Here is a 72,089-nt window from a genome sequence, read left to right on the forward strand (position 1 = left end):
ATCAGAAATTCTTATACTACATAATTATAAATTATTTATAGAAATTAGCAAAAAAATGTACAAATTAATAACTTAAAGTTAATGATGTAATGTTTACTGTATAATAATGTTTCATTTACATTTTATCTTTATAATTAACAATGCCATTAAAATCTTCGTTATTTATAATCTCGACAAGGTCTGAAAAATAAAAGAAGTAGTATTAATATAATTAACATACATAAATATAATAAAAATTACAAAAGTAAAATACTTAACTTACTATAATACTTAAGTAACATATGGATGTTCAATATTACTAGTATGTAAATGAATAAGATGGAAAATTCAAACATATTTATAATGATAAATAACAATAACATCAAAAGTAAATAACAATTTATTTTAATTTATTTTAAAATAAAGCATACATCACAATATATAAATACAGGTTTTTTAAACCAAAATACAAATATTTACATATAAATATTTTAGTTTTTAACGAAAACATTTAAAGCTCTGATAAAGCACTTAAAGATAAAAATGGACCATTAAAAATTTTAATTATAGCTCTCTTTAAGAAAGTAACAAAATATTGATTAATGAATAATAAACATAAATAAAATAAATCTTTTAGGCCAACTCAGATAAGCTTTAAGATGTAAGAAACTGACTAACTACATTTAAATATAAGAAAAATAATTTACTATACAATTGATCAATTTCTTACTTTAAGGCTCAATACACTTATTGTAGACTAAAGCTTATATTTTTTCAATATATCAACATCATATAATTAAAAAAAAGTAAATTAACACGTAAGTTTAACATACTTAAACATTGTTGAAAAGTATAACTTTAGATAATTTTTGACGAATAGTAGCTTTTTTGGTCCTAAATATTTTAATGTTTTGTTTTTTGCATAAGCATGTAATCAAATTTTGGTGTACATTGCTGTTATAAATTTTATAATTTTTACTTTATGTAATACATTATATTCATCAAGCGTTTCAGTTACAGGATGTGCTGAATGAAACAAGATTGAAATACTTGACGAAAATTGTTTCATTGCAGAAGCATAAATTCTATCCTTAAAATTTGTTAAGATTGGAAATTGGTCAATACATATTTGAACCTTAAAAGTTTTTTCACAATGTTTAACAATTTCAAAAACACCTTTGGATGGAATACATAATTTGCTTCTATTGACAAAAGTTACAAACCCAGAATAATGATTAAAATTTGGAGTTGAATAATTATGTTCGCAATTTGAAAGAGAAATTACAATATCACGACAATAAGAGCAAATGCATTTATCAAAGAATTTTTTTATTATATTCCCAGCAATGTAATATAAAATATGTTCTTGATATAATGATAATTCCATATTTTGTAAAGCATTCATCAATTTGTCAATATCTTCATCACTTTCTTCTTCATTTACTTTATTTTCAAATATGCTTCGATTGTTTGATCGAAAATTGAAAATGAGACATGTATCATAACTGTCAGATAAACAATTGGCATTTATACTTGCTGTTACTGAGTTACGATAGAGCAATTGTCTAATAGACCATAATGCTTGCATGATGTTAGGGTTATTATTCCAACCTCCGCGAGACCGAATGCAAGAAAAATACAATTCAATGTGATCCTGCGATACTTTGTACGTAAGAAAATATTTAAGAGGATTAGATATGTCGGTTAATAAATCCATTGCCAGTCTTTTAAAGCTACAAATATTTATTAAAAATCCAAGAGCAAAAGTCTTTCTGTCGGTATTTGTTATTGGTTGATCATTAAGTCGTAATTCTTGTATGTATTTCTCAATGTCTTTGAATGCTTGAAACCAATATTCTTTATTGTTCAACGAAAGTGAAGACTTGTAACCTGATCTAAAGATACTTATACTCTGGGAAAAATTTAGACTTTTTTTTTAATAGTTAAGCAACTTTACATTTTGGTTAGTGCCCGTTAAGTGAAAATTATCTTTGCGTAACTGAATGTCGATGGAACTAATTGAGAGAATGGACTAGTATAACTTAAAAATCTGTCAAATAGATAGATAAGCTAATTGCGATTTTTTGTTACGCGGGGTTAATCAGAAATTTCGCTTAAGAGAGGACTATAACGTCACAGATGAGGACGGTTGTCACTCTAAATCTTAATTACGTTTTTGTAAATGTCAGTTGTCGGTGGAAAGTCGAGTTAATCATCTTATAAATGCGATTACCTTAACTCATATTCATAATTTATATAACTTGGTTAACCAAATTAAAATTAACATTATTCTTATAACCTAAATTTGTGGATGTAAAATTAAAAAATTAGGAGATTGAAATTGGAATTGTGGTTGTTAACTCGAAATGTGCCTTATGGAAAAGTTTGAGTTACTACTCTGATTTCAACTTGACTATTCATAATCAGTGATCCGTAACTGTGATTTCAGATTAAATATACCTATTTCGGAATTATCAATTTCTCATTTCAGATTACCGACAAATTAAAATAAAAATATTTTATAGAAATTTAATAATTGCACGGAGAGAACGACTTTGCTGAAACAGTAAAATTTTTTGCTTGATACGGATCACCCTAAAAATTTTGCTAGACTATCAAAAAAATTATATAGGACTATCAAAATGGTTGCTACAATGTCAAAATTTTTTAAACATTTGTCATAATTATTAGATAGTCTAGCAAAATTTTTAGTGTGACCGTATCCAGCAAAAAATTTTACTATTTCAGCAAAATCGTTCTTTCCGCGTGATACAGTATCGGGTAGAATATTATAGATGCTTGTTAGCATCAATTTAATATTAATATTCTGGTTTATTTTAGGAGCTGTGTTTCAAGACCGAAAGTAACGGCGCGCAATTCGAAGAGTAATAAAAAATGTAATATTTGCAAGCACCAAGATCCGCGTTTGACCGTCAAAGCCTTTTCTCGCTTTAAGTTGTGTTGTACACATATGCGGTCGTACCACACACACACACGCACACGCACACGCACACACACACACACACACACACACACACACACACACACACACACACACACACACACTACTCACTCACACTCTCTCTCTCTCTCTCTCTCTCACACACACACACACACTCACTCACACACACACACACACACACACACACACACACACACACACACACACACACACACACACAATTTTAATATCAATTATTAAACAATTAGTATATAAATAATAAGCATATATATATTAATTGTTTAATAATTGATATTAAAATTATTATCAGCATCAATATCTGCTTCAACCGATAAAAGGCGAATTAATCTTATTCTTGTTATTTATATTTCGGTCAAATATTCAACGAACGATTGTGTTTAACATTATTTCTATAACCTAAATTTGTGAATGTAAAATTTAAAAATTAGGAGATTGAAACTGGAATTGTGGTTGTTAACTCGAAATGTGCCTTATGGAAAAGTCTCAGTTACAACTCTGATTTCAACTTGACTATTCAAAATCAGTGATCCATAACCGTGATTTCAGATTTAATATACCTATTTCGGAATTATCAATTCCTGATTTCAGATTATCGACATATCTATTTTAGAATTATAAGTTTCTTATTCTGCCGATTCTGCGTTTAGGCAGTTAATGCGCCGCTGCGGGCCGTTGCTCGTTATTTCTCGAATATTCATTGGTCACCGCACATTGCGCGTTTTCGAAATTCGCGGGAATCCTTGCGAAAAGGATCCGACCGAGCCACCGAGCAGAGCTTATCTAGGGGTCGTGCACGTCAGTCGTGAGTGTGAGTACCGCGTGGTTATCCTGTGCCCGCAAAAGTGCCGTTTCCTGTCTAGCTTTGTTTTACGTGCGGTTGCAACCACGGGGGTGACACTGCCAAGATTTACGCGTCTCAATTTTGTCTCACGGGAACATTAAACCGCTAGGTGGTGCATAAATCGACCTGCATCCCGGACCCCGGGCTGCATTCTTACGATCCTTACATTTTTAATTTTTGAGAAGGGAAAAAATTTAATCAATTAAAACTTTAACAAAATATATTTCATACAATTAGTACATATGTATATACATATATATGTAACATACGTTATACACACATACATTATACATACAACATACATGATACAGTTTATATATTATGATATAAAAATATTTATGTCACATGAAACTTTGCCGTTTTTTTTTGTATGGCGATTTAATTTTTTTTGTTCTTTATTAATTTTCTTGCAATGTTGCTGTATGCGTAATTGCATATAGTATTGTACAATATAAGAAATTATATCGTTCATATGGATTGAACAAGGAAAAGAGAAAATATTAGCCCTAATAGCTGTATTGAGAACATCATCAAAAACAGTTGATGATTCAGCATGCTGCAAAAATATATTTTCCAATGATTGAATTAAATAAAAAAAATTTATATTAGGATGAATAAAAGGTGATTTATTATGTTTATTTAATCTATTTAAAAGAGCAGCTGCCGACTGATCACTGTAATTTTTGGGATGCATGATAGCATTTTTACAAACCTCACATCTGATAAATTTATAAATTCTATTTAAAATATCTGCCGTAAAACAATATATTACGCAGTCGCTTACTTCAGGGCGACTATAATCGTGATCAGCAAGGTTCTTAAAATTCCAATCGTCGTATTTGACAGCGTTATTAATTCTATCTTTAATTTCTTTTATTAATGCTTTGGATGTTAAAGGGTTTTTATAGATAGATTTGAGATCAGATAGAGAGATGAGAATTTGACTTTCTTCTGATTGGATAATTGTGCAATTGCCACTGGCAGGAGGTTTGACAACCACACCAAGGATACATAGGATACAGTAGATCTGTAAGAACGTAGGTGTGCCAGGATGGTCATTGGATCCATCAATTTGCCTTACACTACCAAAAAATCTCTATAAAATAAAAATAAACAGTCACACATATACAAATTTAATAAAAAGTAGTGTACTATGACAAATCTCCTATAAGACAAATCTCGGTTATAATCTGAACGTTAATCATTAGGTGCGGCCAAAGTTTCTTTACAAATGATTTGAAGCTTAATTTGATTTACTAATCAGAATAAAGAATTTCACAAATTGACTAATCAAAAAATGCATTTGCAGCATCATCTTTACCATACCCGTTTTCTACTAAATAAATAAATTCATTCATTTATTTTATACCATAAAAGTAAATATATCAAACCTCGAGAGCATCTTGGTTTACTTTTCCTGTATATAATTCGTTGAATCCATACTTCTCTACAAGTTCACAAGTTAAATCCATGCTGGACTTCAACGTCACTCTCAAACCATCAACAGTTTTCGTAGTTAGGAATAAGTTTTTGCTTATTTCCTTCCGTCTACGCGTTCTTCCCATTCGTCCAGTTTTTTTAGTGACTCTTGCAAAATCTATACAATGTTTTGTAAGGCGAGGTGAAAATAAATATGTTAATTATATAAATTGTATAATTTACCTTAAAATTTGAACAGTCTGGTTTCATTCCTTCTGAATCACTGCCGAGATTTAATGCATCAAACATCTCGTTCATCCACTCGCAAAATACGGCGGTAGATTCACAATCCTCTAATCCCGGCAGCCCAGCATCTCTATAAAAACGCAATCCTTTGGCCATGGAATTGCTGAAAACCTAAAAATATTGAGAATGTATTATGGCTACATGTATATTATATATATGTATATATATAAATATATATGTTTTCTTTTTATGTTAAAGAAACATTAAATTTCCTGTATAAAATAAGTAATAAAATTATATTGTTAACATACCTGTACGGCTAAAGAAACTTTCATCTTATCTGAGCATTTTAAGGTAATGTGATTATCGGTGAGTTTATTGCATACTCTAAGAGTCGAAACCAATTTACTATCTTCTTTTTGAAGAATGTGAAAATGTTCCCATTTTATAAATAATCCGTTGGGATCCATCTAGTAACACAAAAATTTTATAATTATTTATGATTCACAATTATTATACAATAATCATCACAATGCAAATGCAAAATCCAGTTACAATAAAAACATTCAATACATTATAAATTACCTTCAGCTGCGAATTATTGACAAGCCGGTTGCGAATGGTCTTAATAAGATGTGGAGTGTCAGAGAAAACAAAAACTTTTCTGTCCTTCACCATGGGGTGTAAAAAATAATTTTTTAGTCCCTTCCTTTTTCCGCTCACTCCTATATTTTCCCAAAAATTTCGATTTGTTGAAGCACCATCGGTAATAACGGCGTGAACTTTAGCTCCAGCATTTTCTACCAATGAAATTGCTTTTACTACAAGTTGTGTTAAGACGTAGCCAGTGACTGGTCCGCGTGAAGCAAAGCCAGCGATTGGTTGAATATACACATCAGCGAATGGTTTAAACATTATAACTAATCCGTCGTCTGCTTTTTCATTCAGATTTGTGGCGTGATTATCTTCACCAAAATCCACAAGACCTTTGTACGTTAGATTAGTACTCTTTACGCTGATACTTTTGCGAGAGGACATTTCATCGATGAGAAGCGCTCCGAGCCTCTGCAGATCTAATTTGTCGGCCATAAATTTGGTGAACAATTTGAAAAAGTTCTCATCAAATCCACACTTCGTATCGATAATAGAGAGATACATGTAAAAAATTAAATCTGTATTTATTGGATTTAATATTGCACATTAATGTAAGGAGTTTCTGAGAAATCTTTACCTTCGAACTGTTCGTATAGCAGGTAAAGGCAATATGCTTTGGTTACGTAGGAATCTGTAGCCTCGAGGAGAACGCATATGTATTAACATGCATAGCAGGATCCATTCTTGGGAGTATCGTCTTCCTTTCAAGCTTTTGCATCGACTTGTTTGAAAAATTTCCTTTATTGCAGTACGCTGAAGTCCGGAATATTTTGATCCATTAACAGTTCTTCCGTTTTTGTTTTATACATTTTTTTAAATTTAGCTTCTTTTTTTGCAAGCTGGGTTTTCGATTTTTTAAAAGAGTGTAAAGCTCGGGATTTCATTTTTTTGGCTGCTGCATTTAGTTTTCGTATACGCTGTAACAGCTTTTGTTCTGTCAATGAATGCGTTAGGCGTATACTTTGGCTCTTCTTCTCACATTGTTTTGTTCGCAATATACGTTTGGCCAATGTTCTTTTTAAACGAATACAATATTTGCATGCTTTTTTGCTATCGCTCAATAACAACAGACACTTATTATGCCGCCACTTATCCAATTTATCTTCGTAAGCGTAACGGTGGTCTATTTGTTGCAGTTCATGCCTCGAAGTAGTAGAGCCGATACAGATTTTCATAGAATCCACTTGACTTAGCAAGATTTCGAGATGCTCAATCTCAGTAATTGGTTCCTCGAATAATCCAATTGCAGCGACAGAATGGCCTATAACATTTATCTTTGCACTTATGCCCTTGTTATCCTCGGATAAAATTATTTCTTTTTCAATCTGGAGGGAGACAGTATTTCGAAAGTCTTTATAATAATTGCTGATGTAAAATCCAATGACGTAGACTCCATCAAAAATTTCATTTGCCATCTGCCAAGCCTTCGGCATGCGAATAGTATTATGTAAAATGTCCTGCAGTGTCAAACGGCGGGCCTTATCCAACACACTCGGTACCTATAGAAACAGAGGAAAGAAACTTAAGTTAACATAATATTTCTAAATACACTTTAAATATGTAAGTAATAAATAACAATAATAAATAATAACGTCAATACATTAGTAACGGGTTCGCTCTCAGAAGTATCCATTGTTTCTAAAAATTTGATTGCCTCCATTGACTGCAATGTTAAACGGGTCTTATCCAATACATTCGGTACCTGTAGAAACATAGGAAAAAAAACTTAAGTAACAGTTCTACCATAATAATATTTTTAAATAGACTTTAAATATGTAAATAATAAGTAATAATAAATAATAATGTAAATACATCAATAACGGCTTCGCTCCGTTCGCTCTTAGAAGTATCCATTATTTCCAATGATTGATCGATTGCCTTCATTGACTCCATTGTAGCTCCAAAAGCTTCATTGGAGATTGACATATCGATAGAAGTGTTTTTATCCGGTGCTATCTCCGCAGTTGCTGTAGAAGCAAAGACTTGGACCAATATTGCGCTCTCCGACGGATGTGTGTCGGCGATGTTGACAAATTCTGTCCATGGAAAAATCGATGGAACAGTGCCAGGCTTCAGTCGCGGAATTTGAGTTTTAGCACCCTAAAAAATAACAAAATACTTGCAATATATTTGATGATACTATACGTACTATATAAATGTATCATTTTATGAATTTACTTACCACGCCAACTATATTTCTATCCGCATCTTTTAGAATGTTTTGCCACACAATATTGCTTGGGTGAAAGTGGTTTTCGCACACGCAATGTTTTTGCGTTAATTGCACGTTTTTTCGACGTACAGCAGCCTGCCACTGTTGTTGCATATCTTTGTTTTTTGGAACACAGAAAAAGTGTTTTTTGTCAGGGTTACTTTTGTAGCCCAAGGTGCAGCCTATTACTATGCAGCGAGGCATTGTACCAAATAGACCAAATACAGACTTGGGTAGTAACGGTAGTAGCTAGTTAAAAAGTTAATAGTTAAACAAAAGTTAAAAAGTTAGTAACTTAATTTAGTTAATTTTAAATGCGTTAATTTTTAACTTTAATTTTTTATTTATATAACTTTTAGCGTAACTAATCTAGTTAATTTAGTTAATCTAGTTAAAAAAATGTATTAACTTACCCAACTTTAAGCAAATATAAAACACAAAATTCACGAAACAAACGAAACTCACAAAATTCACGAAACGCACAAAACTCACACAAAATGCAAGCAATCAACGAAATGTGCAACCTGCATAACCTAGATCAATCGAGGATGCGATCGATACGATGCAGGATGCAGGGATGCAGGTAGGAACTAGCGCCTCTTGCGGATTTTCTGGGCGTAAGGAGACATTCGAGGGACGCGTAAAAGCATAGCGAAGTATAAGCAGTGTCACCCCCGTGGTTGCAACGCACTCGCGTTTGAACGGTCACCGTCGTTGCGATCGTCGAATTCGGCGGATACTTCGCGTGAACGCACGTGTGTAGTGTGTACGCCTTTGGTCGTGCCGTCGCCTTCCGTGCGATCGGCGGACATTACTGCTACACGCGTGTGTACGCTTTTGTTTATGCCGTCGCCTTCCATGCGACCGCCGGACCGTTTCGATAATCCGCCAACACCTGTGTATCTGTGATTTGAGATGGATCAATATACAAAAGATCTTTTGATTTCATGGGGATTCGCCAAACTTATCCCACAATTCGAAGGTAAGTAGTTAACAATCAAAAATCTGTCGCCGTTGAGACGCGGTCGAGTGATGCGGACGTGTTTATTACACTTTACACCGCGCTAATTTTTTTTTGCCGATCGCACGCATCGCATGCGTACCGGGATGTGTTTGTCTCGTGTTTCTACCATCCTTGAATTTCCTGATTGTTTTTGACCGGGTGCCTTTATAATCTAAAGCCAAATCTACAATGTGCTCTTTGCTTCCTGTTTTTTTGCCTCTTAACACGTGTGTGAAGCTAGCATCTCAAATGTTAGCATCTCATAAATAAACTGCAAATTTACTTGCATCCGGGATAGTTCCACAGTTTCTGATAGCTATCTTTTAACAATAGTTCCGATGAATTTACTATCAAAATCGCGATTTAAAAAATGAGATGCTAACTTCCGATAACACCTCATAGCATCTCATCGTATTTCGAATACATGATCACGGGGGAGTAAGATTCCGAAGAGTTTTATATTCTACACACATTCTGTCAATAGTTCTGACGATTAAACTTCGTAGAAAATAATTTATAGTTACAAAATTACAAGCTGGTTAATATTCGAGAGTTCTAGTCATTGTGAAATATTTTTTGTGCAGTTCTGAACGTATTAAACAATTTTCTAAAGAGTTCTGGTACTGCCAACGTTGTATTACTTTAAAAATAATTTATAATATCGGAAAATGCATTTTGAGACAAATAAAAGTGAGATGCTGGTCGATTTTCGAGAGTTCTTTTGAGGTGCTATCCAGAACTGCATTTTTAGATGGTAAAAATTTTTGGAAAAATGAAACAACTTCGGTAGTGCCTAGAACTACACGAAAAATATTTTATAATGTCGAGAAATACGAAATAGTCGCAAAGAGGTTAAGAGGCAAAAACAGGAAGCAAAGAGCACATTGACTTAAGAAAAGAAGAAGAAGAAGGTTAACCAAAAACACTGCTGTAACATTTTTATTTTATTAATTAATTTAGCTCTAAAGTAATTTTTTTAAGATATATGATGAAATCTGCAACTTAAGGATGTAGGTATTGCACGTACAGTCCCTGTAAATTAAATTGAAATTGGAAATGTGTTAATATCTATACTTTAAATAAATTATATACATATAAAAGTTGTGTGAATAACATTATATTTTTTATTTAGTTATATATTTTTATAGTTTATTTACTTTATTTTTTATTTAAAATTATATTATTTTTAAAAATAGAGAGAACAATTTCTATTTTTTGGTATAATGACTTTAAGTATTTAAGATAATTTATGCAAAATTTTATTTCAATTCTCTGCTTAGTTGTTCTGTAAATAAATAAATAAATTTTGTTAATTTACAGAACAACTAATCTCTACATCGCAATAAAACTTTACATGACTAATCTTGAATACTTAAAATACCTACATTAAAAAATTCAGATTTTTACCATTATTTCTTAATTATATTTCCACTTAAGGCGATGCTGGAGTGACGGCCGAACTCCGACGGTCCTGCGCCATCTACTAAGTGGAACTAAAAATGTCGATAATATCGATATTTTTAGATCCATTATCATTTGAGTTCTGCACTCATCCTTGTCTTTTCAACAAACGAAACTGCCCAACTCAGTACCGTATATTTCGACAGGCACGCTCGGGCCGTTTTGTAGGCGGATGAGTTTACGCGAAACAATTTTTTGTCCGACCTGTTGGGTTTCTGCTGTTGAATAAGGACGTAATGTGTTGGCAATATACATTGCACTTTGACACTACGCTATCTCTTTTCGCTGCATGTAACAAAAAGAGATTGACGTTAGTCAGACTAAATGTTTAGCACATTTATTGCCATTTCATTAGAAAATGATGTATATAATACATAATACTAAAATTATATTTTCATGTCAAACATGAATATGGCAATATTTTGTAGGCAATATGGAATGAATCCTTCATTCCAATCGCCCGTTTTTATGAAACGCAAAAATTTTTCATAGTTTCTCTATTCTCGTTTGCTTATGTTTGCCTATAAGATAGGCAAATACAAACTTAAAATAGTCAGCCCACGATAAACGCCTCTGATATCTAATTAATAATAGTCAGCACACGGCAAACGCCTCTGATATTTCATTAATAATAGTCAGCCCACGGTAAACGCCTCTGATAATTAATTAAAAATAATCAGCCCACGGTAAACGCCTCTGATATTTAATTAATAATAGTCAGCACACGAAAAACGCCTCTGATAATTAATTAAAAATAATCAGCCCACGGTAAACGCCTCTGATATTTAATTAATAATAGTCAGCACACGATAAACGCCTCTGATAATTAATTAAAAATAATCAGCCCACGGTAAACGCCTCTGATATTTAATTAATAATAGTCAGCACACGATAAACGCCTCTGATAATTAATTAAAAATAATCAGCCCACGGTAAACGCCTCTGATATTTAATTAATAATAGTCAGCACACGATAAACGCCTCTGATAATTAATTAAAAATAATCAGCCCACGGTAAACGCCTCTGATATTTAATTAATAATAGTCAGCACACGATAAACGCCTCTGATAATTAATTAAAAATAATCAGCCCACGGTAAACGCCTCTGATATTTAATTAATAATAGTCAGCACACGATAAACGCCTCTGATAATTAATTAACCTTTCAAGATGGTATATATGTGTACCTGGTACACATGTGTACCTGGAAAGAGTTGATAGTCAGCTCACGATAAACGCCTCTGACAGTAAATGATTAATAAAAGTACAGCTTACCACTGTAAACAGTCTGTGATGACAGAAACCTTTCGACATTATATTGTCATTATAGGTATCCTACACCTCTGCATTATATCCTCTTTTGGACAGGGACAGGTTAGGTTAGGTTGACGACATTTAAACACACACTAAAATATTTATGTCAACTATAACTTCACCGTAATTTTGCGCCGCATCACTTTCCTTCCCCTCTCTCCGATCTCCGCAGTGATACCGAGACATGTGCGTGCGCGCGTTTCTCCCGCGACCGCGCGCTCGCCTGGCCACGAAACATGTCGCGCTGACCGAATCGTCGCGCGCGCCGTGTCACGCCTCGGCTCGTTTCGAAGATCATGCACTAGAGCTAGTCTTTCCCTCGCACTCCCTCCGCTCGCTCGCGCGCGATAATATCGATGGACCGAGCGCTCCAGAATTCTTTTCGATGTCGGATACATGTTATATATGTGTATATATAAGTTTGCAGAAAAATATACAAATTTACATGTTATATTATAAATTAAACATTATAGCAAATCATTTAATCTTTCAATAGCATATAAACAATTTCTATATTATAAAAAAATTTTTTAAATAGTTAAAAAAAATCATGAATTTTATTTATTAATTAAAATTATGTGACAAATTATAATAAAAATACGAAATTACTTTTATGTCAAAGACACAATTTTAAATCGATAGTTAATAATTTTAGTTTTTCAATATTATAACAGCCTCGGAATATATTATTGTTAATGCTATAGGAAAAGAAAATGGTGTGCTATGAAACATTTATATTTTTAATATATTTTATAATTTCATTACATTTTTAATATTAAAATAAAAAAAATTTTAAACTATAATAATAATTTAATATTTATAGTATCCGGCTCGAAGGACCACAAATGTTTGATATTGTGTTATACGCGAGTTGAATTATCGGAATTCACTCCGAAGAGAGCGCGAGTGAGAGCTGCGTGAGTGATTAGTCTTCTCAGCGCTCGGACTCGATACGGCCCTGAGCGCGCGATTGCGAGAGCGATTTGATGCGAGATCGCGAGCGACGAAGGTAGCGTAAACCTTTGTATACTGAGAGGAGTGGGAAGCGGGAGAAACGAATTAAGGTGAACAGAATGATCACTCCGTTGAATTAACTTTTGCAATTCACTCGTCTTTAATTGTAAAATTGTTTCTCAGATTTCTATATTTAATTTAGCGGGCGCATAAGTTCAAGAAGCGCGTGTCGATAACGAGCGCATACACGCGCACCTTCTCACTCCCGATACTTCCCGAATTTGTCGTCGCTCGGTTCCGGATGTTGTGTATTACTCGCGTCGCTACTCGAATCTGAGGCTGCGGATCTCTCGCAGAGAGCGCGAACCTTTCAGATCTCGTTTAAGCGAAGGAAAGTCGGGAGAAGCAAATTCGGCGGGAAAATGCCTCATTGGCTCGAATGGACTAATTACTGTCTCGTCATCGACGATTTGAAACAGCGACCGGACCGGACCGGTAAACTTAATATTTGCTGGATTCGACCTTCCTTTGCGGACGACCACGACAAAAACTTATTTGCTTCGCCTGCAAATATTATTCCCGTGACCGTCGAAGTACAATAATACAAGACTTTGCGAATATCATAAATCTTCAATTTAACAACCTTTTGAAATGAATAGCGAACGAACAAAAAAAAAAAGAAATTAAGTAACTTATAATTAGTTGAACGCGAAACATACCAAATAATAATTTCGAAATGGAATGAAGTAATGATGAAATTTATAACGCGAAGCAGAGGCGTTCGGCATGTTTGTAGTTAAGACGACGCTTTGTCCTCGTCATTAGACGCATTCTCGATGTCGATTGGCAAAATACATATTTTGCTGATAGGCCGCTTATACTTCGAAGACGCTGTTTTAACGGTCACGACACGAATCAGACCGTCCGATCCCGGATGACACAGACTAATCCGCCCAAGCTCCCATTTGCACGGAGGCAGGAGCGAGTTTCGCAATAGGACGAGTTGTCCGACCCGAAGTGCGTGTGGATTTATGCGCTTCCATTTAACTCGCTGTTGCAGCGTATTAATATAGTCTTGTTGCCAAACTTTCCACAGACGTTCGGTCAGTTGGCGAACGAGCTGTCACCTCGTCAACCGATTTTCTTTGACTTGCAACAGCGAGGGCTCCGGGATCGAATTAAGCGCGGAGCCTATGAGGAAATGCCCTGGAGTTAAGAAAGTATAGTCATCCAGCGAGTCAGAAAGAGATGCCAATGGACGCGAATTTAAACACGCCTCGATATTACATAGTAGCGTGGAGAACTCCTCGAAGGTCAGAGTATGAGCCCCCACAACACGCCGAATATGATGCTTTGTGCTACGGACACCGGCCTCCCATAACCCCCCGAAATGAGGAGCGGAAGGAGGTATAAAATGCCACGAGACACTATCTGCGGCCGTGCGATTCTGCAAATCGGGATCTCGAAGAGTTGCGCGAAACGCTGCAGCGAGTTCGCGATCCGCCCCAACGAAGGTAGTCCCATTATCAGAATAAATCGATTCGGGAAGACCTCGCCGCGCTACAAAACGGGAATAGGCTCCGAGAAATGCGGGAGTAGAATAACCTTCGACGAGTTCGAGATGCACGGCGCGTGTTGCCATGCACACGAATAGTGCGATATACGCCTTTGCCGAAGCGACTCCGCGACCCGATCGCGATCGAATTAGTACTGGACCCGCATAGTCCAGCCCGCTGTGAAGGAACGCGCGCGCGGGAGGAGTCACTCTGACCTTGGGAAGGTCTCCCATTAGTTGAGATGGAGTGAGAGCTCTCTCGCGAGCACAGGTTACGCACCCGTGCAGAATCGATCTGACCGTGCTTCGAGCTCTGAGTAGCCAGAATTCTTGCCGTAACGTAGCAAGGGTCAATTGCGTTCCTGCATGAAGAGTGCGCAAGTGAGTATGAAAAATGAGTAAGCGGACCAGCGGGTGAGAGCCGAGTACTATCGGATGTCGAGCTTGAGCGGGTATCGGGGCCTGAGATAGCCGCCCGCCAACCCGAATTATTTGTTTTTCATCCAGGAACGGATTGAGAGAGACGAGTGGACTCTTCGAAGGAACCGACTTACTTTGAGTGAGAGCGCGTATTTCGAGCGGGAAAAGTTGGCGTTGAATGTATCTCACCCAAAATTTTTTTGAAGCTCGTACTTCGCTCGCGGTCAATGAAGACGGACTTTCCGACCGAAGAGCGATCTCGTCACGCCTTCGAATCCGCGATATAAATCTAAGAATGTACGTGCTCACTCGAATGAGCTTTGGCCACGAGGAATATCGGTCTGCGAGCTCCCATGATTCCGTTACGCTAGCGATTTGAACTGTCGCGCGCGAGTTCTCCTTTAACGCGATGTCTGAGAGTGATGCGCTCATCGTCGGCCACTCAGAATCAGGCATCCTTAGTCACGCGGGACCGTGCCACCAAAGAGGATGCGAGACGAGCTGACTTCCCGAGACTCCTCGCGACGCACAATCCGCGGGGTTTTCATCCGTGGGAACATATCGCCACGAAGCGGACGGAAGTCGGGTTTGAATTTCGGCAACCCGATTCGAAATGAAAGTCTTCCACTTCGAGGGATGTTGTGTGACCCACGCGAGCACGACGGTTGAGTCCGTCCAGCAAAAGCAGGGAACGGAGGTAATGTGCAATGCGTCCATGACGAACCTCGTTAATCGCGACATTAACACGGCTGCCGATAATTCGAGACGCGGAACAGTCAATGTCTTGATCGGCGCGACCTTTGACTTTCCGACTAGCAAGGCAGTCGTGATGTTGCCTGAGCGAGAGGTGAGCCGAATATAAATCGCTGCGGCGTAGGCATAGTTAGACGCGTCCAAAAACCCGTGGATTTCGCAGTCGACCGTGTCCGATCCCTTTTGAATCCACCGCGGGAGGTGGAAGTTATCGAGTTCTAGCAAGGACGATTGCACAGATTCCCATTGCCTTGCGATATCGGTGGAAACCTCATCGTCCCAGTCGACGCGGAGCTGCCATAGCTTTTGCAAGAGAATTTTCGCGGAGATTGTAACGGGCGTGCCTAAGCCCAACGGATCAAACATACGAGCGATGTACGAGAGCATGGCGCGCTTCGTTCGCGCGGGCGAGGGACAGCGCACGACTCTAAATTGAAATGCGTCAGCCGACGGACTCCAACTAATACCGAGCACCTTTAATGTCTCGTCCGGATGTAGATCCTTGTTGCAAGCGAGTCCATGATCTTGCGCGTCAATGTCACTTAGCAAATGAGCCGCGTTGCTCGACCATTTTCTTAATTCGAAATGACCGCGTTGCAGCAAGGAGCACACTTGATTGCGAACCGTACGGATGAGTGAAATCTCGTCCGCACCGAAAAGCACGTCATCCACGTAAATGTTCTCCTTAAGCACGGGAACAGCTAGAGGAAAATCGCGACCGTCATCATGGATGAGCTGCTGCAGGACTCGCAAAGCTAAGAACGGCGCCGAAGTTGTACCGTAGGTTACGGTCAAGAGCTGATACTCTTGTACTCTTCCGGTTTTCTCGTCGATCCAGAGGATCCTTTGATAGTCTGTGTCCCGGGGATCGACGCGAATCTGCCGGTACATTTTTGCGACGTCGGCAGAATAAACGTAGCGATACTGTCGCCAGCGTAAAAGCACCGCAGCCAAGTCCGTTTGTAATTTCTGCCCTGCGAGAAGGTGGTCATTAAGTGACCGAGAATTCGAGGTGGGGCTCGACGCATTGAATACGACTCTTACTCGAGTCGTCGCACTGCTTTCGCGTATTACGGGATGGTGCGGAATATAGACGAATTGAGAAGATTCTGAAGATTCTGGAGCCTTGCGCATGTGCCCGAGATTTTCATACTCTTGTAGGAAGTCTGAGTACTCCCTTTTTAAATCGAAATTGGCTTGAAGACGGCGTAGCAAAGTCTTGAGGCATCGCTCCGCTACATCGCGCGAGGTACCAATATCGATGGGAGGACCACTCTTGAACGGCAGACGAACGATGTACTGACCGGCGGGAGTGCGCGAATGAGAAGTTAAAAAATGATTCTCGCATCTCTGCTCTTCCGGGCTGAGTATCGTGTGCCTCGGAATTTCCTCGATTTCCCAAAATCTTCTCAATTCGCTATCGAGTGAAACGGATTCCGCGATCGTACAATGTTGCACTGTAATGGTCCGACGAGACGAATTCGACAGAGGCGTGCGGCCTTGAACAATCCAGCCGAAGATCGTTTCTTGAGCAATAGGCTGACCGCGAGATCCTCTGCGAACGCCATCTCGCATTATGTCTGGGTAGATGTCAGCGCCGATTATGAGATCAATGGGATCTGTACTTGAAGAATTTGGATCTGCGAGAGTGAGATCCGCGAGATGATCCCATTGAAGAGGAGATTGAATAGACGCTGACGAGTAACTAGCAAGCGAACTTAAAATCGTCGCTGTTGTAACGACCGGCGGCTCGATCCCGTCGATCGGTGAGATTTGAATGTGCGCGGCGTAACGATGAATGCCCGCGTCAAGGCCGTCGACGGCGGACAAGGCGGTAGGCAGTATGAACTGACGCAATTTTAATTTTTTTGCTAAATGAGCCGCAACGAGTGTGAGTTCCGCTCCGGTGTCAATCAATGCTCGTGCAGCGACTTGACGACCGGCGAGAGGTCCGACGAACACGCGTGCAGTGGCGAGGACTACCGGCGGTCGGGCGAGATTTGCCGAGATCGCGCATAATGCCACTGTTTTCGGAGACTTATCGGAATTGTTCGACGCCGGGGTCTCGGAATCGGATGCACTAACTGTCGCAGTAGCGGAAGAGGCCGAGTCAAGATGGAGCATGGAATGATGTCGTTTTTGACAGTGACGACATGAAAAACGGCTTGGACACGCTGAGACGGCGTGCTTAGCACTGAAGCAATTAACGCATCGTTGATGCTGTTTCGCGATCTCCAATCTCTGGCTCGGACTCTTCTGCACGAATTGAGGGCATTTATTCAAGAAGTGGGCCGATTTGCAGAGCGGACACGGCGAGATCGAAGCCGTCGCTACCATGGCGCTTGACGATTTTACCGATCGCGAGGACTTGGCTGAGCCGAGAGGAGTGAGCTCCTCCAAGGCGCGAACGCGATGCGCGAGAAAACGATCGAGATCCTCGTATGTAGGAATTATCGCATCATCACCTTTCAATCTCCACGCCTTCCGGGTTGCTGGATCGAGCTTCTGCGTGACGTGGTGACTTAGAATGTCACTTAAAATTTCATCCGAGGAGCGATTTAATCTCTTTAGCGATGCTATGGCACGATTAGCTTTATCCCGCAACTCGGATAACTCGCATGCCGATTCGCGATTGACGCTCGGCAAATTACATAAAGCGGACGCGTGAATTTCGATTAGACGGCGCTTATTATCGTAACGCGAAGTTAAAGTTTTCCACGCAATATCGAAATTATCTGCAGTGACTGGGATAGTTTTGATAGTATCGAGAGCACGACCTGACAAGCTGGATGCTAGAAAATGCATCCGAGAGAATGCGGTTAGGTCCTTATTGAGAATAATAAAGGATGTGAATCTATCTCGAAAACTTTTCCAGTCCTCTGCTTTCCCGGAAAATGGAGGAATATTAATAGGCGGTAAATGTTGCAACGATACCGGTGCGGGCGCGCAGAAATGATGCGACGAGCTTGCCAATGGTGAGGTGGACACGGGAGGCTCCAGCTCCTCCAGACACTCGTTCATGTAGTCCAGCGCCATGAGGTAGAGCTCCTCGTGCTTCCCGTAATCGTCCTGCGTGAAATACGTGGACTTCGATCGTTCGTGAGCAGGAACTGCTTGCAGTAGAGCGGCATGTCTATTCGTGCACTGCGGCCAGGCTTCCTTCAAGGCGGTGATGCGAGATCGTATTTTCGCCGGCGTGTAATTCGGCTTCCCGATCTTCTTGAAATTAGACAGGGCTTTCGCCACTGTCTGCAACGCAATCTGCTGCATTGCGACGAGTTCCTCCATCTTGTGGACGAGAGCACTTCACACCAGAAGGAGATTTTTTTGAATTTATGAAGTTCAGCACAGCTTCACTCGATCCGGCTCGAACAACCAAATGTTTGATATTGTGTTATACGCGAGTTGAATTACCGGAATTTACTCCGAAGAGAGCGCGAGTGAGAGCTGCGTGAGTGATTAGTCTTCTCAGCGCTCGGACTCGATACGGCCCTGAGCGCGCGATTGCGAGAGCGATTTGATGCGAGATCGCGAGCGACGAAGGTAGCGTAAACCTTTGTATACTGAGAGGAGTGGGAAGCGGGAGAAACGAATTAAGGTGAACAGAATGATCACTCCGTTGAATTAACTTTTGCAATTCACTCGTCTTTAATTGTAAAATTGTTTCTCAGATTTCTATATTTAATTTAGCGGGCGCATAAGTTCAAGAAGCGCGTGTCGATAACGAGCGCATACACGTGCACCTTCTCACTCCCGATACTTCCCGAATTTGTCGTCGCTCGGTTCCGGATGTTGTGTATTACTCGCGTCGCTACTCGAATCTGAGGCTGCGGATCTCTCGCAGAGAGCGCGAACCTTTCAGATCTCGTTTAAGCGAAGGAAAGTCGGGAGAAGCAAATTCGGCGGGAAAATGCCTCATTGGCTCGAATGGACTAATTACTGTCTCGTCATCGACGATTTGAAACAGCGACCGGACCGGACCGGTAAACTTAATATTTGCTGGATTCGACCTTCCTTTGCGGACGACCACGACAAAAACTTATTTGCTTCGCCTGCAAATATTATTCCCGTGACCGTCGAAGTACAATAATACAAGACTTTGCAAATATCATAAATCTTCAATTTAACAACCTTTTGAAATGAATAACGAACGAACAAAAAAAAGAAATTAAGTAACTTATAATTAGTTGAACGCGAAACAGTATTCATAACGCAATGTAATAATATTTATTAGTATTGTTCATTAATAACTCTTGTCCTGTAGACCATCTTTCGTCTTTTCATATGTAAAATGTGAAAATAATAATAAATATTATTACGTTTTATTATAACCACAATATATGTGTATCAATATACATATATATTCGTGTGTACTTTACATTATTATGTTCTGAACCCTCTCAAAACTAAAATAAAATTTACATTTTAATGTATTCACGTTTAAATTTTTTAAACATATTTTTTAAAAATAAATATTATTTTTAAAGATAAAAATTTTTTTTAAATATAAATATTATGTACGCTAAAATTGCCTCCATTCATTAAACATAACATTTCACGGAGTTTTCACTCTCATTTACACTTCACATTTTACAGAACTTGTTATTTTTGGGACATTATATGAGTTAAAATTTTAAATAAGAACTTTAGTAATAAAAGAAAGGTAGTCAATTCAACATTTTATGATTAGAAACTTAGTAATGTACAAAAATTTCCTCACAGGTAAGCATTGGTTTTTTTATAATCTGAACATGATTAGATATGTTTTCACATGTAATGAGTTTTCACTTCCCACGAAGCTTATCGTAACACACTTTAGAGCTGAATAACTCATTAAACAAAGCTCCATTGGCAGATAGATGAATTAAAAGTTATTTCTAGTGGCGGGTTCTCGCCGATAAATCTGTTGTTTCTTCCCTGACCTTTCTGGTTTAAAATTTCACTTTTTCGACTGAGAACGATAACTTTCATATATGAGTAATTCTGAACATTGTCGTGATTCTAACGCTCTGTGTGCTTGCCTGTGAGGAAATTTTTGTACATTACTACGTTTTTAATCATAAAATGTTGAATTGGCTACCTTTCTTTTATTACTAAAGCTCTTAATTAAAATTTTAACCGAAAAAATGTCACAAAAATAAAAAGTTCTGTAAAATGTGAAGTATAAATGAGAGTGAAGACTCCGTGAAATGTAATGTTTAATGAATGGAGGCAATTGTAGCGTACATAATATTTATGTTTAAAAAAATTATTTATCTTTAAAAAATATGTTTTAAACATTTAAACATAAATACATAAAAAATGTAAATTTTATTTTAGTTTTCAGAGAGTCCAGAACATAATAATGTAAAGTATATACGAGTATATATATATAAATATATATATATATATATATATATATATATATATATATATATATATATTGATCTACATATATAGTGGTTATAATAAAATGTAATAATATTTATTATTATTTTCACATTTTACATATGAAAGGACGAAAGATGGTCTACACGACAAGAGTTATAAATGAATGATACTAATAAATATTATTACATTACGTTATGAATACTATAAGTATTAAATTATTATTATAGTTAAAAACTTCTTTTATTTTAGTATTAAAAATGTGAGGAATTTATAAATTATATTATAAAGATAAATGGTTCATGGCACACCATTTTCTTTTCCAACAGCATAAAAAAATAATTTATTTCGCGGCTATTATTATATAATATTAAAAAACTAAAATAATTAACTACCAAATTAAAATTATGTCTTCGACATAAGAGTATTTCCGTATTTTTATTATGATTTGTTACATAATTTTAATTAATTAATGAAACTCATGATTCTTTTCAAAAATTATTTAAAAAATTTTTCTATAATATAGGAATTTTTTAAATGCTATTGAAAAATTAACTAATTTGCTGGAATGTTAAATTTACAATATTACATGTACATTTTTATACCTTTCTGCACACGTATATTTACGTATATATAGCGTATCTACGTATATATTCAACTTTAATTGATTAAAAGATTGCTACCCTATGACAAACGCCTATGATTTTATATTGAACATTACATGTTATGTAATGTTTTTGTACGCAATATGGAATGGGCCCCTCCATCGCCCATTCCTGTGAAACGCAACCAAAAATATTTTAACGTTTCTCCATTCTCATTTCATTACATTTCCTTACGACATGGGCAAACAACTGTTTTTTATATTAAACAGTATTAACATAATAAATACTAAATGCATGTATAAGTTACGCAATTTATACTTTTTTCGACGGATTTATTTTTGCTTTCTGGAATGTGCGATAACATTTCCTTGTGAAAGAATTCTACTATTCTTCGAAATAATCTCATTCGAAGAATATTTATCGTCTTGGAAAAAGGAAAAGTTCCTTGCCTTCTACGATAGTAACAAAATGACGTCTCATTTTGTCAATGTCATTAGAATATGTTTCTTCGCAAGGATTTCTACCTAAGACTATATCCGTCGCAAAGGCTGCAGCATATATACCACAAGACGTACCATCCGGTTGCGCTTGAACTTTTTCAAAGCTTATATCGGTAGATACTACTTGTGGAAAACGAGCGCTTATATATACTTTTTCTTTGGACGCCATTCTTTCATACGTACATTCGGGTATGCTGTCATACACGTAAAGTTTGGTTCCGTCAAAATATATACATCGCCAGTGATTAGTACAATTGCCTCCTAGTATTTGTACACTTTGGCTGCAACTGATTCTAATTAATTGTGGAAATTCGATGTAATGTACGCTTTGTGTTTCGAAACGAGACGTTTCTGCCACTATACGTAAGAAGAGATCCAATGAATTGTCATTTAATTGACTGTGTTCAGGCAAGACATTCTCTTTCACTGAAGAAAGAGATATCTCACGACCATCTAGAACTCTTCTGCGACTAGCCATTTCATCTGTTGTCGGAATATAGTTAGTTTCATGACTAACTATAATACAGTCATCTGGCTCCGTCTCAGTAATAGAAACAGTATCATTTGTCTCTATTGAAATATTATTTTTTAATCGTTTTTCATCGATGACTTGATTTTGTTTTTCATTGACTGATGCAATCATTACATGTTGTCGCTTAGTGTTACCACTTTTGGACAACTTATCTTTTGCCTCTATTATATAGTTAGGCTCTCTGAGAGGCATATGTCTATTATGCCGACTGTCTATAATTTCTGGAAGCACGCAGTTAAAATAAAAACGTTCCAGGACAGGCAACATTTTATTTTGCCAAAAATCCTTGTCTCTATTAAGACGCACTGTTTTTACGCTTTTCGGTGTCCATACGGCGAAAATGCAATATTCACGCCGCGCTATATTTAACTGCCCTTGTATTTGATAAAAGAACCGATGACTTCGGTTTATTACGTTTGGATCTCTTTTATCAAAAATACCTTTCAACTGAGGCAATGTACTAACAGCTTCCTCCGCTGTTAAATTTTCAGCTGAAAGAGGGCATTTTATCTCCACTAGACCATCTTCATCGATAAGTCCATCAGGAGAAGCACCCAAGTATGGATTGTTAATATCAACAAACAATCCGCAAGGTTTTATATCTATTTTCAATTTCGAACATGTATCTTGTTTCGCTATTTCTTCCATGTCGCGACCATATTTCATGGCTGCTGTATCAATGACATGAGGAAACAATATATTTTTCACGTTTGTTGCACAAGACGTTGTTGGTCTCATGCGACATACCGGTCCAAAATTTGATGCTGTCAACATTATTTTTCTCAATGACAACCATAATTCGCAATCACTTTGCTTTCTGGTGTTGCGTTCAATTTCCTCCCAGTTTTGTGCGTTTTCGAACAATTGTTCTACATGCTTTTTTTTCAATTGTTCGAATATGACAGGGGAAAGGTCTGGTTGTTGCGATTGAGGTCCGTAGTAAGCATCTGCACCTTTTACGTTTCTTTTACGTTTTTGTGGTTTTTCTTTTATTTTACGAGATTCTCTGGTTCGATCTATTTTTATTTGGCGTCGCTTTTCCAGATTCTCGATAATAGAAAGAACACAGTCATTTACATTTTTATGTAATTCTGTGAGAACTTGTTGCGTGTTATGTTGAATAACAGCTGCCGCAATTCTCGCATTATATGAACCTCGCGCACCATAAAAAACGCGCTTTCCACCAATTTCTGCACAGACTATCGAGTGAAATAGTTCTGCATAATTGTTTGTCACATTGAGCAATAGACTATCGGAATGCGAGCTTAAATATGTGATTGCAGTCATAATTTTTAAATAAAGATTGTACGTTTTCAAGTACCGAATATAATTTATTTCCTTATTTGCATCAGCAAAGTTTTCGCATTCGTACCACGTTCCTTACATTGCTTGTGTTCACCAAAGATATGGCTAGGAATGTTCAATATATCCTCTCGTAATTCCTTAGACAAACAATGCTGAGGTTGCTTCTGTTGTCTTCTATATTCAATTAATCTTTTAATTTCTTTTCTAATTTTTGAAATATTACTTTTTACAATATTTCGTATTTTAACAAAGTCTCGATTTCTACGCAGCTTTGGTTCCGTTGTCTCTGAGATTTTTTTCAATTTTCTATCCAGATTACGAAACAAATGATTACTGCATTCGGTTTTTCCCACTATTATTCCTAGTTCTTTATATGGATTATTATCTAGGATAGCTTGATAAACACTGCTATCACCATCGGCAATGAGTGTTTTAAATATTAATCCATACAGTGGAATACTAAATTTAAATCCTTCTACAAGCGCTTCGCATTCCATGCGTGTAGAGCTTGCGTTACGATCAAAATTTTTGTAGCATTTGTGACATTTTGCTTTTACACCATTTTTTTCCGCCATATGGCAAACCGTGCAAAATTTGTTATGAATACCAACGAAGAGAACTTTCCTTGTGCGATAACCGATAATAGCACCAACTCCGGAAAGTGAATCGTAGGCACTGCCAGTACCATACGATCTCTTCGTCCAACTACCGTCCGCTACAACGGCTAAGTACGGTTTACCATTTACTGTTTCGTTTTTCTCTAGAGCGATTTGCTTTTCGAGATCGGCTGCTTCTTTCATCTTTTCAGCAGCTGTTTTTTCAAATTCATCGAGTACTATTTCTCGATGTTCGATATATGTTTTTTCGGACATATAGGGCACATTTGCAGCTGCAAACAATTCTTCTGTTTGAGCAAAACCAACACCAGTAGTGATGGTTCCAGCTGTGATAGCCGTATTGACGTCCAGAGTTTTACTATTTCTTGGGTGTGACCAAAAATTTGCCTCATAATGGCACATATTGCATTTATAAAAGAACTGCGTCTTAAACCCATAGCGACGAGAATTTACGAGTTTCCAGTCTTTAAAGTGGCACTCAATTCCTTGCGCATGATTGTCAAATGTTCGATGCAGTTCTTTCATGAAGAAAGCAATATTTACTATGCGATCTCCTTCAGGCTCATGTTCGAGAGGATCAATCTCTATAACGCCTGTGTTGTCGATAACAAGTGTATTGTCATCTTCACATTTTTGTACATTTTTGTACTCTTCTTCACTTGGCATTGGCTCTGAGCACTGTGTATCTTCAATACTGATCTTTGAATCAGTCAAGTCAATCAGTAATTCTACTGAGTCATGACAACCGATAGATTCATCGTCAGTATTTGAAGATATTTTTGTACTTTCTTGAAGGGCCAATGTCTTGAACATCTTCCTCCTGCAACAAAAAATATGTATTAACAAAACCATTCGTTTAAAAATAATTTTACTGTTAATTAAAAGTTAATCATGTTTATTGCTAATACTCTGAAATAATTTTTAAAACATTCAAGTTTTTATAATCCTCTTCTTTATTTAAGACTGTGTTAAAAATTGCTTTGGGTATTATTAAAAATGAACTGAATATATATTTTATTATAATTAAAGAATAATTAAAGATGGTCAGCACACGGTAAACGCCTCTGACTATTAATTACAGATGGTCAGTACACGGTAAACGCCTCTGACTATTAATTAAAGATGGTCAGCACACGGTAAACGCCTCTGACTATTAATTAAAGATGGTCAGCACACGGTAAACGCCTCTGACTATTAATTAAAGATGGTCAGCACACGGTAAACGCCTCTGACTATTAATTAAAGATGGTCAGCACACGGTAAACGCCTCTGACTATTAATTAAAGATGGTTAGCACACGGTAAACGCCTCTGACTATTAATTAAAGATGGTCAGCACACGGTAAACGCCTCTGGTATATCAAAAATAGTCATTTCACGATAAACGCTTCTGACATTGCATTCTAACTACTAATCTACTAAACTTCTGGTACTAAGTACGTTAAAGAAAATATTTATCTATTGTCCATTTTTAAATTAACATGAAAATAAACAAATATTAACAGTATAATATTTCAGAGTATTATGCTTAACCAAAAATATTAAACTACACTAGGCAACAAAATTATCGCAATAATCATTTATACCAAAATTTTGCAACTTCAAATAATCCTTCGTTAAAAATTATCGTACTTAAAAGTTTTTGTTTTTATTTTAAAGCTTAAAGTCTGTACTTTAAGGTGCATTTGGTCAATTTTGAATTTCTGCTTTCCTCCTTCCGCTGTTTCTTTAAAAGTAAGGACGTGTTCTGTTAGCAAACATTTGCGTACTTTGACGCACTCCACGGGGTAGGATGAATTTTTTTCGCAAATGTAACGATAACCATCGTAAAATTTGGAGTTTTCCCTGCAAATTACAAAAAAAATCAGATTTGTACGATTTTTTTTCGAGGAGTTACGATCTATCAAAGTTATGTATGCATTTTTGTCAGTTACCAGCATTACCTGGATTTCGATTTGTCTCGTTGATGATGAGGCGATTTTCTCTAGTTGACGTTATTTGTCTTCGACCTTGTCCTCTTCTTCGACGAAATCCGCCTGTTTCTTCATAACGAGCACAAACTCGAGCGATAGAGGAGCGATGAACACCTATTCTCCTTGCAACATAACTTTGATTCAATCCTTCCAAAAGAGCAATGATTTGCGTACATTGAATTTCGTTCAAACTAGACATTATTACGACTTTATCGTTTACTTCTTAAATGATACAGTAAAGAATAAGTTTACGCTTATATACAGTTTTGATGTTTGCAGTTTTTGCATGATACAGACAAACGCTTTGAAATGTTGCGATTTACATTGATTCCCATAAAAATTGTAAACACCAAAACTCTATATAAGCGTAAACTTATTCTTTACTGTATCACTCAAGAAGTAAACGATAAAGTCGTAACAATGTCTACTTTGAACGAAATTCAATGTGCGCAAATCATTGCTCTTTTGGAAGGATTGAGTCAAAGTTATGTTGCAAGGAGAATAGGTGTTCATCGCTCCTCTATCGCTCGAGTTTGTGCTCGTTATCAAGAAACAGGCGGATTTCGTCGAAGAAGAGGACAAGGTCGAAGACGAATAACGTCAGCTAGAGAAGATCGCCTCAACGAGACAAATCGAAATCCGGGTAATGCTGGCGGTAACTGACAAAAATGCATACATAACTTTGATACATCATAACTTCTCAAAAAGAAATCGTACAAACCTGATTTTTTTTTAATTTACAGGGAAAACTCCAAATTTTACGATGGCTATCGTGACATTTGCGAAAAAATTTACCCTACCCCGTGGAGTGCGTCAAACTATGCACATGTTTGGAAACAAAACACGTCCTTACTTTTAAAGAAACAGCGGAAGGAAGAAAGCAGAAATTCAAAATTGACCAAATGCACCTGAAAGTACAGACTTTTAGCTTTAAAATAAAAACAAAAACTGTCAAGTACGATAATTTTTAACGAAGGATTAGGAAGTTGTGCAAAATTTTGGTATAAATGAGTGTTGCGATAATTTTGTTGCCTAGTGTATTACGAGCACGTGTGTGTGTGTGTGTGTGTGTGTGTGTGTGGGTGGGTGTGGGTGTGGGTGTGTGGGTGTGGGTGTGGGTGTGTGTGTGGGTGTGGGTGTGGGTGTGGGTGTGGGTGTGGTGTGGGGTGTGTGTGTGTGTGTGTGTGTGTGGGGGTGTGTGTGTTTTACAATATATGTATGTTACATACTCGCTATACACCGTCCTGTATATAGAGTACTTCGATCTATGTTGAGAGAGAAAGAGAGAGAGAGAGAGAGAGAGAGAGACAGACAGACAGAGAGAGAGAGAGAGAGAGAGAGAGAGAAAGAGAGAGAGACAGAGAGAGAGAGACTAAAGCTATATATCTGTAACCTTGTGCTAGTGTAATAATTGAAAAATATAAAATTAGCACAAATATTGTATTATTATATTGAATGTTTATTTTGCCGAATGTAACCTTTTCAATTAATTTTAACAAATGTAATATTGGCGAAAATTTGCAAAAATAGTGCGGAAGCTTTTTTGTGGTAGTATAGCATGTAACATATCACTTATGACAATAATTTTCCTAAATAACATTATTTAAAAAGTACTAACCTCTCGGGCCATCTTCCCTTATTACTCAATCTACGACGAGAGAGATGTTTCGTCTTGTTGTGATTCTTTCCCATTTCGTTTACACGAAACCACACACTATACTCTTTCTTCTTATAAACTTTATGTTATAACTTTCGTTATAAATACTTCACTATCACTAATCTATCCCGCAGCAGCGAGACTACGAAGACGAGTTACAGCACGAACAGATTCGTCTCGTGTCGATACTGTTTTATTGCGCGGGAAGCGTCACATGTAAACAGTCCGCGCAGTAGATCATATCTGCGCACAGGACAGTCCGTTGACTTTACTACTGGAAAGTAAACGAGCTCTCTGGCGCGCCGATATTATGTAATGAAAGATGCATCCAGAATATAAAGTTGAATTTCGAAAATATATTTTAAGTACAAATATTAAACAAAATAAATTATTTTTTGTGGAAAAGTAAAACAAATTTTGTACAGACTTTTAGATTTGAATTACACTTTTAAAGGATTGTAGTAACCATTTATACATTTACTGCGGTAGAACCCTCTGTTCAAGCATTCTTGAGAAAATAATTAATACTTTTAGTAACTATAGTACCATTATGGAAGAATTGTTAAAGTTACCTTGTGGTACAATTGTCACAATATTTGACTATTATGTTGAAGGTTCCAGGTTTCAGGTTCGACTCATCAAGACAAAGAATTTTTTTCTTATTAAAATCCAGTATTTTAAATCAATTCAGACATTCAAAAATGCTCTTTTACAATTAAATTAACTTAAAATTGGACACAAAACATATGTCAAAAATTTAATACTTTTTTTAACGTTATTAAAACACTCTTTATAAATTTTTATTGCAAATATATCTTTTGTGTTCTTGAAATATTGTAATTTAACTGATAATACAAGAGTATTTTTAAATTTTTTAATATTTTTTTTTAATTGTTATATATATATGTTTCTGTAAAAGCCCGAACTACGGTAAATCTTACGATTTTCCAGTAAAACCTAAGATTTACCAACTCTTAATGGTAAAAGTCGGAACAGTTCTGTGATCATCGTTCATTTCGAACTTTTACCACCATTCACTTGGTAAATCTTAGGATTTACCTCAAAGGCACGGTAAATGTTGAAAAAGACATGTCATAACGTGTTCGGCGCAAATTTTATTTGTGTTATTTTTTACTATTCATACAAACATACAAACTTTAATTCCAGTACCATTGCTACTAATTCGAGAAGAGAAAAGAAGATAGTCGAGTTACCAAGAACCATATAATTCTAGAAAATTAAGTTAATGTTCAATTATAATTTTTTGACCGACGAATGTCAAAAAGTCTAAAATAGACAGCAAGTTTTCTCAAAGATACGTGTTCCCAAGTCATACAGATTTTGACGCAAGCTTTATTAACACTAGTACTAGAAAGAAAAACGAGATACAGGCAATTGGAAAGTAAATTACGAAAAATAGCTTCAAAAAGACTCATGGTAGTCATGGTAGAATTGACAGTAGTAGCGACAAGATATAAATTGAATTAACATACAACCAAGGCTCAGAACTGACAGAAAAGTACAATAAAACTACAAAGTGATAATTAATTCAATGAATAACGAATCATATATTATACCTTATATATGTGTGACAATAACCAAAATTAATAAGACCGACTAACAAATATCCAATATCCAATATTATCGTATAACAATATATATATAATCCAATTAGCATATAATACTAGTAATATTAAAAAAATAATATACCAGTATCTAAATAAACGAAATATTATTATTAAAAATTACATAGCAAATAAAATAATTATCATTATACACTTCATAACAAAATTGATCAAACATTATTCTGGTACCGAAAAATAGACAAATATTATAGTGAGTTAGAAAGTTGATATATTATTATAGTGATATAGAAAGTTTCAAGTGTGAAACTTTGTAAAAAATGATGAAAATGAAATTCTGAAAAAAGCATTTTATAGCTAGAAAGCTCTACTTTGTTAAACAAATTACTATTTTATTTTACGATGTTACACGGATTTACATTTTTGAAAAGGACATTTTTTAAAAGGAAAAGAAGCAGGAAAGCGCGACACAGATATAGAGATTAAAATAAATGAAATATAAATTACTTGGATGATTATTTATATTAAAAGTATTTTAAAGATTTTAATTAGAAATTAAATGTATAATAAATTATGTTATACAAATACATATTTGTGTAGCATTTATTTCAATTAACTACCAGTCAAAACCTTACACATTTTTATGTATTATATGAGAGTAATTATTAATAATTTATATTACTAATTAGTCAAATCCCTACCTATTTTAAATTATTTTTATTTTGTACTTTAATTTATTAATTTTTAGTAACTTGTCATTTGAAAACACTTTTAAAATACTTCTTGAAAAATTTTACTTCGTAAAAAATAACACAAATTAAATTTGCGCCGAACACGTTATGACATGTCTTTTTCAACATTTACCGTGCCTTTGAGGTAAATCGTAAGATTTACCAAGTGAATGGTGGTAAAAGTTCGAAATGAACGATGATCACAGAACTGTTCCGACTTTTACCATTAAGAGTTGGTAAATCTTAGGTTTTACTGGAAAATCTGAAGATTTATCGTTGTTCGGGCTTTTACAGTAACATATATAATTTGTAACTCATTTTTAAATATTTTATGCTAAGTACGTTATTATACCAAAATATTAGGAAGTTTAGAAATGCTTTTGTATTATCAATTAAATTAAAATTTCTCAAGAACACTAATGATATTAACATAAAACAAATGATATATTTGCCATGAAAAATTTCAATGAGTCTTTTAAGAACGTCAGAAAAAGTGTTAAATTTTTTAACTGTGTGTCCAATTTTAAGTTAATTTAATTGTAGAAGAACATTTTTGAATGTCTGGTTTTTTTTTTAATACTACATTTTGCAAAAAAAATTTTGTCCCGAGAAATCGAACCTGGAACCTTCAGCATACTAGTCAAGAATCATGACCGTCCAACCACAAAAGTCAATTTACAATTCTTTTTCCGTAATAGTACTATAGCTGCTAAAAGTATTGATCTTTTTCTCAAAAATGCTTGAACAACGAGTTCTATCGCAGTAAATGTATGAATAAATATTACAATTATATCAAATGTCATAAAATCGGTGACTAAGGACCGAGTTCCTTTCGTTCGCAATACTGAAAAATTTTTGTCGCATGGTTGGAAAACCGAGATTGGAAAAAAAAAAAATATATATATACACATATAAATTGAACGTATGTTCAATATACGTATCATTATTCATGTGTGTATATGTGTGTGTGTGTGTGTGTGTGTGTGTGTGTGTGTGTGTGTGTGTGCGCGTGCGTGCGTGCGCGCGTGTGTGCGCGTGTGTGCGCGTGTGCGCGTGTGCGCGTGTGTGCGTGTGTGTGCGTGTGTGTGTGTGTGTGTGTGTGTGTGTAAGTGAGAAACATAGAATAGTACTAGGTCGCGCGCGCGCGCGCGTCGCAACTCGGTTCCGCAAGACGAAAATCTGAAATCGTTTCACTAAGCTATGCAGTGTTGCCGGCTTGTCCTCATTAGAGGACAAGCCGGCAACACTGCAGAGAAAGCGAGAACGCTCGAGACAGAAGAGGATAGGTCGAGAAGGAGAGAAACCGCTTGAGAAAGAAGGAGACAGAAGAGACCCAAGCATCTTTCTCGCTTGACGCTGGATTGAGAGAGAAAGCATTGTACGTGATCGTACAGGCAACGGCGCGCCGTTGAGTCGGAGAAGACTCTTCTGTTTCCTTCTCTCTCAAGCGTTCCCTTTCTCTCTCCAACTATCCTATAACATTTCGAGCTGTCTGCTTTTCTCTCGTTACAGCTGTAGATACATAATTTCCGATCTCGATTTGCCGACCATGCGACGAAAATTTTTCAGTATTGCGTTAACGAGAGGAACTCGGTTTCTAGTCATTGATTTTATAAAATGTGATATGATTGTAATATTTATTCATACATTTATTGCGATAGAACCCGTTGTTTAAGCATTTTTGAAAAAAAGATCAAATACTTTCACAAGCTATAGTATCATTACGGAAGAATTGTAAATTGACCTTTGTGGTTGGACGGTCATGATTCTTGACTACTATGCTGAAGGTTCCAGGTTCGATTCCTCGGGACAAAATTTTTTTTGTGTAAAATGTATTAGAAAAAAACCAAAAATTCAAAAATGTTCTACAATAAAATTAACTTAAAATTGGACACAAAATATATGTAAAAACATATGTAAAAATTATTAAACTTTTGTAGACGTTTTTAAAACACTTATTGTAAATTTTCATGGCAAATCTATTTTTTGTGTTTGTAAAAAATTTTAATTGAATTGATAATAGAAGAGCATTTTTAAATTTTCAAATATTTTTGTATAATAACGTATAATTCATAAAAGTCTCGTAGTAGATAAACCCGTTTCAAAGTAGAGAAGTTATAGCAATCCACAGTGACTCGGTGGGTTGATGTCAGCTTGTTACCCGATGAACTCGGGTTCAAATCTCCGCATCAGCCGTGCCACCGGGGTACGTTCCAGCATCGTCCGTACAAGTGCACACTGCGTGCAATAAGGAGTGACAAGCTGACCACCGTTGAGCCACTGTGGATTGCTTTTTTGTAATAAAAAAAAAATTTGCACAAATAAAAATGATTTTGCATCTTGTTAAGATGGCAACAAAAATTGATTTGTGCTTTATGAATCCTATACATTGCCCATAAAAAATTTGCGAAGCCATGCACATTGCATATATGATAGCAATAAAATTCTTGTAGTATGTTTTTATTAATGTTTTAAACTATTTTATAAAGGTCAAAGCAAAGATTCTTGCATTGCTGAGTAGTTAAGCAAGGCGGATTCTAACTCAGTGATCTGAGGGGGGGTGCGGGGGCAGGGGGGAAATTTCACGACGCGTCTTTGCCGTACTGACCATGATGATGTCACGTGGGGGAAGCGGGAGGAACATTTCACGGCATGTATTTGTCGTGCTAACCACGCCTTGAAGGGAGGGGGTGATGCCACATGCCTACTCGCTCGCACGCCAATGTTCTTTTTGCCGTGCTAACTGCGTTTTGGAGGGGGAAGGCGTTGTCACCTCGATTTGTGCGGGGGCAGGGGGAAATTCACGGCACGCGTCTTTGCCGTACTGACCATGATGATGTCACGTGGGGGGAGCGGGAGGAACATTTCACGGCATGTATTTTGTCATTCTAACCACGCCTTGAAGGGAGGAGGTGATGCCACCTCGCAATGCTTATCATAGTATAGGTGATGGAAGCACACATGTGTTTTCTTTCTCGCTCCCTCCCATATATTGCGCTCATCAGACGCTGCGATGCGGTGTGGCGATGCATCATCCTCCTTCCCCCCACACGCACGGTTTATCCTCGCTCGCTTGCTCATGCTCTCCCATGGCTTATTTTATACATTGCACGCCAATGTTCTCAATCGCACGCGTTCTTATTTCTAAGGTGTTCTCAGGAATGGAAGAGAATAGGGAAAATAATAATAATAATTTGTTTGAATGTAATATATTTTTTTTCATTTTATTTATTTTAAAAAGAATATATAAAAATGGTTTTATTAACGTATTATTTATTAAAATTATTTATTTTATTTTTTACATACACAAATAATTAAATATTTAAAAATTATAAGAAAATTGAAAAAATTATTAAAAAATAAGAGACTAAAAAATTATATAAAAAATTATATGAAAAAATATATAAGATTTCGATAACACAAGAAATACATTTTATCAAGAGGTATGGCAGTGTCTCACACCAAGTGACCGTTGCATATTAAATTCTTTATACTATTATATATAACATGATCACACTATTGAACGTGTATCATACGTCTATTAAACTGATATCAAAGATCTATTATACGTCTATGTCTACGTCTACCATACGTCTATCGTACATCGTACGTCTATCATACTACTACATTGTACTACTGACGTTTGAGTGTAGTACGTTAGACGTTTCATAATAGTATGGTTGACGGACGCGTTCTTATTTCTAAGATGTTCTCAGGAATGGAAGAGAATAGGGAAAATAATAATAATTTGCTTGAATGTAATATATTTATTTTTTTTATTTTTTTTATTTTAAAAGAAATACATAAAAATGGTTTTATTAAAACGTTAGTAAAAATTATTTATTTATTTATTTATTTTTAATATACACAAATAGTTTTATTTGTCTTCATTAGATAAATTTTGCTTCTTATTTATTTTTAATAAGTATACAAATAATTTTAGTTATTTTCATTAAATAAATTATTTAAATGAAAAATATCCGGTTCGCCATAATAGTAGTAAAACCAACATCCATGTAAAGTTGATTCGCACCATAAGAAGTCCAGTTCATCTCGTAGTTTTTTTCGTTCTTTTTCAATTTTTATTTTTTTTTGTATATTTACGAAACCTACAACGTCGAGTTTTTCGATTCGTAGGTATTCGTGGCATTCGTCACAGTTCATTGTGGCTGACAGACTGACTGACTGACTGAGTGACAAATTGATGCGAGCAGAGTCCATTTATTTTTACAATCAAAATGTACGTGATTTATCTTCAAAACGCTGATACCTCATTGTTCTCATAGTAAAATGAGAACACCTCTAAGCAATTTTTTATTTTAACATGCACATGCAGCTTAAATTTTCGATAACACAAGAGATACGTTTTATCAAGAGGTATGGCAGTATCTCACACCAAGTGGCCGTTGCATATTAAATACTTTACACTATAATATATAACATGATCGTACTATTGAACGTGTATCATAGGTCTATTAAACTGATATCAAACATTTATACGTCTACGTCTACGTCTACGTCTACCATACGTCTATCGTACAAACTATTATACGTCTACGTCTACGTCTGCCATACGTCTATTGTACATCGACCATACGTCTGTCGTACGTCTACCATACGTCTACCATACGTCTGTCGTACGTCTACCATACGTCTATCATACATCGTACGTCTATCATACTACTACATTGTACTACTGACGTTCGAGTGTAGTACGTTAGACGTTTCATAATAGTATGGTTGACGACAAGCTTAATCCCGTGCACGCGGGGTGTTACTTCGAATTGCCGCTGTCGGTAAGTGACAAGCGTGCAATAATTAATGTACATTCGAAGGACAATGCTTGCTTCGCGTGGTCCATGGTGGCTGCTCTGTACCCCGCCGAAAATCATGCAAACCGAGTGTCATCTTACCCGCATTATTCGACTGTTTTGAAGTTTGACGATATACAATTTCCAATGAAAATAAAAGACATTGGAAAATTTGAACGTTTAAACGACGTATCGGTAAATGTGTACACTACCGAATTGGACAGAAAAGAAAAGATAGAATACGTTGTACCGTTACGACTGACCGAAGATAAGAAGGAGAAACATGTCAATCTCTTCTACGTGGAAGATAAACACGACGTCACCCACGGTCACTTTGCGTGGATTAAGAACCTGTCGCGCCTTGGTCAGCTCACAGCTGAGCAAAAAAAGAACAAGAAATTCATTTGCGATCGGTAAGTGTAATACATAAAAAAACATTTTCACATTTAATTATTGTTTAGTAAAAAATAAATTTCTTTTATTACAGTTGTCTGCATTACTTTCACTTAGAGAAAAAATTGCAGTCGCACGAAACGGAGTGCAAGAAAGTAAATGACTGCGCCATTATACTACCGAGAGAAGACCAGAAATGGCTAGACTTCGACTCATACAACAACAAGGAGCGCGTACCATTTGTAATTTACGCCGATTTGGAGTGTATACTGAAGAAGATGGAGAACGAAACAGAGAACACTGGGGCGGCCGATTTCCACCATAATGGCGACTCTCGTCGTAAATGTAGTGCCACTCTGCACATTACGACAACTCGGGGTGGCTCCCTGATCGAGGGTTGTACTATTTGTATATTTCTCGACAGCAAATGGTTGCGTTCTCTCGCCCAGTGAGAACGCATACACGCATAACATTTCGAAGGAGTGAAGTATTCGTGGCATTCGTCATAGTTCATTGTGGCTGACTGACTGACTGACTGAGTGACAGATTGATGCGAGCAGAGTCCATTTATTTTTACAATCAAAATGTACGCGATTTATCTTCGAAACGTTGATACCTCGTTGTTCTCATAGTAAAATGAAAACACCTCTAAGCAATTTTTTATTTTAGCATGCACATGCAGCTTAAATTTTCGATAACACAAGAGATACGTTTTATCAAGAGGTATGGCAGTATCTCACACCAAGTGGCCGTTGCATATTAAATACTTTATACTATAATATATAACATGATCGTACTATTGAACGTGTATCATAGGTCTATTAAACTGATATCAAACATCTATTATACGTCTACGTTTACGTCTACCATACGTCTATCGTACATCGACCATATGTCTGTTGTACGTCTACCATACGTCTACCATACGTCTATCGTACATCGTACGTCTATCATACTACTACATTGTACTACTGACGTTCGAGTGTAGTACGTTAGACGTTTCATAATAGTATGGTTGACGACAAGCTTAATCCCATGCACACGGGGTGTTACTTTGAATTGCCGCTGTCGGTAAGTGACAAGCGTGCAATAATTAATGTACATTCGAAGGACAATGCTTGCTTCGCGTGGTCCATGGTGGCTGCCCTGTACCCCGCCGAAAATCATGCAAACCGAGTGTCATCTTATCCGCATTATTCGACTGTTTTGAAGTTTGACGATATACAATTTCCAATGAAAGTAAAAGACATTAGAAAATTTGAACGTTTAAACGACGTATCGGTAAATGTGTACACTACCGAATTGGACAGAAAAGAAAAGATAGAATACGTTGTACCGTTACGACTGACCGAAGATAAGAAAGAGAAACACGTCAATCTCTTCTACGTGGAAGATATACACGACGTCACCCACGGTCACTTTGCGTGGATTAAGAACCTGTCGCGCCTTGGTCAGCTCACAGCTGAGCAAAAAAAAGAACAAGAAATTCATTTGCGATCGGTAAGTGTAATATATAAAAAACATTTTCACACATTTAATTATTGTTTAGTAAAAAAATAAAATTTTTTTATTACAGTTGCCTGCATTACTTTCACTTAGAGGAAAAATTGCAGTCGCACGAAACGGAGTGCAAGAAAGTAAATGACTGCGCCATCATACTACCGAGAGAGGACCAGAAATGGCTAGAATTCGACTCACACAACAACAAGGAGCGCGTACCATTTTTAATTTACGCCGATTTGGAGTGTATACTGAAGAAGATGGAGAACGAAACAGAGAACACGTCGAGTTTCGCGTATCAACACCACGAAGTATACAGCATAGCTTACTATGTTAAATGCTCGTTCGACGACGCGTTATCGATGTATCGTTTTCGCCGCGATAAGGACTGCGTCGCGTGGTTCGCGAAAGAATTAGAAAATCTTGCGTACGATATGAAAGCCCGAATATCTGCCAATGTTCCAATAGAACAATTAACTATACAGCAGAAAGAAGTATTTTTAAACGCGACGAACTGGCATATATGCGAAAAACCATTTATATCAAATAAGGGCCTTACCCGTAACGAGTGGCCGCTAACGATCAGTATTGCATCAGTCGCTTGAACAGTTTTTGGCATCGCTCTTGAACTACGTACAATGGCAAGCGAAGTATCCGGACGTTTTCCTTATCGAGAAAATTTTGAGGAAGAAAGGAAATAAAGTCTACGTTAAATGGCTGGGATTCGATGGATCGCATTCGTGGATAAATAAAAGAGATGTTATGTGATTTATATACATATATATTTTGTAATACACGCATATATTTGTAACAAACATTGTAATGCAAAATCAACTTCAATTAGTAATAAGGATAAGCATCGCATTAACTGTCAAATAGTATTACAAAATGTTACAAAGATATAAATAAAATATTAAAAGTATCAAAATGTATTAACCTAATTACAATATATGTATTACGATGGTATACGCCAATGTCCCCAAGTCAATGTTTCAGTAAAATCAGGCAAGATGTAACGCTTGTCATCGAACGGGCTGAGAGCAATATTTTTTTCTTTGATTGTGTGTACATCGTGGAGCTTCGAACGTATACACGCTTGCTGACGAGTCATTTCTATCCCGTCGTACAAGCAACGCGTATAATCTTCAAACGTTATAGTTTGTTCTACAACGCTATTCTTTACACCTTTCGCCTTTTTTGTATCTTTTTTCCCTTCTACTCTCACCACATACATTTTTGCTCTTAGCCCTACAAATTCGGTCATAATCTTGCCACAATTCTCGTCTTTCATTAGCCCTGGAACCTTCTTATTTGCGAGAGGCATATTATATACGTTGTCCGCGGGATAATCGCTCGTGTCGTATCTCGTGATATCACGTTTCATATCCATGTACACATCGTCACACTCAATGACATAGATGAGGCTGTCTGTGTCTGTATAGACTATCTTACATTTATTTTTATACAATGGCAGCATATAATCGTAGTGAAATTCGTAAAGGCAGATTTTCGAAACGTCGAGAATACACATACCGACATATATTGGTTTGTTAAATTTTACCGAGAGTTTACTCATCTCTATGGCAACCAGATTTTCTGCGAAAACGCTGCGACTATGAAAATTCGGAGCAGAGATCATGACCTCTGTCCCGTAACGGCCTTCCCATTGCGTTACTAATTTTATATTAACGTGATTACGTACATTTTCCATGGTTTTACCGAAAACTGCATTATTCATTAATTTGTATAAATTTTTCTCGAAATCATTTTTCGCGTTTGTTCGAAACTCTGTGTTTAATTCTATATAATCGCGGAGCCAGGTGGATTGAGCGAATTGAAGTACGCGAATTGAAGTATTTTTACAATTCGAAGCCCGTGACGCGTGCACTGTTGAAGATTGCGGTAGTGGATGACGTAACGCTTTTTATCATGCACTGTCGCTAGCAATTTCTTTTGTCTTGACCTTGGAGGCTTATCGCTCGAAGGACAAAACGGTAAGTCACTGTGTCGATCGTGCAGCTGATTCTCATATGCAAGGTCAACTTCCAATATATATTTGGTGTCTGAGTCAAATGCGATCGCGTTTACATCGACGCGTTTCTAAAAGCTTGTCGGCATCATCAACGTACTCGTACGGAAAAACGCATTTGCGCGTGAGGAGTTTGAAATCCTCGTTTGACAACGTGGAAAATTTGGAACGAGTAATGTTTAATTGTTCAATACCTAGAAACAACGCCAATTTTTCGAGACTCGCACTTAGGAAATTATATGAGTCGATGAATCGAAATCGTATACAATTTCGTACTTCGTCCGATTTTCCTACACCGGTAGCTGCGACGTGTTTAGTGAACAAAATATATTTTTCTTTATTAATCGATAGTAGGTCGATCTTACCTTCTAACGCGGTAGAAATTTCTTTTATTATAAAATGCGCGTCGTAACCGCTCAAATTGTGAAAAACGACTGGAATAACATACGTATTCTTATAATTTAAATTACATTTATTATGAGCGGGACCACGATATTTGCCGGTCAAATGACAGTGATCACGCACCCGCCGATTGTCAAGCCACTCGTTAAATGGTGATGTTTGCAGTTATTAATGTTGTATTGGAAACGTGTAGATGGAGAGGGAAGGCTTTCCCCTCTTTTCAATAATTGCATCATCATCATCGTTATCGCTTGAACATGTCACGACACGTTTTTGCGTTCCGGCAACGTGGTACAAGAACGAAATATGAACAACTTATACGAAACATGAAAAAAAACGTTGGAGAAACGTCCAGACCCGAAAATTGTCCTCCCCTTCCACTACGAGCGGAGAAGTCATTCGAGAAATTCAATACATTAAAAAATAAATTTGCATTTACAGAGTTCATAAGTACAGTGGATCTTTAAATACTTATTTTTATCTTCTTCAATACATAAATTTTTTTTACATAGTTGTCATTTATTTTCTTGTATGTTTTGAAGGTCAGTTACCTTAATAGATATATCACTTACGATTCAGATAAATGGAATGCTACTACTTGCCACATGTCCGTCATAGTGCATAATGAGCTTGCAAGACAAATTAGCTGGAAAGAAACCGAAGGAATAAAAATCCCTTTTTATAGGACAAAACTTTAGGAGACTTTGTTTCGTAAATATCGATTTATCGGTTTAATATATGTTTCATTTTTTATATATTATGTCTTTAAAAAATGTCTATATTGTAACACATGAACACACGTGCGTACACAAACACACACATACCTGTTTACTTTGAGAATATTCAATATGGTGATGATGAAATAGATAATTTTTTTATTGCTTTTCCTTTCATTACTGGAGGACTGCTGAAGAAGCTGTGAAGCGTTGGTTTTTTATTTTTTATTTTTTATTTTTTATTTAGTTTTTGACGACTATTGAGATTAGAATACTTGAGGTTAGTGACTTGAGCATACGCTGAGGTTAGCATGCACGAGACCTTCAGGGCCTAAGCAGAATGGCTGACTTATAATTTTAAGACAAGTTTTACGACTCAAGTTTTTGTTTTTAATAACGCACAATAACTGTCTTATGTCTCAAGTTTTAAAAAGAGATTTTGTTCGTAACTCAAGACTTGAGACACAAGACAGTTTTTGTGCGTTACTAAAAACAAAGATTTAAGTCGTAAAACTTGTCTTAAAATTATAAGTCAACCATTCTGCTTAGGCCCTGAAGGTCTCGTGCATGCTAACCTCAGCGTATGCTCAAGTCACTAACCTCAAGTATTCTAATCTCAATAGTCGTCAAAAACTAAATAAAAAATAAAAAATAAAAAATAAAAAACCAACGCTTCACAGCTTCTTCAGCAGTCCTCCAGTAATGAAAGGAAAAGCAATAAAAAAATTATCTATTTCATCATCACCATATTGAATATTCTCAAAGTAAACAGGTATGTGTGTGTTTGTGTACGCACGTGTGTTCATGTGTTACAATATAGACATTTTTTAAAGACATAATATATAAAAAATGAAACATATATTAAACCGATAAATCGATATTTACGAAACAAAGTCTCCTAAAGTTTTGTCCTATAAAAAGGGATTTTTATTCCTTCGGTTTCTTTCCAGCTAATTTGTCTTGCAAGCTCATTATGCACTATGACGGACATGTGGCAAGTAGTAGCATTCCATTTATCTGAATCGTAAGTGATATATCTATTAAGGTAACTGACCTTCAAAACATACAAGAAAATAAATGACAACTATGTAAAAAAAATTTATGTATTGAAGAAGATAAAAATAAGTATTTAAAGATCCACTGTACTTATGAACTCTGTAAATGCAAATTTATTTTTTAATGTATTGAATTTCTCGAATGACTTCTCCGCTCGTAGTGGAAGGGGAGGACAATTTTCGGGTCTGGACGTTTCTCCAACGTTTTTTTTCATGTTTCGTATAAGTTGTTCATATTTCGTTCTTGTACCACGTTGCCGGAACGCAAAAACGTGTCGTGACATGTTCAAGCGATAACGATGATGATGATGCAATTATTGAAAAGAGGGGAAAGCCTTCCCTCTCCATCTACACGTTTCCAATACAACATTAATAACTGCAAACATCACCATTTAACGAGTGGCTTGACAATCGGCGGGTGCGTGATCACTGTCATTTGACCGGCAAATATCGTGGTCCCGCTCATAATAAATGTAATTTAAATTATAAGAATACGTATGTTATTCCAGTCGTTTTTCACAATTTGAGCGGTTACGACGCGCATTTTATAATAAAAGAAATTTCTACCGCGTTAGAAGGTAAGATCGACCTACTATCGATTAATAAAGAAAAATATATTTTGTTCACTAAACACGTCGCAGCTACCGGTGTAGGAAAATCGGACGAAGTACGAAATTGTATACGATTTCGATTCATCGACTCATATAATTTCCTAAGTGCGAGTCTCGAAAAATTGGCGTTGTTTCTAGGTATTGAACAATTAAACATTACTCGTTCCGAATTTTCCACGTTGTCAAATGAGGATTTCAAACTCCTCACGCGCAAAGGCGTTTTTCCGTACGAGTACGTTGATGATGCCGACAAGCTTTTAGAAACGCGTCGATGTAAACGCGATCGCATTTGACTCAGACACCAAATATATATTGGAAGTTGACCTTGCATATGAGAATCAGCTGCACGATCGACACAGTGACTTACCGTTTTGTCCTTCGAGCGATAAGCCTCCAAGGTCAAGACAAAAGAAATTGCTAGCGACAGTGCATGATAAAAAGCGTTACGTCATCCACTACCGCAATCTTCAACAGTGCACGCGTCACGGGCTTCGAATTGTAAAAATACTTCAATTCGCGTACTTCAATTCGCTCAATCCACCTGGCTCCGCGATTATATAGAATTAAACACAGAGTTTCGAACAAACGCGAAAAATGATTTCGAGAAAAATTTATACAAATTAATGAATAATGCAGTTTTCGGTAAAACCATGGAAAATGTACGTAATCACGTTAATATAAAATTAGTAACGCAATGGGAAGGCCGTTACGGGACAGAGGTCATGATCTCTGCTCCGAATTTTCATAGTCGCAGCGTTTTCGCAGAAAATCTGGTTGCCATAGAGATGCGTAAACTCTCGGTAAAATTTAACAAACCAATATATGTCGGTATGTGTATTCTCGACGTTTCGAAAATCTGCCTTTACGAATTTCACTACGATTATATGCTGCCATTGTATAAAAATAAATGTAAGATAGTCTATACAGACACAGACAGCCTCATCTATGTCATTGAGTGTGACGATGTGTACATGGATATGAAACGTGATATCACGAGATACGACACGAGCGATTATCCCGCGGACAACGTATATAATATGCCTCTCGCAAATAAGAAGGTTCCAGGGCTAATGAAAGACGAGAATTGTGGCAAGATTATGACCGAATTTGTAGGGCTAAGAGCAAAAATGTATGTGGTGAGAGTAGAAGGGAAAAAAGATACAAAAAAGGCGAAAGGTGTAAAGAATAGCGTTGTAGAACAAACTATAACGTTTGAAGATTATACGCGTTGCTTGTACGACGGGATAGAAATGACTCGTCAGCAAGCGTGTATACGTTCGAAGCTCCACGATGTACACACAATCAAAGAAAAAAATATTGCTCTCAGCCCGTTCGATGACAAGCGTTACATCTTGCCTGATTTTACTGAAACATTGACTTGGGGACATTGGCGTATACCATCGTAATACATATATTGTAATTAGGTTAATACATTTTGATACTTTTAATATTTTATTTATATCTTTGTAACATTTTGTAATACTATTTGACAGTTAATGCGATGCTTATCCTTATTACTAATTGAAGTTGATTTTGCATTACAATGTTTGTTACAAATATATGCGTGTATTACAAAATATATATGTATATAAATCAAATAACATCTCTTTTATTTATCCACGAATGCGATCCATCGAATCCCAGCCATTTAACGTAGACTTTATTTCCTTTCTTCCTCAAAATTTTCTCGATAAGGAAAACGTCCGGATACTTCGCTTGCCATTGTACGTAGTTCAAGAGCGATGCCAAAAACTGTTCAAGCGACTGATGCAATACTGATCGTTAGCGGCCACTCGTTACGGGTAAGGCCCTTATTTGATATAAATGGTTTTTCGCATATATGCCAGTTCGTCGCGTTTAAAAATACTTCTTTCTGCTGTATAGTTAATTGTTCCATTGGAACATTGGCAGATATTCGGGCTTTCATATCGTACGCAAGATTTTCTAATTCTTTCGCGAACCACGCGACGCAGTCCTTATCGCGGCGAAAACGATACATCGATAACGCGTCGTCGAACGAGCATTTAACATAGTAAGCTATGCTGTATACTTCGTGGTGTTGATACGCGAAACTCGACGTGTTCTCTGTTTCGTTCTCCATCTTCTTCAGTATACACTCCAAATCGGCGTAAATTAAAAATGATACGCGCTCCTTGTTGTTGTATGAGTCGAATTCTAGCCATTTCTGGTCCTCTCTCGGTAGTATGATGGCGCAGTTATTTATTTTCTTGCACTCCGTTTCGTGCGATTGCAATTTTTCCTCTAAGTGAAAGTAATGCAGGCAACTGTAATAAAAAAATTTTATTTTTTTACTAAACAATAATTAAATGTGTGAAAATGTTTTTTATATATTACACTTACCGATCGCAAATGAATTTCTTGTTCTTTTTTTTGCTCAGCTGTGAGCTGACCAAGGCGCGACAGGTTCTTAATCCACGCAAAGTGACCGTGGGTGACGTCGTGTATATCTTCCACGTAGAAGAGATTGACGTGTTTCTCTTTCTTATCTTCGGTCAGTCGTAACTGTACAACGTATTCTATCTTTTCTTTTCTGTCCAATTCGGTAGTGTACACATTTACCGATACGTCGTTTAAACGTTCAAATATTGCAATGTCTTTCACTTTCATTGGAAATTGTATATCTTCAAACTTCAAAACAGTCGAATAATGCGGATAAGATGACACTCGGTTTGCATGATTTTCGGCGGGGTACAGGGCAGCCACCATGGACCACGCGAAGCAAGCATTGTCCTTCGAATGTACATTAATTATTGCACGCTTGTCACTTACCGACAGCGGCAATTCAAAGTAACACCCCGTGTGCATGGGATTAAGCTTGTCGTCAACCATACTATTATGAAACGTCTAACGTACTACACTCGAACGTCAGTAGTACAATGTAGTAGTATGATAGACGTACGATGTACGATAGACGTATGGTAGACGTACGACAGACGTATGGTAGACGTATGGTAGACGTACGACAGACGTATGGTCGATGTACAATAGACGTATGGCAGACGTAGACGTAGACGTATAATAGTTTGTACGATAGACGTATGGTAGACGTAGACGTAGACGTAGACGTATAAATGTTTGATATCAGTTTAATAGACCTATGATACACGTTCAATAGTGCGATCATGTTATATATTATAGTGTAAAGTATTTAATATGCAACGGCCACTTGGTGTGAGATACTGCCATACCTCTTGATAAAACGTATCTCTTGTGTTATCGAAAATTTAAGCTGCATGTGCATGTTAAAATAAAAAATTGCTTAGAGGTGTTCTCATTTTACTATGAGAACAATGAGGTATCAGCGTTTTGAAGATAAATCACGTACATTTTGATTGTAAAAATAAATGGACTCTGCTCGCATCAATTTGTCACTCAGTCAGTCAGTCAGTCAGTCAGCCACAATGAACTGTGACGAATGCCACGAATACCTACGAATCGAAAATCTCGAGGTTGTAGGTTTCGTAAATATACAAAAAAAAAAATAAAAATTGAAAAAGAACGAAAAAAACTACGAGATGAACTGGACTTCTTATGGTGCGAATCAACTTTACATGGATGTTGGTTTTACTACTATTATGGCGAACCGGATATTTTTCATTTAAATAATTTATTTAATGAAAATAACTAAAATTATTTGTATACTTATTAAAAATAAATAAGAAGCAAAATTTATCTAATGAAGACAAATAAAACTATTTGTGTATATTAAAAATAAATAAATAAATAAATAATTTTTACTAACGTTTTAATAAAACCATTTTTATGTATTTCTTTTAAAATAAATAAAATAAAAAGAATAAATATATTACATTCAAGCAAATTATTATTATTTTCCCTATTCTCTTCCATTCCTGAGAACATCTTAGAAATAAGAACGCGTCCGTCAACCATACTATTATGAAACGTCTAACGTACTACACTCAAACGTCAGTAGTACAATGTAGTAGTATGATAGACGTACGATGTACGATAGACGTATGGTAGACGTAGACATAGACGTATAATAGATCTTTGATATCAGTTTAATAGACGTATGATACACGTTCAATAGTGTGATCATGTTATATATAATAGTATAAAGAATTTAATATGCAACGGTCACTTGGTGTGAGACACTGCCATACCTCTTGATAAAATGTATTTCTTGTGTTATCGAAATCTTATATATTTTTTCATATAATTTTTTATATAATTTTTTAGTCTCTTATTTTTTAATAATTTTTTCAATTTTCTTATAATTTTTAAATATTTAATTATTTGTGTATGTAAACAATAAAATAAATAATTTTAATAAATAATACGTTAATAAAACCATTTTTATATATTCTTTTTAAAATAAATAAAATGAAAAAAAATATATTACATTCAAACAAATTATTATTATTATTTTCCCTATTCTCTTCCATTCCTGAGAACACCTTAGAAATAAGAACGCGTGCGATTGAGAACATTGGCGTGCAATGTATAAAATGAGCCATGGGAGAGCATGAGCAAGCGAGCGAGGATAAAACGTGCGTGTGGGGGGAAGGAGGATGATGCATCGCCACACCGCATCGCAGCGTCTGATGAGCGCAATTTATGGGAGGGAGCGAGAAAGAAAACACATGTGTGCTTCCATCACCTATGCTATGATAAGCATTGCGAGGTGGCATCACCTCCTCCCTTCAAGGCGTGGTTAGAATGACAAAATACATGCCGTGAAATGTTCCTCCCGCTCCCCCCACGTGACATCATCATGGTCAGTACGGCAAAGACGCGTGCCGTGAATTTCCCCCTGCCCCCGCACAAATCGAGGTGACAACGCCTTCCCCCTCCAAAACGCAGTTAGCACGGCAAAAAGAACATTGGCGTGCGAGCGAGTAGGCATGTGGCATCACCCCCTCCCTTCAAGGCGTGGTTAGCACGACAAATACATGCCGTGAAATGTTCCTCCCGCTTCCCCCACGTGACATCATCATGGTCAGTACGGCAAAGACGCGTCGTGAAATTTCCCCCCTGCCCCCGCACCCCCCCTCAGATCCCTGAGTTAGAATCCGCCTTGCTTAACTACTTTGCTGCATAACCATATGCATAAGAAAATTTCATTATGCAAGAGTATGCTCCTGTGTAAATCTATTACAGATATAGTAAAAATATTATTATGCAATATGTAAAAATGAGAACCAAGGTATAATATTTGTTCTGCGATATGGGCCTTGCGAAATCTTGATAGGCAGTGTACAAAAGACGCGACGCTTTTTGCTTTGCCCGCGCAGCTACGCGACACGTGATATGATCAGACTACCTCCCCCAGTTTCTCATTCTTCGCTTCTTCGCCACATCTAGTGACGTGTAGACCGTGTAGTGCGTGTAATATACTTTCCGATCGCCTGCAGTCCATGAGGTCACAAAATGGATAAAGGAGCTGGACGACCTGGACGAAGACGTAAGTAGATATATCTACTTATATATTAAAAAAAATATATATACAGTATATTATTAAACATAATATATATATAATACATATATTTTTATTTTACAGCGAAAAGCGAGGGAAGTCGCTGCGAGGTGACGGCGAGATCGACGTCGAGATCGACGCCGAGACCAGCGGCGACGACGGCGTCGACATCGAGAGCAATGGCGACGACGACGTCGACGCCGATACCAGCGGCAACAACGACGTCGACGTGGAGAGCAGTGGCGACGACGGGGACGACGCGATACGACGGCGACGACGACGTGTCGACGGCGACGACGGCGACGACGGTGTCGACGGCGACGACGGCGACGACGGTGTCGACGGCGACGACGGCGACGACGGCGTCACCAACAAATAGTGTGTCCGCGAGGCCGAGGACGGTCTCGCGGCACACTCAGACAGAGGATGACATGGGTAAAGTAAGTACCCATTAGCTTAAAATTATAATTTTAATTTTACATTTATGTATATGTACGTATGTATGTATGTACGTACGTATGTATGTATGTATGTATGTATCAGTGTTGCCGTTGAGCCGATTTGCAGCAACCGAGTGCAGAAGAAACAGCACCCGCAGCATTCTCTCCCCATCAGCGGGTGCAGTTTCTTCTGCACTCGGTAGCTGCGAATTGACGCCTCAACGGCAACACTGGTATGTATGTATGTATGTATGTATGTATGTATGTATGTATGTATGTATGTATGTATGTACACACCCACACACACACACATGTATCTGATTAAAATTATTTACAGAAAATCAAAATGGAAGTACATCGTTACATACAAAAACAGAGGCGGCAAAATTATAAATGGGCCAATAGGCAACGGCCCCCTTTTTGTTCTGCTGCGAAGGCCGATCCGCCCGCTGCGGCCGCACACCCCGCTGCGGCCGCTCAGCCCGCAGTGGCTGCTAAAGCTGTGCCGGCAGTGCCACCGGGATACGTCCCCGCATCATGTCTACAATTGTTCGTCCCCCCAGGGTACGTTCCAGCATCTTCCGTCCCCCCGGGGTACGTCCCAGCATCTTCCGTCCCCCCGGGGTACGTCCCAGCATCTTCCTTCCCACAGGGGTACGTTCCAGCATCTTCCGTCCCACAGGGGTACGTTCCAGCATCATCCGTCCCCTCGGGATACGTTCCGGCATCATTGGCAGCACCAGCAGGATATATTAGATATCCTTAATTAATGGATATGTAACCTCGTAAAGTAAGATATAAATTGAGGCTGATAGCAAAGCAATAGCTTGTTCCCTAGTCGCAAACGTAGTATGAATTAACAGGGAACTTTGCGTTGAGGAATAAAATTTTTTTCACATTATTAAAATTTTTATTAGAGTTTTGAAGACTATTTTTTGAAAACAATTCTTACAGTTCAAATATCCAACTTTTTTACTTTAGATAATTATATTCAAACTTTATGAAAAAACTATATATATCACCCTCTTAGTAAATATTTTTGACAAGAATGATATAAATGTTATAAATTTGCACCATGTTACTCAAGCATTAAATCTTCAACGTAATGTTTCCTTTAATTCATAGTAAGTTAGCGACAAGGGAACAAGCTATTGTTTTTGTCGTAAAACGTATACTTTTCAGTATTGTCGATTAGATTTAAGTATATTTTGTGTAGTTTTTAAGTAAATATCGTCTGGCCAAGTTTCTGATTTTACAAGTTAAGATATTAAGTTGAGGCTGATAACAAAGCAATAGCTTGTTCCCTAGTCGCAAACCTAGTATGAATTAACATGGAACTTTGCGTTGAGGAATAAAATTTTTTTCACATTATTAAAATTTTTATTAGAGTTTTGAAGACTATTTTTTGAAAACAATTCGTACAGTTCAAATATCCAACTTTTTTACTTTAGATAATTATATTCAAACTTTATGAAAAAACTATATATATTACCCTCTTAGTACATATTTTTGACAAGAATGATATAAATGTTATAAATTTGCACCATGTTACTCAAGCATTAAATCTTCAACGTAATGTTTCCTTTAATTCATAGTAAGCTAGCAACAAGGAAACAAGCTATTGTTTTTGTCGTAAAACGTATACTTTTCAGTATTGTCGATTAGATTTAAGTATATTTTGTGTAGTTTTTAAGTAAATATCGTCTGGCCAAGTTTCTGATTTTACAAGTTAAGATATTAAATTGAGGCTGATAGCAAAGCAATGAACATGTTTGCTGTATGTGACATACATATGCGTGCGTGCGATACATGTGTGAAGCGAAACCTTTCGTTAAATTTAATGTAAAAGTATACCAAAATAAAATTTTTTCGAAAGTCTATCTGCAAAAGAACGATTTATTTTCTTATTTTATTATATCTTCAACATTTTTTTCTGGCAACAAAACATGATTTCGAGCATTCATATGTACATACATACGTGTGTGTGTGTGTGTGTGTGTGTGTGTGTGTGTGTGTGTGTGTGTGTATGTGTATAAACAAATATTCAAAACATTCACGTAGATTATAAAATGTGATTGCTTTTATTATGACACATTTTATAATCTAACAATAAGTGAATATCATCTGGAATATTTCTCTTAAAAAGAATTTAAAGTTTGCATCAAATTATTGAGAATTGAAAGTTGAAAATTAGAATTTGACCAGTCAGATAATTTGAATTTTGCGTTTTGTTTTGACTGGTTGGATTCTAATTTTCAACTTGCAATTCTCTATGTCTAATCTGATCCAGACTTGTAGCCGTTATATATTTTTATTATGATTTTACGATCAACGGCATTGTTACGCTAGATGCAAAAATTTTTGTCAGGGCACTAAAAAAGTTTTACGAACCTGAGTAAGGTCGATAAATTAGGTCGTTGTAATTATCCAGCGATACGCTTCGCTGCAAATTCGATTACAGCGCCGCCGTCGGAGTATCGAGCAACTAAACTAGTGTTGTTCGCTCCAACATCACGATAAAATTATATAAACAATTTTCATACACTTATATCTTTTATACTAGAGCTTCTAGGATCATTCTGCAAGCGCCGTATTATTCTTTGATTTAATTCACACTTCGCTAGCTACTTATTTTATACATACTATGTCTACAATTTTTATATGAGCACATGTTGTCACGAGTCGGCTGCAGAAACCGACAATTATATTATAATTTTTTAATCAACTTTCGTTTTTCGTATTAAATTATAGCTAGCAAACTGTGTTTTTGTCACTACTTTAATTGTGTAAAAGGATTTTGCGATCTGTTAAGCCAATTAAAAATTATCTGTGCACAAAAATACGCACGTGTAGAGATCGGTCCAGCATCGCCTTAAGCACATTTCTTTCTTATTGAAATAATTTGTTATCTAGGCAGACAATTGTCGCCAAATTTTTTGTATGACTTTCAAATCCAATATACAACAATTTAATTTTTCCTTTTTTTTTCTATTTTGAATATACAGGGACTATACGTGCAATACATCCTTAAAGCGCTTACAAATGTATCTTTATGTGGAAATTTTTGGCAAGATTTTAATGCATAAGAATGTCTTTGCATGCAAAACGATAAGAAAAGACGGTATTCTTAGTCCGTTCTTATATTCAACATCGTCTCAAGTTCAGTCTTAAGATGTCATAAACCACAAAGCCGTATTAGCGTCTTAAGACATTACTTAAGATGGTCTTGTAATAAGAATGGACTATGAATACCGGCCAAAAGTTTGGAATTTAGTGGAGTATGGAAGAAGTTGACAAGGGGAGGACCAAGTGAGAGACCCCTGGATTTTGATCCCAATTTTTTTAGTTATTCTGGAGACGAAAAAAAAGTTTACGTCTCCCGGCGTTTCATTGAATAGGCCTTCGAAATAATAAATTTGCGAAAATTGGCCAAACCGCCGCGCGCCATATAAGCCTTCCCGGTAACTGTTCTCGCAACCAGTGCAGTCGGCTCCGTGCGTTAGGTACTTGCTTCACAAACATAAGATCCGGGTTCGCTCCCGGATGTGTGCAATATTTTTTTTTTCTTATTTTTTAATAAATGTATTTATTTATCTTGATGATATTAATATAGTATGCAAATTTCTAAAATAGAAAATTTAATTTAATATCATTTTCTAAACTTCAATTTAAATTTAATTTGAAGCGAATTTGAATTCAAGTAATAATATTTGAAATAATAAATAGGTAATAATAATAATAATATATAAGTTATTTGAAACGGATAACATATAAAGGCAACGTATCTAAATTTTAAAATTGTTTAAATTTAACACTGGTATTCTTCTTCTACGATTAATTATTTTAAAAACTAGAATTTTAAAATACTGTTAATATTATTTCCAATTAAATTTTAAATTAAACAATTTGAAAATTTAGATACGTTGCTTTTATATGTTATCCGTTTCAAATAACTTATATATTATTATTATTATTACCTATTTATTATTTCAAATATTATTACTTGAATTCAAATTCCCTTCAAATTAAATTTAAATTGAAGTTTAGAAAATGATATTAAATTAAATTTTCTATTTTAGAAATTTGCATACTATATTAATATCATCAAGATAAATAAATACATTTATTAAAAAATAAGAAAAAAAATATTGCACACATCCGGGAGCGAACCCGGATCTTATGTTTGTGAAGCAAGCACCTAACGCACGGAGCCGACTGCACTGGTTGCGAGAACAGTTACCGGGAAGGCTTATATGGCGCGCGGCGGTTTGGCCAATTTTCACAAATTTATTATTTCGAAACTAAGGCCTATTCAATGAAACGCCGGAAGACGTAAACTTTTCTTTCGTCTCCAGAATAACTAAAAAAATTGGGATCAAAATCCAGGGGTCTCTCATTTGGTCCTTCCCTTGTGAGACTGCGTTCAAACTCGCATGATACATTTGTAAATCATTTTTAAGTAGATATCACATGGATAGCTGCCCATTGCTCAAAGTCTCAGGGTAGAACTTTTGGAAAATTAGATGTTATATTTCTTTTACAAATATACATATTCCACAGGATGGCATGTCAGCCTTTTCGGAAAATTTCAAGTTTCTCCGACCATACTCTCTGAACTCTCTAACTACTCTTCGCGATATTTTTATAAAAACTTGATTTTTTAATGAAATTTCTGATTTCTTTTTTAATAGCAAATAATAGTGCTGAGCAATTAATCCACATTTGAGAAAAGTAGAAATTCTTTTTTTTAACGTTGTAGGGTTTTTTTTTTAATTTGTAAGTGGTAAAGGCATCTGCGATTGCTAGAAATAAGCCTCTAATGCTATTTTGAAAAAAATTGCTGCTCAATTTTTTCGGAATTTTAATTTTGATCATAAGAGTCAAATGGCGACTCCTTTAATTATGAGTAATGGAACGGTGCTTTAAGCAAAGGTAATAAAAAAAATTGGATTTAACCCATAGGTATGGCGCTAATATAGCCCCGTTTGGGCGAAATTTTGTTTTTTCTTTTTTTTAAGTCGCCAATTGTCTTTTATGATAAAAATTAAGATTCCGAACAATCGGACAGCATTTTTTTTTTAATTAGCACCAGAAGCTTATTTCTAGGAACTGCGGATGTCTCTACCATTCACAAATAAAAAAAAAACATTTTTTACATGGATAAAAAATAATTTTTATTTTTTTTTTTAAATCTTACACATATTTGCAGCACTAATATCTTTGTTTTGTTTTATATTTAGAGGAAACTATTGATACTTGCACTTTGAGAGGCTTGAATGAAAACGAAATAATTCAACTCATTCCAAATATTGGAATGTGAAGTAGATTCCGAAATTTACATGAGCCATGGAAGGCAGATATGAACCGTGCTGACTTGCCCGCAGATCAAAATGCATCTGTTAGTAGCTTCTTTCATACTGATTTACTAATATGCATGTAAAGCTTTGGGTAATCCTAAGAATGGTGTAACTTCATTAGTACATTTTTATTTCAAATCCTGGAAACATATTCTCTACTCATTGACAGTTACTCATTAATACAGTTCATAAAATTTGTTGATTTGAATCAATAACATTATTTGATATTTTCCTATCTGGCTCTTACTTTTCTTCAATTTTTATTCATTGTAACGTTTCAATTAATCTTTTCCTGAGTTTTCTCATAGCTTAATGACCTCGAGGATGCAGAAAGAAACGATCCCTCGGTCTCACCGAATTCCACACCCAAACAATCAGAGGTACAAAGAAAAAGCAGAGTATCTGATGAACGGCCTTTCCCTCCCGGCATTGTAAGTATCTGCTTTTAGCGACGTTGTTGTAATCCATTCGGCAAGCATATCCTCCTGGTTTTTAATGTAATTTCTCTCTTTCCAGTGTCGTGACTGTCTCCTAAAAACCCAATTAGGGAGATCGCTTTTGGCGAAAGCTAAGGAGCAGGAGATTGTTGAGGAGGACAGAAAAAATGCCAGCGTTTTGGTGATCGAAGCCATACTAGAAAAAGAGCCTTCAAGACTCATTAAATCCTCTGCGTTCCAGTGCCTGGCCAACAAACTGTGCGAGATATTTCCAGGAACGTCTCCTGCGTCTTTCTTCCTGACCTTCTTGCCGAAGACGCCCTTTCAAAGGCAGAGAAACTTATCGGGGCCTCTCTACAAAGCCTCTCTACAAGCCTACGTAAAAAAAAGAGATAGGTTTAGAAAGAGTGGCGTGATGCCACCTTCAGCAAGTTCGGTGTGTTCTAGCAGGTCAGGAACACCCACGTCAGTGAGGGATTATTCTTTGAATAGAGCAGAGGCTCCGGATTCCACATCATGTGAGTATACGTAACTTATGACATTGGTCCTGCCAGGCTACAGTTACTAGTTAATTAACTTGGAATTGTCCTAATTTTTTAGACTTATAATTCTCCCATTCTTTTCAGATACGGAAGAGACCAGGAATGCCCTAAACTTTCTGGAAAACAACGTCCACCCCTGGAGACCAGTGGAAGACTTTTGGCGAGTCACGGAAATAGAGCGAAAGGGTATCCTTGCTGAAATAGGAATATTTGGCTATTTCCAAAGGTTCCCAGCCCTGCGAATTCAGGAAGGATACAGACTAGTAAGTGTTTGTTGTACAGACATTAATGGGTATTTTCCATTTAGTGACATAAGTTGACACAAACATTGTTCTATCTTTGTTTTTTTTTAGATATTGAAAAAAAGAGAGAATGATGCTTGTGTCAACTTGCGTCATTAAATGGAAAGCACCCAATATTGCGGTAGAAGCAAGGTAGAATTTTGTTGACTTAAGACAGCATTTTGTAAACACAAGTATAATATTCATATCACTAAACTCCAATCTTATTGGAGTTGGAGTTCACATGATGTGAACATAGTGCTTATGTTTATTAAACAAAGTTCGCACAATAGTTAAAAAATTTTTTTTACAGCTTCTAGACGATTTCACGAGAGAATTTCCCGGGAAGGAGAACAGTCTCTTCAGCAGTATTACCCTGGCGAGAGAAAAAATAATAAAATTGGCCAAGCTAAAGTTAGCAAAACTCTGTGATAAAAATCTAAAGGAAAGTTACAAGCTCGTTCTGGAAAGTGCAGAAGGTGAGTCATATGATTCTTGATGTGCTCAATTAAGAGGCATTTTTACCACCCTGAATTAGTCTTGATGTTTTGAAATATTAATATTAAAAAAAGATTCTCCTTAGCAATATTGATTAATGTATATGCCATATTATTTATAATATAATATTCCATCTCGATATATTATATTTTAAAACTTAATTATTAATTTTATTTTTAAAAAATTTAAAATCACAAAAAATTATTTATTATATTGTTACGTCCAGAATTCTCGAAATAAGTCTCTCGGGTCGGTTGGCAGGTAGAGACTTAGGGAAATAATTCGACCCTCTCGATGTGACCCACCTCAACGTGGTGAGAGGGTGAACTCCATCCCCGAATGTACTCGGGGATGGGGGCCAAGAGGTCACGTGGAAGGCATTTGTCTCCAAACCGAAGACAAATGCCTTGCCCAAGGCGTCTCCGGGCGCGGCGGGCACGGGAAGGAGAGGGGCTGGTAATCCCTGTGTCTGGGGACGGTGTCGTTCTCACGGCTCGCGTCCTGGCACGGGGAGAGCCAGTCCCTCCGGGAAGGACGGGCCGGCGGGTTTTGGCGCTGCCAATCCCGCCGGGCTGGGCCGTTCCGGGCCGCCTGGACGTATTCCAGGGCAGGGTCGGAGCGGCGGGGGTGTCCCGGCGCGTGCATCGTGGGAAACTCTCCCCGATGCATCGGGTCGGGGCGGCCCTCGGGCCGCTCGGACTTTTCCGAGGCAGGGCCGAGGGCGCGTGCGGACAGCGGCGAGGAGTCTCTGTGAAGGGACTTGTCCCGGAACGGAACTCCCCGCCGCCACCAATCGGACGAGACGGGCCGCTGGGACCCCGGTTCACCGGACCCAGCGGGCTGGGCCGTCTCCGGGCCGCCCGGATTTATTCCGGGTCAGGGTCGGAGCGGTGGAGGACGGTCCAGCGCGTTCCTCGTGGGAAACCCTCCCCGAGGTTGCGGGCTGGACTGGCTCCGGGGCCGCTCGGAAGTATTCCGAGGCGGGGCCCGGGGCGGTGTTGGCTGGCCCGGCATTCCGCGACGGCGTCCCTTCCGAAGCGGGTGCCGGGCCGGAGTCTTGTCCCCCCAGGGGAGTTGTCACCCCCCTGGGTGGACGTGCTGGTCGCCACGGCGGCTAGGGTGCGGAAGGGGCGTCGCTTCCGTTGCCCGACCCGTCCGTGGGGCCCCCCGGGTGGCGCCACCCGTGACGGTGCCCCCGCTGTCGGAGGCGGGGGACCCCTGAAAGCCCATACGGGGCGAGCCCTTGATGGCTCCTCCGTATGGGTGTGTAGGGGGCTGGAGGCCCGTGCCCTGGATGTCACATCCCCAGGGCCTGCGCCATAAGCCGACCCCCCCGGAGTACCGGGGGCACCCGTACCGGTCATGTTTCGGCGGGGTGGGAGATACGCCGGTCGGTCCAGCCGTCACGGGGAGTGGGATCAAACAAAAATGAATCATGAAATTAAAAACGAGGCAGGAAAAAGCGGTACGCCCAAGGGCGCCCGCTTGTGTGCTGGATCGGGAGGGACGAGATCTTCGTCCTCTCCTGACCTATTGAAAGGAGACATCTCTCCCGCAGAAGGGAGAGATGCCACTAAACACGCGAGGGGACCCTCTGTGGGGACTGGAGGGCTGGAGCTTTTCAGCCCGTCCAGTTCCCCGGGGAACCCCCCCCACAAAAAGGAGGAGACCAGGAAGCTCCAAGTTACACTGGAGGACTTCCTCCCCAAGGGGGAGAAGGCACGCCTCACTGGCTCGAGGCCGGGCCCGGCCTGCAGTAAGGGCGCTAAACCCGATAACTGCCGGCCGGATGAAACCCGCCTCGAGCCGAGAAGTACTCCCGGGCCAAGCCAGGGAAACAGGGAAAGACCCTCCCTGCCGCCCTCACCGACACCTGCCGGGGCGCCCATCCATATGGATGTGGACTCCGATGTAGAGTCGGTGGGACGGGGAACTAAGAGGGCACATAAGAAGACGGCTCCCGCATATTACATCTCTTCGTCGACCGAGTCGGATGAAGGTCCGACGAAGAGAGGACGCGGGAGACCCGCCAAAGACCCCTCCCATAAGGGGCAATTTACGGCCCAGGCCCTGGCACAGAAGGCGGAAGCCGAAAAGGCCAAACAATTAAAGAAAGACCACAGGGCAATCACAAACCCTGAGGTCAAGCCCACCTCTGGGCGAGCCACGAGGGCGCAAAATGAAGCCCTCGAGCGCGCAGAGGAACTGGAGGCACAGCCCCTGGCTGCGGTGGCGGCTGTCATGTCCAATAGTTTGGGCATGATAGCCAAGTCCGTAGAGCGGTCCGGCAACATCCAAGGTCCCATCAAGAGGGACCTATGGACCGCTTACACGGAACTGACGGCTGGCCTGACCGCCATCGTGGCCAGGCAAGGGGAGAGTAATGAAGCGCGACTCCAACGGGAGGAAAGTGCGGCCCTAAAGAAAGCCAGGGCCAAATGGGCCAAGGAAAAGGCTAAGCTGGAGGCAGAGCTCGGCCAACTGAGAGTCCGCGTCGAGCGCCTCCAGTGCCCTTCCATGGCCCAAGGTGGTGAATACACCGACGCCGAGGTCCAGACGGACCTCGACGAAGAGGTCCTGGGGGCCCTGGTGGGATCGCCCTCCCACGTGCCAGATCCAAATGAGGATTTGGACACGGGAGCAGAGGAGCTTCCCGCCCCGGAACCCCCTCAGCTGGTGGGCGGCGCGACCATGCGACCCAAAAAAGGGCCGATGGTCGTGTCCGTGGAGAAGTTAAAAGAGCCCCTGGTCATATCAGCCAGGGACTTCAAAAAGCCCTATTACCGTCCGCCGCTGCAGGGGGTCAGCAAACAGCTGAACCCCCTGTCGAAAGCGGCGGACCGGGTAGCGGCTCCCGCCTCCCGCACCTCCTTCCCCTCCCTTCCCCCTCCCTCCAGTTCTCTGGAGACGTCGGGATGGACCAGGGTGGAGGATGGCGGGAGAAAAGAGAAGAAGAGGGCGAAAGCCCTGACCGAGGACGGCCTCAAGGAGGCTCTTTCCAGAGTTCTCCCGGCCGTCCTCGCTGAGATGGGGCTCCTTCCCGCCCCTAGGGTGCCAGAGAGGCCCAGGGCGCCCCCGACTGCGGGCAAGACTGCCAAGCAGTCCGGGGCTGCCCCCCAGAAGGGAGCGGGCAACGCGGTCGCAACGACCGCGAAGCCCGCCCCGACGCAGAAGACGACCACCCCGTCCATACTGGAGTTATGGACGGAGGTGGTCTCCAAAAAGTCGAGACGGAAGGCCGCTAGAGCCGTCGAGGAGGCGGCAAAGACGGCCTCCACGGTGAAGAGGCCGACAAGGGTCCTTCCGGTCCCGCCCCAAAAAACCCCCCCCCAACAATCTTCTTCGAAGAAGAAGAAGAAGAAAAGGGGCGGGCGTGGAGGGGGCCAAGGGGGTCCCGGGGGGCCACCCCCACCGAGCGGTGTCAGCTCCCAGGGCCCGGCTAGGGTGACCAGAATCAAGCCGCCGACTACAGCGGCAGTCACGGTCACCTGTGCCGACCCGGGAGCATATGCGCAGGTCCTCAAGACCGCGAGGGAGAGAGTTGATCTCTCCTCCCTCGGAATCGAGGACCTGCGCCCCCGCAGAGCGGTCACGGGAGCCCTGATTCTCGAGGTTAGGGGCGTCGATAATGGTACAAAAGCCGATGCCCTGGCCGAGGGGATCAGAGCTGCCCTGACGGGACGGGACGACGTCAAGGTAGCTCGACCATGCAAGACGGTCGAGCTACGCTTGACCGGCCTGGACGATTCGGTCACCTCCAGCGAGGTGGCCGAGGTCCTGGGAGCCATGGGAGGATGCTCCCCCCACGATTTGAAAGTGGGGGATATCCGTATGGCTCCCAATGGGCTGGGCACCTGCTGGGTGCGCTGCCCAGCAAAGGCGGGCAAGGCAGTCTTGGCCGCCCCCCGGGTTAGGGTGGGCTGGTCAAGCTGCCGAGTGGCGCTGCTCCCTTCGCGGGGACTCCAGTGCCACCGGTGCCTGGCCACGGGCCACGTCCAGGCCAAGTGCAGCAGCCGGATCGACAGATCCGGCTGCTGCTACAGATGCGGAGGCATTGGCCATCTGGCCAATGCCTGCAAGGAGAAAGCGGGCTGCCCGGTCTGTAAAGACGCGGGCAAGCCCGCCGAACATCGGATTGGTGCGAAGGGGTGCCTGGCGAACAAGCCTCAAAAGGCACCCCCGAGCGCCGGGGGCCGCAGCGAGGCGGGGTCGACAGCAACGCCAACCCCGCCGCAGATCGCGGCCCCCCCGGAGATAGAAGCTCCTCTCCCGCAAAGGGAGAGGAGAGTCAGAGAGGAGGAAGCAGCAACAGACTGCGTAGAGATGCAGGAGGTGGAGGAGCCTCGGGAGCAAGCCAACGATGCCCCCTAGGCTCCTCCAGGCCAACCTCAACCACGCCAGGGCTGCGCAGGACATGCTTGCGCAGTGCCTGGCGGAGGGAGGTGGCGGGCTGGCCATCGTCGCCGATCCTTATAGGATACCCGAGGGCAACCCCAACTGGGTTGGAGATCCCTCGGGAAAGGTGGCGATGGTCAGCCATCACGTGCCGGGCGCTCCGCCGATGATTCCGATATCGGCCGGAGAGGGCTTCGTGATGGTCGAGTATGGACCCATCGACGTTATGGGATGTTACTTCCCCCTAGCCTTAACAGGGGGGAATACGAGGCGGCCCTGGATGCCATGGAGAGCGAGATTATAGCTCGCTCTCCTAGGCCGGTCGTCGTGGGGGGAGACCTCAACGCCCACGCTGTGGCTTGGGGCTCCCCTCGCACAGACCTTAGGGGCCGCCTCACCCTGGAGTTTGCGGCGGGGCTCGGCCTGGTCCTGTTGAACAGGGGCCGGGTCAGCACCTTCGTGGGGGCAAGGGGGGAGTCCATCGTTGACGTGACGTGGGCTTCCCCCAACGCCCTTAACAGGGTGAAGGGATGGCGCGTGGAGACGGGCTCCTTGGGAGAGCTGTCTGATCATAGACTAATCTCCATGGAGCTCGTCTCCCCCCCCGCGGAGACGCGCGAGTCACGCCGCCGCAAACGCGATGGACGTCGATGGGTTCTGAGGAAGCTCGACCCGGAAGCCCTCGAGGTCAGCCTCCTGGCATCTACCTGGCCGGGAAGAGAGGCTGACCTTGGAGCCGAGGAGGAGGCGGAGCGCCTATGCGACATGATGTCGCGCGCATGCGACGCCTCCATGCCCCGCAGCCGACCAATGGCGCGCCGCGCCGTCTACTGGTGGTCCGCGGAGCTCGCTGAACTCAGACGAGCCACCGTGGCCGCCAGGCGGGCGCACACGCGCGCCAAGCGGCGGGGCATGGAGGAAGTGCTGACAAACGCCACGGCGGTCCTCAGGGATGCCAGAAAGGCCCTGAGGACCGCCATAGCTCGGGCGAAGGCCGCGGCCTGGCAGGACATGCTCTCCGAGCTGGATCGCGACCCGTGGGGCAGGCCATACCGCATTGTGACGAAAAGGCTTCGCCCATGGGCGCCTCCAGTCTCGGAGACGCTGGACCCCCAGTTCCTCCAAAAGGTGGTGGACACACTGTTCCCCACCCGGGGGAGGGACATTCCGGAAAAGTCCGGCCCTCCCCCAGAATGGACGGAGGAACTGGAGGTGTCCAGGCACGAAATGGTCGCGGCCTTCGCCCGCATCAGGGGCAAAGCGAAGGCGCCCGGGCCAGATGGCATTTATGCCAAGGTCTGGGCCAGGGCGTCGCCCATCGTAGGGGAGGCACTTCGTGCCACGTACACGAAGTGCCTCCGAGAAGGTACCTTCCCCAGGAGGTGGAAGAGGGCCCGGCTTGTCCTCCTCAAAAAGGAGGGCAAGCCCGCGGAGAGTCCCTCCGCGTTCAGGCCCCTCTGTATGCTGGATGATGCGGGCAAGATTTTCGAGCGAATAATCGCTAACCGCATCATCCGGCATATGGCCCGGAACGGTCCTGAGCTGTCCCCCGAACAATACGGGTTCCGAGAGGCGCGATCGACAATCGACGCGATACGTCAAGTTCGGTCCCTCTCGGAATCCCTAACGGGGGACGGGATGGTGGCGTTGGCGATATCATTGGATATCGCCAACGCCTTTAATAGCCTCCCCTGGGGCGAGGTAGTGGCGGCGCTGAGCGAGCACTTTCGCTTGCCGCCCTACCTCGTCGCCATCGTTCAGGACTATTTCCGGGAGAGGGAGCTGGAGTTCCGCGATAAAGACGGACTCCAGCAGCTGAGGGACGTGTCCTGCGGCGTTCCACAGGGGTCTGTTTTGGGCCCCCTGCTATGGAACGCCGCATATGACAGAGTGCTCCGCACGGCCCTCCCCCCTCGCTGCTACGTCGTCGGTTACGCCGACGACACGTTCATAGTAGCGGGGGGGACCTCCTGGGGAAGAGCAGTCGCCAATGGCGACTGGGCTGTGGCCTGTGTCGTCGGTGCCATTAAAGGCCTGGGCCTGAGGGTGGCCCCGGAGAAGACAGAGGCCATCTTCTTTCATGATGGCTCCTCCGGGGTACCGCCCCAGGCCTTCGTCCTGGTGGACAACACCCGTGTCCAGGTGGGTGCAACCCTGAAGTACCTTGGGTTGCACCTGGACGGTCGCTGGGCCTTCGCTGATCATTTTGATCAGCTGGCCCAGCGGTTGGGCAGGAGGGTAGACGCCCTCAATGGGTTGATGCCCAACCTCCGGGGTCCGAGGGTGGGTGCTAGACGCGCGTACGCCCTCGCGGTCATGTCCGGGGCGCTGTATGGCGCCCCGGTGTGGTTCCGCGAGGCGCTGGCCAGCCGCCGCATCAAAAAGGTGCTGCACGACGTGCAGCGGCGGCTGGCGAGAAGGATAACGCGCGCGTTTAGTACCGCTCCCAACGCGGCAATCATGGCCCTGGCGGGGCTCCCCCCGGCGGAGTATACGGCCGATGCCCTGGCGTGGACTTACGCCAGGGCAAAAGCCATCCGCCTCGAGGGGGGGGTAGTTACCCCCAGGGCCGCTGCGTTGCTACGGGAGAGGGCCCGTCGGCGGGTGATGAGGGCATGGAAAAGGAGCCTCATCGACAACCCGCCGGCGGCCGGATCTCGGATCTTGGAGGCCGTCCTACCACACCTGGACGATTGGGTGGGCCGCCCGTTTGGCGGTTTGTCCTACAGGACGACACAGGTGCTCATCGGGCATGGCTGCTTCGGTGAGTACCTGTGCAGGATAAGGAAGGAACCGACGACACGGTGCCATCACTGTGGCGCCGCCCGGGACTCCGCGCAGCACACGCTGGAAGAGTGTCCAGCGTGGGAAGGGCTGCGCGGAGTCCTGAGGGCCGAAGTGGGAGATGACCTCACCCTGCCGGCCATCATTGGTCAGATGGTCGGCAGGGAGAGTGCCTGGAAAGCGGTCTCCTCCTTCTGCGAGCAAGTAATGCTGCAGAAGGAGGAGGCCGAGAAGGTGAGAGAGAGGCGGCCGGGGGGACGAATGCCCCCTGGCAACGCCAACAGTGGCAGGGGCGGCAGGGACGAGAGCCATGACCCAACTTGGCTCCCGCCCCGGCCGCCTAGGCAAAGAAAAACTGCTCCCCGTCCTCCGGGCCCTAGTGGCCCTGCTGTACGGAGGCGGAGGGGCAGAAGAGCCGTGGCGGTCGCCCCCTCCCTCCCCACTATCGAGGAGGAGAGGGACGACGGCGACCGCCACGGAAATGATGATGAAAGGGAGCGACCCCCCTCCCCTACGGCTGCCGGCCCAGCTTTTGGGACGCGCAGCCGTGGGAGGAGGGCCCCCCACCGTATTAGTGAACCCGGTGAGGCAGACCCGACCTGACGGTCCGGGGGGGTCGACTCCGTGACGTAACGCGGAGCCGTACCCCCCCTGCCTCGCCGGGGAGGGGGGAGTGGGAGGATTCTCCCCCTCCCCCCCTAGGGTAGTTAGGCGGGCCGCGCCGCCGCACAGGGCGGCGCGAAGAGGCCCGGGGTTACGGCGGGGGCCGGATACCCCGGGCTCTACCCCCAAACCAACAGGGGAAGAGGCGGGGGGGGCTGGTGTCCCCCCTTCCCCCGACCTAGGGCTGCCAGGCCCAAGAGCCCTGCCGGGTGTGCCCAGAGCGCACCCGGCGTGACGAATCGGCCCATGGCCGATCGGGTCCGGGGGGCTCCGGAAGTATGCTGCACGCGTTCCCGGAGCCCCCCAGTCATGGACCAGGGCAGGACACCCGGAGAGGTTTTAGTGGGTATGTCCCCGCCGACACGTCGTGGGCGGGGAAGAGCCCCACATAACCACCAGGCCTCCCCCGAGGCCTGGGGTATGCGGTAACGCATTTCCTCTCCGTTATAAAAAAAAAAAAAAAAAAAAAGGGAAATAATTCGAGCGAGGTAGGAAGGACGGAACAGGCCTAATTTCTCGCACACATGTCTCCGGTTACAGACTATCGACATTTAATTAAGCTTAAGGCTGATTTTCAGTTAGGAAAACCGGAAAATAGAAAGAGAGTAAACTAGAATTACAGTTATTCGTAACTCAAATCTCTGCTAAAGGTACCCGACATCTTCACTTAAATATTTTTAAAATAAGGTTAGACGTAATTCAAATTTCTGCTTACATTACCTGATTCTTTAGTTGGGTATTTCAGATAGTAGGTTAGTTTTAACTCAAATTTCTTATAAGACTTAGTCGGTATCTTCATTTACGTATTCCTCAAATGAGGTTACTGGATGCGCTCATCGTCGTTGTCTAACTGAAATTTGCAATTACTGTAACAGCAATGTTCGATGACATAACTGTGTATGGAGGACTCGAGACGTCTTCTCATAACCAACACTTACACTTGCTTAAGTCAATTTTTAGGTTTTTTAACTGAAACTATTCCTCTGACGTCATCAATTTGATGACGTATTTCTAGTCCAAATATAAGGTTACGTAAAATTAGGGTTACGACCAATCCAAATAACTCGATTACTAATCGGCCCCAAAGTGGGTTGTTTAACCGTCATTATTTTTCCCAGAGTACTGTTCATTATGTCAAATAATTTATCAAATATTATTATGAATTCAACTGTAGCTTCACTGTCGTGAAATTGTGGCAGTCCTAATTTTGTCAAGTAATGTATGGCGTCAGCAATGCTACTGCTGATAGTTTGTGTTGCAAGAGAAACTTTCATTTTTTTATTTTGAAAAAAATATGAGTTGATGATAATTTATTAGCATACTTAAAACCTAATTGTTCTTGGTAATTGTGTAATTCTTTTACATATTTAAAAGATATTTTTCCACGTGGAGAGCATATTTCTTTTTCTGCAAAGGCATTGCGACATAATTTTAACATAAGTATGGATCCATAATAACGTAAATATTTGATTTCTTTTGAGGTTGTTTAAAAAAGATTTTTAAGTCGTTTAATTCTAAATCACAGCCCAATTTTTTAAGAGTATTAATATTGGTAACAGTTCCATCACAGGTAATAGACCTTACAATTATTCCTACATCATAAAGTTTTGTAATTGCTGCATTAATTAACTTTGTTTGAGTGTAAAAATCAATTTCTTTAATAAAGAAATAAGCTATTGGAATCTTAAACTTCGTGGAATACGAAACAATCAAGATGACACAGAATGCTAACATTTCTGTGGCTATTTGGGAATGATCATATGTAATATTTAACTTTTGTGCTGCGCTACCGTAATCTATGTTTCCTCGCAATGTATTTTTTTTTTGGCAACCAAAATGCCACTTCTTATTGACATTCCATCAATTATAAGTCCTATATCTTGAAGATGGCTATAGCGAACTTTCTCATATTTCAGAAAATTAAAAACAATATCTAAAAAACCTGCCTCACAGGAAATTTCTTCATTTTACGGAGTACAGATTCTTCTGGTAAATGTAATACTGTCCGTAAATACTTATAAGCTTTTGGAGAATAAAAATATACACTAGAAGCAAATTTTTTTTCATTATATGAATAACGATGCCGAGTTTTACTAGTAATACTATTTTGCATTTCGCTTTTAAAAACTTCTAATTGCATGCCAGAAAATCTTTGTGAAAGCACTTCTTCTAGCTCATCGGTGCATTTACCTTTCCGTTTTAAGTTTTTTATTAAGTCAGTCATCTTATGAACCTTTTTTTCTCGACGCTGCAATTTCATCTGAAGACATCTTATTTTTTCTTTCAATTGCTTTTCTCTGTTTTGTTTTAACTCAAGCTTCATTTGAGTAGCAACGAAGCTTGAGTTGTTTCCTACAAAAAATATAGTATAAAAAAATAATTCATGTCCAATAAGTTTAAGTATAGAAAAATTTGTAACAATAAAAAATATATTTTTACCTTAAATTTTGGTATAACCTCATATTTATTCATTAATAATGTTTTCTTTAAGTATTGCTAATGTACTAAAATTCTCACTGCTATGTGTATTATCTGAATGTAATACATCTTGAACTAAATTATTAGCAGTTATATTCGATTTCAAAGTAATTTGTAATTATAAATATACATTAGAAACTATAGTATTTCTAATTTTACATGAAACACGTTTAATTAATAAAAAAAATTATATTAACTTACATCACTTAGTATATCATGTGAGAAAGAACTAGGCACAGCATTTTTTTTTTAAAGACCGTTTACCATTTGTATAATGAAAATCATAATCCTTAAAATGTTCACTACATATACATGAATATTTTCCAATATGACCTTTGCTGGGAATAACCTCTAACCATTTATTATAAAGGTGTCTTATTAGAAAAAGGAAAACTGAAATAAAAATATAAGATATCATAATAATAATAATAAATTTATTAAATTTTAAACACATACCCAAAAAATGATAGGTTAACTCCTGGAAACCAAAAAGATTTACAATTTTTTACACAACAGTTTTTTACCATTTTTTTTTCAATTATACAAGTATAGGTACTAACTATAATATTAACACTCCAAAAGTGTATATTTTTCCTTTATATTTAACACTTTCTGTAATAGTTAATTTCTTCCTCGTTTCCACGAATTCCGTTACACACTATATTATATCAACATGTAAACAAGGAAGAAATTTAACTTTTGAGTAGGAATGTAAGATGAATGCTGACGCATGCGCAGAGAACGCTTAGAAAAAGAGAGGTGGCCCCTCGCATCATGCTATTTCTATCACGTTTTTTCGCTTACGGACGTTATATGGCAGTGCCCATTCCAATTAGAGTATAGTTCAATGCGAGCTGCCGACCGCGCGTCAAATGTTGTGGCTCAGGAGCGTAGAGCGTCACTTGTAAAAGAAATATCCTAGGCCCTAAACTCGAGGGGAGACAGTAGGCGTCGCATCGGAAATCTGCTCAAAATGTGCCACTAATTCCGAGCACTGATGTCATTAATTGAGACGGCATTCAACATGTCCGAAAAAACATATAACTGGCAATTAATTGAATTTACAAATTATAAAAACGTGGAAGATGTGCCGTATGTTGATTGTATACCATCGACATGGATCGATTACAATCCATGTTCAAATACTTTATTAGCCATACAATGAAGAGGTTCTTGAAGAATTAATAAATAAAGTAAAAAACAGAGAATGTGCTGATGCAACATGGCCTTTATGGAACATAACCATACACGGTGATGCAGGTAAAATATAAATTTTTTAATTATATAACTCTTTTACACTCCTCTACATGTTTTTCTCGCTCACGTATTACTTTTATACTTATATTATTAACTATTTCTATTTCTTTTATACAATAGATAAATATAATAAAGCTATGAAACGTTTAAACGAATTAAAAACAAGATCCACAGTATTTACAACTAATACTGAAAATTCTCCAAGAAAACAAAAAGAATTACAAAGCAATCAGTTTAAAAAAAAGAACATTGGAAGAAATATTAGATGTTCCTCGAATAACTATTGGTTATTATATTCTTAAAAAAAGTTGAACTTTTGAGTTTATTTAAACATACAAATAAAATTTTAAATTTATCTGCTAACACTTTTAAATAACTCTACAAACGATACATCATTGAACTACAAGGAGAAAACTTTAAATTGTAAAAGTAAGACAAAAAGAAGAAAAGGTAGCCATAAAAAAAAGCAATTAAATAACTTCAAAGGAATAAAAGACCAAATGATAGTAGAAGACTGAGGGTTTGAAAAATATGAATGATGAAGAAGGTAATATATTTTTTATTAAAAAAATAATTAATAATAATTAATATTAATAATTATGGGACTTCCGTTTCTGGCGGTATTGGAGAGAGAGCTCGGAGTGTTAGTTAGTGAAGTATAAGGTGCGTTTGGTGACTCCGTAGGGGTCCGGGGTCGGTCCGTGGTCTTTCGAGACTGCGGACCGACTCCGGATACAGGAAGTGGCGTTCCTGCGGTTCCCGAGCTCGCTAGGGGATCTGCGGTCTCTCGTAGGCCGCAGATACAGGGATCTCAGCGACCCTGGCGCCCGAGCTGAATACCGTAATCCAACACGTGCTGAAATTACGCACGGGTTGGACCGGGGGTCTGGGCTTCACCGCCCGGGTCGCGAGGAGTAAACCTCTATAAAAATCCAAGGGTGGCGCCCGCGCCCGCGGCGCGGGGTCTGGTGCCGTGTAACAGCGGTGCTGGTCCCTGCGTCGCGGGCGTCGCTTCTAATCAGGTGGGCTACGATGGCATCCGCTCTCATCGTGAGAACGGGTGTCGGGCCCTGGCCATCGCGCGGGGACCTCTTCATCGCGAGGAGGGGACCGACGACCTCTGTGACCGGGGGTGGTGTCGCTCCGCGACCCGCCCCCGGGCTTGGGGAGCTGGTTCCCCTCGGGTAGGACGGGCCGGCGGGACCTCGGTGTCACCGAACCCGCCGGGCTGGGCCGTCTCCGAGCCGCCTGGACGTTTCCGGGGCAGGGTCGGAGCGGCGTGGGATGTCCCGGTGCGTGCACCGCGGGAAACTCTCCCCGGTGCATCGGGCCGGGGCGGCCCTCGGGCCGCTCGGACGTTTCCGAGGCAGGGCCGGGGGCGTAATTGGTGCTGAGCGATAGGCGCCTCCGCGAAGGGATCCGTCCCGGAGCGGAGCGTCTGTCGCTTCCGCGAGGAGTGGACGGGCCTTTGGGACCCCGGTACTCCGGACCCAGCGGGCTGGGCCATCTCTGGGCCGCCCGGAATTATTCCGGGGCAGGGTCGGAGTGGCGGCGTATGGTCCGGCGCGTGCCTCGTGGGAAACTCTCCCCGAGGTTGCGGGCCGGACCGACCCCGGGGCCACTCGGGCGTATCCCGAGTCTGGGCCCGGGGTGCACATTGTCTGCGGCAGGCGGCGACCGTTTCCCTTTCCGAAGCTGCCTGTCGCAGACTGGAGTGCCCTCTCCGCTGGATAGACCAGGGGGGCGGAGCGGCCAGCCGGTCGCCACGGCGGGTAAGGTGGGGCCGGGGAGCGGCGACCCACACCCCAACCGTCCGTGGGTCCCTCCCGGGATAACCAAGCTTGGCGAGCGGCAGTGCGGTGCCTGCGAGGTCGGAGGCGCGGGAGCCCTGAAAAGCCCTCCAGCAATGGGGGGCCTAGTAGGGGCCCGGAGTCCAGTGGGGAGATGATCTTTCCTCCCCCCGAGACATATGTCCACCCCCCGGGGGAACTCGGGGCCCGGCCGGGTCATGTTTTCGGCCGGTGAGGGTACACCCTGGTGGACGGAGCCGCACTGCTCCCGGGAGACAAAACAATAATGAGTGCCAAAAATAAAAAAAGCAAGGGTGTAAGTAAGGAGAAGGCGCCGCCAGCGCAGTCCTCGCCTTCGGAATGGGAGACGGGGGCTGCAAGCGGCTCTGACATCGACACGGGCAGAAGTCGGAGTCCCCTCCGCTCTGGCCACAGGAGCCTCTCGGCTCCCAGGGTGGTCTCGGTGGAGGCCCTACTGGAGCCGAAGGTGGTCCTGGTCAAGCAACCAGGACCATCATCCAGGAAGATTACTCCGGCGTCGACACCGGAACCCACGGGTGTAGCTCCGGGGGACATGGAAGCATCAATGGGGGGTACTGCGACCGGATCGCAGGGTCTCGCGACCCCTGCTGGCTCAGGAAAGTGCATCGGTGAGTGGAGAGGTGGTGCATGTCCCCTCCGGGGCTTTCACTGCTCCCTCCTCTCCGATCAAGAGAAGCAGAGGCAGGCCCCCGACGACTGGGGAATACATAGACTACGGGTAAGCCAAACTCTTTGCCGCGGAGGCCAAGGCAAAGGCAAATGAGGAGGCGGCCTTGGAGGAGTTTATCCGAGTGACGGCTGCGAGAAGCCGGGAAACCGAGTATTTCGCAGCCAAACTTGGTGACCTCGGTGTTACTGGTGAGGGAGCGAGGAGGGCCATCTTGGTTCGGCGTCTCGAGGATGCCGCGGAAGTGGGAATAAAGGTGGCTACCTGCTCGGGTCATCTTAAGGGCACGTATATAAGGGCCCTTAAGGATATGGCCGATAATATTGTGGGGGCCTCCAAGGAATTGGGGGCCCTCACCGCGACAGAGGAAGTGCGGAGGCTGGAGAAAGATAATACCAGCCTCCGCGAAGAGCTGGCGCAACTCAAAGCGGAGATTGCGTCGGTCAAGCAAAACCTCCTCAAGAGGCGTCCGTCTCGGAGGAGGATAATCGAAGACGACCCGTCTTCGAATGAAGGCGAAGGGAGAGCTTTGTCTCCGCAGCCTCCTCGTAAGGCGAAAAGACCAAATAGAGGTGAGAAAGTGCCTGGGGCGACCCCGGCCCGTGGGGGGGGGGGCCTGTTATCCCCCACCCCACATCGGACGTGGAAATGCCCACGGCCTCTCCCAGAGAGGCTACGGTTCCTCCCCCCCTGCCCCTCGCCTCGGGGGACTGGAGGGAGGAACTAATATCCACCATAATGAGGCAGGTTGGTGGGTTGGTGAGCGCGAGGCTCGAGGTACTCGAGTCTCGTCTCCCACGGGAGGAAATCCTCCGCCCACCCCTTGCCTCTGCTAAGAAAAGCGGAGCCGGGTCGGCGGGGCCTCCCGCAGTCAAAGGGACGAAGGCCAAACCGGCCCCTCCGGCGGCCACCAAAGTTGGCGGGGAACAGAGCAGGCCCCGGTCCCAATCTGTGGGATCGAGGGCTCCTGTCCCTGCCTCAAAAAAGCCGGACGGCGTGGGTAAACACCGTGGCGATAATGCCACATCGTACGCCGAGGTGGCGAAGAGGAAAAGTAAAAAGAGGAAGGAGACAGTCGTGACCTCCACGGTCCCTCCTCCTCCTGCTGCCAAGGGTCGGTCCGGGAGTGCCGCCGCCGCGAATCAATCGGCGGGACCCTCAAAGAAGGGACCGCCCCTGGCTTCCAGCAGGCCGGCGGCGTCGGCTAAAGCCAAGCCGAAGACGTCGAAATCGGCTGCGGCCAACAAGGCCCCAGCAAATAAGGGGGCTCCTCCCCAAAAGCCTAATAAGAGTAAAAAGGGGAGGAAAGGGGGCAAAATCAGAACGGCTGCCGTCGTTCTAACGGTCCCCTCCGAAATGGCGGAACGGCTTCCGTACTCGGAGGTGATGAAGGCCGCGAGGACCAAAGTGGACCTCGCGGCTTTAGAAATTGATCACCTCCGCGTGCGAAAGGCTGCGACCGGGGGCATCATTCTGGAGGTCCCCGGCCAGGAAAGCGCCCCCAAGGCGGATCGCCTCGCCGAGAGGCTGACCGCCGCCTTGGGAGAGAGCAGAATCAAGGTCTCCAGGCCGGTGCCCAGAGCTGAGCTCAGGGTCACCGGGCTGGACGAGTCCGTCACCGCTGAGGAGGTGGCCGCAGCGATCGCGGTGGCGGGGGGCTGCCCCGCCGCCGACGTACAAGTAAGCGGCCTAAGACCTGGGGCCGGCGGACTCCGTGGGGCTTGGACCCGAGTCCCGCGGGCCGCCGCTCTTAAAATAGCCGGAGCGGCGAGGATGCGCATCGGGTGGGTGATGGCTCGAGTTGAGCTATTGGAAGCCCGCCCGATGCAGTGTCACCGCTGCCTGGAGGTGGGGCACACTAGGAACAAGTGCCCCGCCGAAGTGGACCGCAGCGGTCTATGCTACCGCTGCGGTCAAGAGGGCCATTTGGCCGGGGTCTGCACGGCCCCGCCAAAGTGCCCGAGATGCGAGGCACGCGGCCGCCCTTCCAACCACCGGATGGGGGGTAAGGCTTGCGTTGCCATCCCCCCTCCCAAAAAGAGGGGCGGTCAGGCGAAAGCGGGGGCCGTGGCCGCTGCGGCCGCTTCGGCGGCCAACACGGGGAGGGAGTCAGGCGTCGCGGCGACCAGCACCGTCTCGTCTGCCATAGCGGAGGGAGCACCTGCTTCCTCGCCTATGGAGGTGGTCGGCCTGGAGGAGGCCATGGAGACCGGTAAGTAAACCGGTCTCCACTTTTGCATACATTCACCGCATTCCGCCTCCTCCAGGCAAACTTGAACCACTCCGCGAGGGCGCAGGATCTCCTGTGTCAGCACCTCGCGGAGTGGTCCATCGACCTGGCGATCGTTGCCGAGCCATACCTGGTTCACGATCGGGCCGAGTGGCTCGGTGACCAGGATGGCTCGGTGGTCATTATCGGGGGTGGCGGTCCACGGGCTCTCCCTCTCTCTCTCTCATTGAGAGGGGGGAGGGCTACGTGGCCGTAAGATGGGGCGAGACGGTGGTTGTGGGGATTTACGCCCCACCAAGCCGCCGTCTCGCCCAATTCGAGGAGTTATTGGAGAGGGTGGGACTGGTCGTCGACCGGTACCGCCCCTCACCAACAATCGTCGCCGGGGACTTCAATGCCAAGCTGGAGGATTGCGGGTCCCCGGCGACGTGTCCACGCGGAGACTCCCTGGGAAATTGGGCCCTAGAACTGGGGCTCAATTTCCTAAACAGGGGGTCCGTGGACACCTGCGTGAGGCACAACGGGGGCTCCATTGTGGATCATACCCTTGGATGCCCCCGTGCCTCGCGTAAGGTGTCCATGTGGAAGG

General features: G+C 41.1%; 4 protein-coding genes and 1 long non-coding RNA gene across 5 annotated transcripts; 1 reads left to right on the plus strand and 4 right to left on the minus strand.

Annotated features, from left to right (window-relative positions):
* Positions 1-6,707: 6,707 nt before the first annotated feature.
* On the minus strand, positions 6,708-8,538 carry LOC105205123. Its single transcript, XM_039447505.1, has 4 exons — positions 8,305-8,538; positions 7,935-8,222; positions 7,723-7,824; positions 6,708-7,621 (listed from the first exon to the last, which is right to left on the minus strand). Exons 1-4 carry the CDS (start codon positions 8,536-8,538, stop codon positions 6,863-6,865), a joined length of 1,383 nt encoding a protein of 460 aa, XP_039303439.1. The 3' UTR covers positions 6,708-6,862.
* Positions 8,539-10,776: 2,238 nt separating this feature from the next.
* LOC120357250 lies at positions 10,777-12,225 on the minus strand. Its single transcript, XR_005574409.1, has 2 exons — positions 12,075-12,225; positions 10,777-11,083 (listed from the first exon to the last, which is right to left on the minus strand). It is a non-coding gene; the product is annotated as an uncharacterized LOC120357250 (long non-coding RNA).
* A 1,965-nt stretch (positions 12,226-14,190) lies between these two features.
* LOC120357338 lies at positions 14,191-15,498 on the minus strand. The gene has a single exon (XM_039447506.1). It carries the CDS (start codon positions 15,496-15,498, stop codon positions 14,191-14,193), a length of 1,308 nt encoding a protein of 435 aa, XP_039303440.1.
* A 6-nt stretch (positions 15,499-15,504) lies between these two features.
* On the minus strand, positions 15,505-19,083 carry LOC105204198. Its single transcript, XM_011173254.3, has one exon. It carries the CDS (start codon positions 19,081-19,083, stop codon positions 15,505-15,507), a length of 3,579 nt encoding a protein of 1,192 aa, XP_011171556.3.
* Positions 19,084-47,259: 28,176 nt separating this feature from the next.
* On the plus strand, positions 47,260-49,968 carry LOC120357251 (U1 small nuclear ribonucleoprotein A-like). Its single transcript, XM_039447334.1, has 3 exons — positions 47,260-47,627; positions 47,724-48,079; positions 48,417-49,968. Exons 1-3 carry the CDS (start codon positions 47,594-47,596, stop codon positions 48,843-48,845), a joined length of 819 nt encoding a protein of 272 aa, XP_039303268.1. The 5' UTR covers positions 47,260-47,593; the 3' UTR covers positions 48,846-49,968.
* Positions 49,969-72,089: the final 22,121 nt, after the last annotated feature.

Source organism: Solenopsis invicta, chromosome 3 (assembly GCF_016802725.1).
Source record: "Solenopsis invicta isolate M01_SB chromosome 3, UNIL_Sinv_3.0, whole genome shotgun sequence".
In the NCBI taxonomy this organism is placed as follows: domain Eukaryota; kingdom Metazoa; phylum Arthropoda; class Insecta; order Hymenoptera; family Formicidae; genus Solenopsis; species Solenopsis invicta.

Coding starts and splice junctions, on each gene's coding strand:
- LOC120357338 (XM_039447506.1), bottom strand. CDS start 15,498: ATGCCTGATTCTGAGTGGCCGACGATGAGCGCATCACTCTCAGACATC.
- LOC105205123 (XM_039447505.1), bottom strand. CDS start 8,538: ATGCCTCGCTGCATAGTAATAGGCTGCACCTTGGGCTACAAAAGTAAC. Junction 8,223..8,304: donor ATAGAAATATAGTTGGCGTG/GTAAGTAAATTC, acceptor GTTATTTTTTAG/GGTGCTAAAACTCAAATTCC. Junction 7,622..7,722: donor AGAGCGAACCCGTTACTAAT/GTATTGACGTTA, acceptor CTGTTTCTATAG/GTACCGAGTGTGTTGGATAA.
- LOC105204198 (XM_011173254.3), bottom strand. CDS start 19,083: ATGGAGGAACTCGTCGCAATGCAGCAGATTGCGTTGCAGACAGTGGCG.
- LOC120357251 (XM_039447334.1), top strand. CDS start 47,594: ATGGATAAAGGAGCTGGACGACCTGGACGAAGAC. Junction 47,628..47,723: donor TGGACGACCTGGACGAAGAC/GTAAGTAGATAT, acceptor TTTATTTTACAG/CGAAAAGCGAGGGAAGTCGC. Junction 48,080..48,416: donor CAGAGGATGACATGGGTAAA/GTAAGTACCCAT, acceptor AATTATTTACAG/AAAATCAAAATGGAAGTACA.